The following is a 72089-nucleotide window of genomic DNA, read 5'->3' as shown; positions in this document are numbered from 1 at the left end:
GCCTCGGAGTTCGAACAGCAACGCAAATCGCTGTTCCAGCCTTCCTGTCCTCCTTATCAGCATCCGACGACCTTGTGAAGGAAATTCTACCTGCCCACTTATATCAGCTGGCAGGTGTACATGATCCCAATTTTACACGCTGTGCCACAGAGTGGGCCTCTCGTGCAGGCCAATCACCTCAACCACCATCCCCAAAAGCCCACAAGCAATCCAGCTGGGATGGCCCCATTGTAGACCAAGTTGCTGCAGAGTGCCTGGGTGCTGCAACAACACAACACGACATTGCTCGCCTCACAGCAGTAGCAACACCACATGCAGGGGATTTCCTGTTAGCAACCCCAATGTCGGCAACTGGCACGCGGTTCACACCACATGCCCTCCGAATTGTTGTGGCCCTCCGCCTTGCTGCCCCAATCCACACCAGATATAGGTGTATTTGCGGCGAGGTGGTGGCTGACAGGTACGGCCACCATGGCCTACTCTGCCAAAGCACAGGGGGATGGCACTCGAGGCACAGTGAAGTTAACGACATCATCAAGAGGAGCCTCACCACAGCTGGATGCCCAGCTGAAAGAGAGCCCCGTTACCTAACGTCCCGTAACTCTGATGCTCTTATTGGTCGCCCGGATGGTATCGCAGTGAACCCCTGGAAGAATGGCAAGCAGTTGGTATGGGACTACACGTGCGTATCAACCCTGGCTAACATCTACATTAACCTCAGTGTTGCACAACCAGGTGGTGCTGCCACCCACAGGGAAGCAGCCAAATCCCGTAAGTATAGAGAACTGGATCACCACTACAATTTTGTCCCCATTGCTTCTGAGACACTCGGCGCCTGGGGTAAAAGTGCTACCAGTTTTTTGAAGGAACTGGGTTCTATGCTCATTGAAACGACAAGGGACCCAAGAGCTGCAAGCTTTCTTTTCCAGCGCCTCAGTGTGGCGATACAGAGGGGAAATGCGCACTGCATCCAGGGTTCCTGCCCGCCATCTGAGGAGCTGGAGGAACTCGACAACCTATGATAAACATCTTTGTAACCCATATGTAACTCCTTTTTTGTAACAAAGTTCAAATAAAGTAAATATATATGTGTACATACAAAAGAATGGGGGTGGTAGGAGAAGGTAATATTAGTGTTCAGTGAGAAACCACAAGGTCTCCTCTGAATACTTTTTACTTTCTTCTCCGAGGCTATGGGTCCTCACATTGGCACCAGAGGTGGTACCCTCACAAACTTTATATATATATATATATATATATATATATATATATATATATATATATATATATATATATATATATATGTATATATATATATATATATATATATATATTATAATATATTTAACACACAAACTAATGGCATGTAATATCAATACTATCAAACATGGCAATCACTTTGAATAACACTAGTGAATCAATGGCTAATTAAAAGGTAATGTTCCTCCAGACAAAAATTATGCTACATTACTACAACAGTACAGAACACTTAACCGAATATGTTTCCCAGGTGACGTCTCTCAGCTAACTGAGCTCTTTCTCCGACACTACCATAATTCTCTTAAAAGTCAAAAGTCAAAATTCAAAAGTTTCAGGAACAGAGTAACGCCGCCACCATTAGTGTCATGAACAGAGTGACGCCGCCACCAATAGTGTCATGAACAGAGTGACGCCGCCACCAATAGTGTTATGGAACAGATTGACGCCGCCACCATTAGTGTTATGGATCAGAGTGACGCCGCCACCAATAGTGTTATGGAACAAAGTGACGCCGCCACCAATAGTTTTATTGAACAGAGTGACGCCGCCACCAATAGTGTTATGGAACAGAGTGACGCCGCCACCAATAGTGTTATGGAACAGAGTGACGCCGCCGCCAATAGTGTTATGGAACAGAGTGACGCAGCCACCAATAGTGTCATGAACAGAATGTGGTTGCCAACAATAGTGTTATGGAACAGAGTAACGCCACCACGAATAGTGTCATGAACAGAGTGATGCTGCTACCATTAGTGTTATGGAACAGAGTGACGCAGCCACCAATAGTGCCATGAACAGAGTGACGCCGCCACCAACAGAGTTATGAAACAGAGTGACGCCACCACGTATAGTGTCATGAACAGAGTGACGCCGTCACCAAAAGTCTCATGAACAGTGTGACGCCGACACCAATAGCTTTATGGAACAGAGTGACGCCACCACCAATATTGTCATGAACAAAGTGACGCCGCCACCAATAGTGTCATCAATAGAGTGACACCGCCGCCAATAGTGTCATGAACAGAGTGACGACGCAAATAGTGTCATGAACACAATGACGCCGCCACAAATAGTGTCATGAACAGAGTGATTCCCTAACCAATAGTGTCATGAACAGAGTGACGCCGCCACCAATAGTGTCATGAACAAAGTGACGCCGTCACCAATAGTGTTTTGAACAGAGTGACACCGCCACCAATAGTGTCATGAGCAAAGTGACGCCGCCACCAATAGTGTCATCAATAGAGTGACACCAAGAGTGTCATGAACAGAGTGACGCTGCAACCAATAGTGTCATGAACAAAGTGACGCCGCCTCCAATAGTGTCATGAACAGAGTGACACCGCCAACAGTAATGTCATGAACAAAGTGACGCCGCCAACAGTAATGTCATGAACAAAGTGACGCCGCCACCAATTGTGTCATCAATAGAGTGACGCCGCTATCAATAGTGTCATGAACAAAGTGACGTCGCCACTAATAGTGTCATTAACAGAGTGACACCACCATCAATAGTGTCATGAACAAAGTGACGCCGCCACCAATAGTGTCATGAACAGAGTGTCGCCGCCACCAATAGTGTTACGGAACAGAGTGACGCCACCACCAATAGTGTTATGGAACAGAGTGACGCCGCCACCAATAGTGTCATGAACACTGTGACGCCGCCACCAATACTGTTATGGAACAGAGTGACGCTGCTACCAATAGTGTTATGGAACAGAGTGACGCCGCCACCAGTAGTGTCGGGAATCCGACACACACATACACACACACACATAACATAGTATCACCCTTTTTTCGTTTTCCCTTCAGGAAAGAAAATGGGATATCCCGTGACGTCATAGACAACACGTATATTTCAATGTTCTAATGATGTTTATAGAATAGTTTTGTATCTAGATTTAACAAAAAAGTAATCAACAAGACTGAATATAATTATTAACACCAAAATGTAGCTAGGTTCCCTTGTTAATGTTAAATTACTTTGAGAAGTGAACCAGGCTGAGGGCGTTGGCCCCAAAGAGAGACCGACGCTCCCACTCCACAACAATAACAAAACAGCCCTACTCTGTGCAAGGCTTTAGAGCTGGTGAAATCAACTAGACACCCCAATTACGTGTCAACAACCAGCAATACAGCCTATTAACATCACAACAACGACCGTATCCGGCTTATCAAGTATTGTATTTGAAATTATAGTGTACACATATTTTCATTTATAAATAAGTCGGTCACGATGTATGCAGAAAACAAACACAATGTACGTGTACTCCATTACAGCCCTCACATTTCATGTCATACCTGTAATTGATATGTTTAGGGAACTTTGATTAATTGCTTGCATCCCATACAGGTAAACTGTGATAGGAGCACCAAGAATCTGTGCAGACAGTTGGTCCATACACAGAATTAACTACTTGTTTGCCAAGCCTTGTCCTTCCCACCAGCCGCCATTACGTGGCACAAAGAGGCAGGGCCACACCCATCTTGATGCTTCACCTACACGCCTTAGCAGGCCCCCACAACAGGCTCAGCTAAGCCATTTTAGTACAGTAGTATTAGTAGTCATAATTAGTAATTATTACTAGTAGATTAGACCACCATATGTGGTATGATATAATGATAAGTGAACCACCACATGTGGTATTATAATATTATTATAACTTTATTACTTTAATATTGCATTATTACTGCCGTTACTCTATCAATTACTGCATGCCACATTATTTACAACTAATTCTTGCACAAGGGTAGGACAGTTTAGGCTGGTGTTGTACAGCAACCTAGTCTAATTTATTGTGCTAACCTGGTGTAACGATAAGAATTTTACACTTGTCTAGAGTTGAACACATATTACAACATAGCAAGTACATATTTTTATGCAGTATTTAAGACAACCCGAATTGTGTTGTCAACATGATATCAATATAACTATAGGCATAATTTAACTATAATCATTAGACCTTTGAGTGTTAACCTGTGTCTCTGTACGAACCAAGAGTGATAAAGAAGGGCTAACTTGCAGATACCAGCATTGATACAGGTCTACCATTCAAATTATAGTGTGTATGATTATACAGTGTATATTTAAATAAATGATAAGTAGCTCTAGTTTGGAAACTAGTGGCTCTACTAATACAAGTGCCAGAAATAGTCCTGACACTAGTCCTACACGACTAACAAGTACTTCCAAGATGTCTACTGTCAAAAATGTAAAAATAACCCTAACCAGTATGAAGGGACATTTGACACGACAGATTAGCAAATGTGAAGACTTGAGTAATCAAACTCCAGTTAATTATGCAGCACTGGAAAACTATCGTAAGCTTGCACAGAACAAATATCACCATGTGTTGCAACAAATGATGAAATATCAAGAATTACTTAACGTTACCAATATTGATGAAGATACAATGAACAACATACTACAAGAAAACTCTGATTTTGAGGATGCAATGTTTGCAAGGTTGCAACACTTTGATGATATCATAAATGCCCATAAAGCCAATATAAATATTGCAACCACAACTTCCCAGAACCAGACAGCACCAGAAGTTAAATTGCCATCACTCAGTCTCTCAACTTTTTCTGGAACAGAGGACGAGAGTTGGGACGGTTTCTGGAGCAAATTTGTCGATTCTGTGGATTCTAATGCCAATGTACCAAAAACGACAAAGTTTACATACTTACAGAGTGTCTTAAAGGATGAAGCGTTTCAGGTGGTCTGTAATCTGAATCACACAGATGACGATTATGACAATGCAGTACAACTCCTGAAAGATAATTACGCTAAACCAGAAAGGACCATCAGAATTCTAAAACAGAAACTGTTAGACATTAAACCTCCAAATAATACAGCAGTCTCACTCCAAGCCTTCAGATTGGAGCTTGAGTCCATGCTCAAGGCACTTAAAAATAAAGTGAACTTGCATGCATCAGATTGGATAATCCAAGTCCATATGACACGAAAATTACCCAGGGACATACTGGATAAGTTGTTTGTGTTATTTGGTAAGTCCTCCCTAACAGTAACGGAGATTACCAAGGGTTTACAAACCATCATAGAACGAGAAAGAGTTAATCCAGAAGGAAAAGCGACATCTAAACCTTCGTCTACTACTAATAGTAAACAACAGAGTACAAACAGTACTCCAAACAAAGCTAAAACAACTTCCCCCTCCACAAAGTGGAATCAAAGCAGTGTGGGCACATATGCAGTTGGTCCCTCCAAACCTACAGTTAACGTGTCGCCCAAAACGGTGACTCCTCGTGATACTGTTAACGTCTGGAGACCATGTGTGTTTTGTGAGCAATCACATTCCATGTACAATTGCAGACGTTACCCCGATCGTGCAACATGCATAAAACGACTCAAGGAGTTACATAGATGTACCAAGTGTACAAGGGAACATCATCCTGACAACTGTACAACTACAATACGCACCTGCAATAGGTGCCATAAGGGTCAACACCATACAGCACTTTGTGGGGACACAAGTACAAAGTCTGCCAAACCACAGGAGGAGGAAGGAGCTACCACTTCAGTACAGCTTTGTACTGTGTTACCTGACATAAGTGTCTTCTCAACAAGGTCTAAACATAAATCAGCTCTACCTACTGCATGATTGATCATTAGAAATGGAAAGAACAAGGCTACCGTACGTGGATTATTTGATCAAGGGTCCCAACTGACCTTTATATCAAAGGAGTTGGTAGATAAACTGAAACTTACACCTGTAGAGGAGACACGAATAAACATAGCAGGATTTCTGACTGACTCAGGAGCCCGAGCTTACAGGGTAGTACGACCCAAAGTACAATTAGGAGGTTATGTACGAAAGGTACTAGCACTGGTAGTAGATAGATTCCCAACAGACCTGTATGTAGAAGGTCTAGGAACAAGAGCCAAATTCCTGGAAGAAAAGGGAATTCCTTTGGCTGATAAAATTACATCTGACAACCTTTCTAATATTGGAATTCTTATGGGATCAGATGTCTACCATAAGTTTATCATGGGAAAGGAAGATTACCACGGTATGAACGTGTTACCATCTGCAGGTGGCTATTTACTAACAGGCCCAGTATTACGGCTGAAACAACCCGCACCTGTAGACCACCAACATGCCAACACAGTAATGGTTGCATGACTAGGAGACCAGTCTCCACTGCAACTCAGAGACATGTCCGAGGATGAGCTTGATCCCCCAGTACATAAATTATGGGACCTGGCAACTCTCGGCATTGTCCCTGAACAACCTAGCCCAGATGATAACTGGACTTACAAACAATACCTGGACTCAGTTATCTACAAAGATAATCAGTACTGGGTCAGGTTACTATGAAAGCTGAATCACCCTCAGCTACCCGTCAACCACTTTATGGCACAAAATCAATTAAGATCACAGGTGTTGCGCTTACAAAGACAACCTGAGAACTTGAAGTTGTACCATGAAATAATACAGAAGCAGCTCGATGACAAATTTATCGAAGTTGTAACAAATGATAACCCAAAGGAAGGACACTACCTGCCACACCATCCTGTACAGAAGAATTCTGCTACTACCCCACTACGGATAGTATTTAATTGCAGTGCTAAGATGGGGCAGAATAGTGTTTCATTAAATGACTGCCTTCAAACTGGCCCTAGCCTAACACAAAGGCTTTGTGACGTGCTGTTAAAGTTTCGTATAGGGACTTATGCATATACGGCCGACATTAGCAAGGCATTCCTTAGGGTAGGTCTTCAAGAAGAAGACCGGAACTACACAAAGTTCCTATGGATTAAGGATCCTAACGATCCGAACAGTGAATTAATCACTTACCGGTTTGCGTCAGTTTTGTTTGGGGCCACGTCCTCTCCATTTCTGCTTCAAGCTACCTTGGATACGCACTTGAAGAAGTCCAATAGCCCGAACAAGATGGAAATTAGCGAAAACTTGTATGTGGATAATTTTCAAGGAACAACCAACAGTGAGAGTAAACTGTTGGACATATACCATGAGGGCCAACCGAGAATTAATGGGAGCCAATATGCCTCTCCAGTCTTGGGTCTCTAACAATGACAAATTAAAACAACTGATCGCAACTGAATTTCCCGACTACCAAGTACCCGAGATGACAAAGGTACTAGGTGTCCAATGGAACACGACAACCGATCAGCTGACAATCAAGTCAGTGCAGACAGATACCACTAACTTAACAATGAGGAAATTGCTATCACAAGTCAGCAAACCCTTCGACCCATTAGGACTATTAAGTCCAATACTAATTAATGGGAAGAAGTTGATTTAAGATTGTTAGCAACAAAAGATAGGCTGGGATGATCTTCTAACACCTGCCCTACAAGAAAAATGGCAAGGGTTAGTGAAAGATTTAAGTATCCTAAAGTCTGTCAAGTTCCCTAGGAACACAGTAGTAAATGAAAAGGAACCAATTAAGCTGCATGTATTTTGTGATGCCTCAGGAAAGGCTTATGGTACAGTAGCTTACCTGGTCTCAAATGGGCAAGCCAATTTGCTCACATCAAAGGCCAGAGTGGCACCTTTAAAGAAAAGATCTCTGCCACAACTGGAATTAACAGCCTTACTGCTAGGTGTAAGATTGGCTCATTATCTGATCAAGGCCTTAAGCCACATCCACTTTAAAGAAACAGTAGTATGGTCAGATAATGAGGCAGTGCTACAGTGGGTTAAAAACAATAACAGTAAGAATCCTTACGTGAGTAACCGCGTTAAGGAAATACGAGAGTTGTCAGCAGGGCATAAACTAAGATATGTACCTACTAAAGAGAATCCAGCTGACTATCTCTCCCGAGGCCTGACTTTATGGCAATTAACAAAGGCAGAGATGTGGTTCAATGAACCTCAGTGGCTAATCAGCGACCAGTGGCCTGAACAAAAGCCACAAGTCATTGTGACCAATCTCACTGTTCCCACTGAGAACCCGGAACTACCTCGGACTTTGGTAATTGATCCTGCTCGGTACTCTGAACTGAACAAACTTATAGGTGTCACCCAAGTAGTGTTTGATTTTCTAAAGAAAATAGGAATCAAGCATAAATTCCCTAGAGCCCTAAGGTACTGGGTCAATAGAGCTCAGATCGACACATTCGGGACAGAATTTGACAATGTTCCTAAGAAGCTACAACATGATCTGGGTCTCTGGTTAGACACTGACAATTATAACTTGATAAGATGCGGAGGACGCTTACAGCATGCTGACATAGATCTGGAAGCAAAAACTCCAATATTGCTCCCTCGTCACCACAGAGTAAGCAAACTAATTGTGTTACATATACACAAATACTGCACTCTGCATGGTGGGGTATTAGATACTCTCACGGACTTAAGACAACAGTACTGGCTACCCCAAGGTAGACAGACAGTAAAATCCATAATCAAATCCTGTGTTGTTTGCCGGAGATACGATGCCAGTGTGTGTCCATATCCTGGCCCTCCTCCACTTCCGAAGGAACGAGTCGTACATATTCGTCCCTTTGAGACAACAGGAGTAGATTTCACAGGAGCACTAGCACTAACAGGCACTAAAGACAAGAAACCAGTAAAAGCCTATATCTGTCTTTTTACTTGTGCCACAACAAGGGCAGTCCATCTAGAAGTGACTCCCGATATGAGTGCTGAAGCATTCTTACATGCTTTCCGCAGGTTTGCTTCACGTAGATCTTGTCCTAAGATAATGATTTCAGACAATGGGTCCAACTTAGTGGCAGGAGAAGCATGTCTGAGGAAAATCTGGACACACCCAAAGGTACGCACAGCCCTAACTCAACGACAGTGCCATTGGAAATTCATACCTCCCAGAGCACCATGGCACGGAGGCTTCTATGAACGCATGGTTGGTATGGTGAAACGTTCCCTACGGAAAACCCTACACCACCAAAGGATTGACCTACAGGAGCTTCAAACAGTAATCATAGAGATAGAAGCACGAGTTAATAACCGACCACTTACCTACCTCTCTGATGATGTTTTGCAGCGTGAACCATTAAGTCCAGCTCATCTGATGTATGGGAGACCTCTCAAAACACTTGTGTCCCTTATGGACGAGGAACCAGAGGATCCTTCATATGTCAAAGAGAGTGATTTGGTTCAACATTTCAAACATCTTTCAAGGGTGATAAGTCGGTGGAATGACGTATGGACTCGTGAATACCTTACAGCTCTGAGGGAGTATCATTATGGGGCAAACAATCCCTATAACAGAATTAACTTGAACCCTGGTGACATAGTTCTGGTGGATAGTGATGGACCACGCTCAGAGTGGCCTACAGGTCAATTAGTCTCTGTTCATCCAGACAGCCAGGGCATCTTGAGAATAGTGAAAGTAAAATGCCGAGGCAACACTACTCTCAAAACTTTAGAGAAATTAGTACCTTTAGAACTGGCCAGGAAAGAAGACGTGCAATGACTTCCAGCACCCGATACGCCAGTACAGGACATACGTCCCCAACGGACTGCTGCACAACAATGTAAACTCAAATTAAAGCAGCACTATAATTCTGAAGGAAAAGAATAAGTGATCGCAGTCCTTACCGGGACTTCGACCCGTGTTCTTCCCCCACCCCCCCGGAATTATGTCGGGAATCCGACACGCATACACACACACACACACACAACATAGTATCACCCTTTCTTCGTTTTCCCTTCAAGAAAGAAAATGGGATATCCCATGATGTCATAGACAACACGTATATTTCAATGTTCTAATGATGTTTATAGAATAGTTTTGTATCTAGATTTAACAAAAAAGTAATCAACAAGACTGAATATAATTATTAACACCAAAATGTAGCTAGGTTCCTTTGTTAATGTAAAATTACTTTGAGAAGTGAACCAGGCTGAGGGCGTTGGCCCCAAAGAGAGACCGACGCTCCCACTCCACAACAATAACAAAACAGCCCTACTCTGTGCAAGGCTTTAGAGCTGGTGAAATCAACTAGACACCCCAATTACGTGTCAACAACCAGCAATACAGCCTATTAACATCACAACAACGACCGTATCCGGCTTATCAAGTATTGTATTTAAAATTATAGTGTACACATATTTTCATTTATAAATAAGTCGGTCACGATGTATGCAGAAAACAAACACAATGTACGTGTACTCCATTACAGCCCTCACATTTCATGTCATACCTGTAATTGATATGTTTAGGGAACTTTGATTAATTCCTTGCATCCCATACAGGTAAATTGTGATAGAAGCACCAAGAATCTGTGCAGACAGTTGGTCCATACACATAATTAACTACTTGTTTGCCAAGCCTTTTCCTTCCCACCAGCCGCCATTACGTGGCACAAAGAGGCAGGGCCACACCCATCTTGATGCTTCACCTACACGCCTTAGCAGGCCCCCACAACAGGCTCAGCTAAGCCATTTTAGTATAGTAGTATTAGTAGTCATAATTAGTAATTATTACTAGTAGATTAGACCACCATATGTGGAATGATATAATGATAAGTGAACCACCACATGTGGTATTATAATATTATAAAGGGTAAACAATTGTTAGTTTAAGAAGGAGCCATCTCAAAGTGCTTGAAGCTACCAATTGCCCCCCCCCCCCCATAATGTGAGATAATTTCAGGCAGTTTACAAGTACATACAGTTCACTCAATTAATTCTTACTTACTAAGAAAAATAAATAAGACAGAACTTTATCTTATTAAAGTCTATTTAAAAAAGAGAATAGCTGCCTGGAGTTTCCCCACAAGTAGTGTTATGGAACAGTGACGCCACCACTAATAGTGTCATGATCAGATTGACGCCGCCACCAATAGTGTCATGAACAGAGTGACGCCGCCACCAACAGAGTTATGGAACAGAGTGACGCCGACACCAATAGATTCATAAACAGAGTGACGCCGCCACCAATAGTGTCATGAACAGAGTGACGCCGCCACCAATAGTGTCATGAACAGAGTGACGCCGCCACCAATAGGGTTATGGAACAAAGTGACGCCACCAACAATAGTGTCATGAACAGAGTGACACCGTCACCAATAGTGTCATGAACAGAGTGATGCCGCCACCAACATTGTTATGGAACAGAGTGAAGCCGCCACCAATAGTGTTATGGAACAGAGTGACGCCGCCGTCTGTACTGTTATGGATCAGAGTGACGCCGCCGTCTGTACTGTTATGGATCAGAGTGACGCCGCCACCAATAGTGTCATGAACAGAGTGACGCCGCCACCAATAGTGTTATGGAATAGAGTGACGCCGCCGCCTATAGTGTTATGGAACAGAGTGATGCCACCACCAATAGTGTTATGGAACAGAGTGACGCCGCCGCCAATAGAGTTATGGAACAGAATGTCGCCGCCACCAATAGTGTTATGGAACAGAGTGACGCCACCACCAGTAGAGTCATGAACAGAATGTCGCCGCCACTAATAGAGTTATGGAACAGAGTGACGCCACCACCAATAGTGTCAGGAACAGAGTGACGCCACCACCAATAGTGTCATTAACAGAGTGACGCCACAGCCAATAGTATCATAACCAGAGTGACACCGCCACCAATAGTGTCATGAACAGAGTGACACCGCCACTAATAGTGTTATGGAATAGATTGACGCCGCCACCAATAGTGTTATGGAACAGTTTGACGCTGCTTCCAGTAGTGTTATGGAACAGAGTGACGCCGCCGCTTATATTGTAATGGAACAGAGTGACGCCGCCACCAGTAGTGTCATGAACAGAATGTCGCCGCCACCAATAGTGTTATGGAATAGAGTGATGCCACCACCAATAGTGTCATGAACAGAGTGACGCCGCCTCCAATAGTGTCATGAACAGATTGACGCCGCAACCAATAGTGTCATGAACAAAGTGACACCTCCACCAATAGTGTCATGAACAGAGTGACACAGCCACCAATAGTGTCAAGAACAAAGTGACGCCGACACCAATAGTGTCCTGAACAGAGTGACACCGCCACCAATAGTGTCCTGAACAAAGTGACGCCGCCACAAAATGGAAAAATGTTCAAAGGAAATGGTAAGTAAGAAAAATGGAGTAAAAGATGAAAATGAAGTAAAATGGAAAAGGTTCAAAGGTTTGCCACCAGACTAGTACCCGAGCTGAGAGGTATGAGCTACGAGGAGAGACTACGGGAATTAAACCTCACTTCGTTGGAAGACAGAAGAGTTAGGGGGGACATGATCACCACATTCAAGATCCTCAAGGGAATTGACAGGGTTGATAAAGACAGGCTGTTTAACACAAGGGGTACACGCACTAGGGGACACAGGTGGAAACTGAGTGCCCAAATGAGCCACAGAGATATTAGAAAGAAATTTTTTAGTGTCAGAGTGGTTGACAAATGGAATGCATTAGGAAGTAATGTGGTGGAGGTTGACTCCATAAACAATTTCAAGTGTAGATATGATAGGCTCAGGAACCTGAACACCTGTTGATTGACGGTTGAGAGGCGGGACCAAAGAGCCAGAGCTCAACCCCCGCAAGCACAACTAGGTGAGTACAAATAGTGTCATGAACTGATTGATTCCCTAACCAATAGTGTCATGAACAGAGTGACGCCCTCACCAGTAGTGTCATGAAAAGAATGTCGCCGCCACCAATAGTGTTATGGAACAGAGTGACGCCGTTACCAATAGTGTTATGGAACAGAGTGACGCCGCCACCTATAGTGTTATGGAACAGAGTGACGCCACCACCAATAGTGTCATGAACAGATTGCCGCCGTCACCAATAGTGTTATAGAACAGAGTGACGCTGCCACCAACAGTGTTATGGAACAGAGTGACGCCGCCACCAATAGTGTTATGGAACAGTGTGATATCGCCACCAATAGTGTCATGAACAGAGTGATGCTGCCACCTATAGTGTTATGGAACAGAGTGACGCCGCCACCAATAGTGTTATGGAACAGAGTGACGCCGTCACCAATAGTGTTATAGAACAGAGTGACGCTGCCACCAACAGTGTTATGGAACAGAGTGACGCCGCCACCAATAGTGTTATGGAACAGTGTGATGCCGCCACCAATAGTGTCATGAACAGAGTGATGCTGCCACCAATATTGTCATGAACAGAGTGACGCCGCCACCAATAGTGTTATGGAACAGAGTGACGCTGCTACCAGTAGTGTTATGGAACAGAGTGAAGCCGCCACCACTAGTGTCATGAACAGAATGACGCCACCACAAATAGTCTTATGGAACAGAGTGACGCCGCCACCAGTAGTGTTATTGAACAGAGTGAAGCCGCCACCAATAGTGTTATGGAACAGGGTTACGCCGCCGTCTATACTGTTATGGAACAGAGTGACGCCGCCACCAATAGTGTCATGAACAGAATGACGCCGCCACCAATAGTGTCATGAACAGAGTGACACCGCCACCAATAGTGTCATGAACAGAGTGACGCCGCCACCAATAAAGTTATGGAATAGAGTGACGCCGCCGCCTATAGTGTTATGAAACAGAGTGACGCCGCCACCAATAGTGTCATGAACAGAGTGACACCGCCACCAATTGTGTCATGAACAAAGTGACGCCGCCACCAATAGTGTCATCAATAGAGTGACACCGCCACCAATAGTGTTATGAACAAAGTGACGCCGCCAACAATAGTGTCATGAACAGAGTGACACCGCCACCAATAGTGTCATGAACAGAGTGACGCCGCCACGAACAGTGTTATGGAACAGAGTGACGCCGTTACCAATAGTGTTATGGAACAGAGTGACGCCGCCACGAATAGTGTTATGAAACAGAGTGACGCCACCACCAATAGTGTCATGAACAGATTGACGCCGCCACCTATAGTGTTATAGAACAGAGTGACGCCGCCACCAACAGTGTTATGGAACAGAGTGACGCCGCCACCAATAGTGTTATGGAACAGAGTGATTCCGCCACCAATAGTGTCAAGAACAGAGTGACGCCGCCACCAATAGTGTCATGAACAGAGTGACGCCGCAACCAATATGGTTATGTAACAGAGTGACGCAACCACCAATAGTGTTATGAACAGAGTGACACCGCCACCAACAGTGTTATGGAACAGAGTGACGCCGCCACCAGTAGTGTTATTGAACAGAGTGTAGCTGCCACCAATTGTGTTATGGAACAGAGTGACGCCGCCACCAGTAGTGTTATGGAACAGAGTGTAGCTGCCACCAATAGTGTTATGGAACAGAGTGACGCCGCCACCAGTAGTGTCATGAACAAAATGTCGCCGCCACCAATAGTGTTATGGAACAGTGACCCCACCACCAATAGTGTCATGAACAAAGTGACGCCGCCACCAATAGTGTCATGAACAGTGACACTATTGACACATTCATGACACATGACACAATTGGTGGCTGCGTCACTCTGTTCATGACACTATTGGTGGCGGCGTCACTCTGTTCATGACACTATTGGTGGCGGCGTCACTTTGCTCATGACACTATTGGTGGCGCCGTCACTCTGTTCATGACACTACTGGTGGCGGCGTCACCAATAGTGTTATGGAACAGATTGACGCTGTCACCAGTAGTGTCATGAAAAGAATGTCGCCGCCACCAATAGTGTCATGAAAAGAATGTTGCCGCCACCAATAGTGTCATGAAAAGAATGTTGCCGCCACCAACAGTGTTATGGAACAGAGTGACGCCGTTACTAATAGTGTTTTGGAACAGAGTGACTCCGCCACCAATGGTGTTATAGAAGAGAGTGACGTCACCACCAATAGTGTCATGAACAGATTGACGCCACCACCAACAGTGTTATGGAACAGAGTGACGCAGCCACCAATATTGTCATGAACAGAATGTGGCAGCCAACAATAGTGTTATGGAACAGATTGACGCCACCACGAATAGTGTCATGAACAGAGTGACGCCGCCACCATTAGTGTTAGGGAACAGAGTGACGCAGCCACCAATAGTGTTATGGAACAGAGTAACGCCGCCACCAATAGTGCCATGAACAGAGTGACACTGCCACCAATAGTGTTATGGAACAGAGTGACGCCACCACGAATAGTGTCATGAACAGAGTGACGCCGCCACCAAAAGTGTCATGAACAGTGTGACGCCGACACCAATACTTTTATGGAACAGAGTAACGACACCACCAATAGTGCATGAATGAACAGAGTGACGCAGCCACGAATAGTGTCATGAAAAAAGTGACGCCGCCACCAATAGTGTCATGAACAGAGTGACGCCGCCACCAATAGTGTCATGAAAAAAGTGACGCCGTCACAGTAGTGTTATGAACATAGTGACACCGCCACCAATAGTGTCATGAGCAAAGTGACGCCGCCACCAATAGTGTCATCAATAGAGTGACACCTCCATCAATAGTGTCATGAACAAAGTGACGCCGCCTCCAATAGTGTCATGAACAAAGTGACGCAGCCACCAATAGTGTCATGAACAGAATGGCTCCGCCACAAATAGTGTCATGAACAGAGTTATTCCCTAACCAATAGTGTCATGAACACAGTAATGCCGCCACCAATAGTGTTATGGAACAGATTGACGCCGCCACCAATAGTGTTATAGAACAGAGTGACGCCGCTGCCAACAGTGTTATAGAACAGAGTAACGCCGCCACCAATAGTGTCATGAACAGATTGACGCCGCAACGAATAGTGTTATAGAACAGGGTGACGCCGCTACCAATATTGTCATGAACAGAGTTACGCCTCCACTAATAGTGTCGTGAACAGAGTGACGACGCCACCAATATTGTCATGAACAGAGTGACGCCGTCACCAATAGTGTTATGGAACAGAGTGACGCCACCACCAATAGTGTCATGAACAGAGTGAAGTTGCCACAAATATTGTTAAGGAACAGAGTGACGCCGCTACCAGTAGTGTTATGGAACAGAGTGAAGCCGCCACCAATAGTGTCATGAACAGAGTGACGCTGCCACAAATAGTGTTATGGAACAGCGTGAAGCCGCCACCAAGAGTGTCATGAACAGAGTGACGCCGCAACCAGTAACGTCATGAACAAAGTGACTCCGCCACCATTAGTGTCATCAATAGAGTGACACCGCCACCAATAGTGTCATGAATAAAGTGACGACGCCATCAATAGTGTCATCAATAGAGTGACACCGCCACCAATAGTGTCATGAACAAAGTGACGCCGCCATCAATAGTGTCTTGAACAAAGTGACGTCGCCACTAATAGTGTCATTAACAGAGTGACACCGCCTTCAATAGTGTCATCAACAAAGTGATGCCGCCACCAATAGTGTCATAAACAGAGTGTCGCCGCCACCAATAGTGTCATGAACAGAGTGACGCCACCACCAATAGTGTCATGAACACATTGACGCCGCCACCAATACTCTTATGGAACAGAGTGACGCCGCCACCAGTAGCGTTATGGAACAGAGTGACGGCACCACTAATAGTGTCATGATCAGATTGACGCCGCCACCAATAGTGTCATGAACAGAGTGAGGCCGCCACCAACAGTGTTATGGAACAGAGTGACGCCGCCACCAATAGATTCATAAACAAATAGACACCGCCATCAATAGTGTCATGAACAGAGTGACGCCGCCACCAATAGTGTCATGAACAGAGTGAGGCCGCCACCAACAGTGTTATGGAACTGAGTGACGCCACCAACAATAGTGTCATGAACAGAGTGACACCGCCACAAATAGTGTCATGAAGAGAGTGACGCCGCCACCAACATTGTTATGGAACAGAGTGACGCCGCCACCAGTAGTGTTATTGAACAGAGTGAAGCCGCCACCAATAGTGTTATGGAACAGAGTGACGCCACCGTCTATACTGTTATGGAACAGAGTGACGCCACCGTCTATACTGTTATGGGACAGAGTGACGCCGCCACCACTAATGTCATGAACAGAGTGACGCCGCCACCAATAAAGTTATGGAATAGAGTGACGCCGCCGCCTATAGTGTTATGGAACAGAGTGACGCCGCCACCAATAGTGTTATGGAACAGAGTGACGGCGCCACCAATAGTGTTATGGAACAGAGTGACGGCGCCACCAATAGTGTTATGGAACAGAGTGACGCCGCCACCTATAGTGTTATGGAACAGAGTGACGCCGCCACCAATAGTGTTATTGAACAGAGTGACGCTGCCACCAACAGTGTTATGGAACAGAGTGACGCCGCCACCAATAGTGTTATGCCGCCACCAATAGTGTCATGAACAGAGTGACGCTGCCACCAATATTGTCATGAACAGAGTGACGCCGCCACCAATAGTGTTATGGAACAGAGTGACGCCACCACCAATAGTCTCATGAACAGAGTGACACCACCACCAATAGTGTCATGAACAGAGTGACGCCGCCACCAATAGGGTTATGGAACAGAGTGACTCCACCACCAATAGTGTCATGAACAGAGTGACACCGCCACCAACACTGTTATGGAACAGAGTTACGCCGCCACCATTAGTGTCATGAACAGAATGTCGCCGCCACCAATAGTGTTATGGAACAGTGACCCCACCACGATAAGTTTCATGAACAGAGTGACGCCGCCACCATTAGTGTTAGGGAACAGAGTGACGCAGCCACCAATAGTGCTATGGAACAGAGTGACGTCCCCACCAATATTGTCATGAACAAAGTGATGCCGTCACCAATAGTGTCATCAATAGAGTGACACCGCCGCCAATAGTGTCATGAGCAAAGTGACGACGCAAATAGTGTAATAAAAAGAGTGACGCCGCCAACACTAGTGTCATGAACAGAATGACGCCGCCACAAATAGTGTCATGAACAGAGTGATTCCCTAACCAATAGTGTCATGAACAGAGTGACGCCGCCACCAATAGTGTCATGAAAAAAGTGACGCCGTCACCAATAGTGTTATGAACAGAGTGACACCGCCACCAATAGTGTCATAAGCAAAGTGACGCCGCCACCAATAGTGTCATCAATAGAGTGATACCTCCATCGATAGTGTCATGAACAAAGTGACGCCGCCTCCAATAGTGTCATGAAGAAAGTGACGCAGCCACCAATAGTGTCACGAACAGAGTTATTCCCTAACCAATATTGTCATGAACAGAGTGATGCCGCCACCAATAGTGTTATGGAACAGATTGACGCCACCACCAATACTATCATGAACAGATTGACGCCGCCACCAATAGTGTTATAGAACAGAGTGACGCCGCCAACAAAAGTGTTATGGAACAGAGTGACGCCGCCACCAATAGTGTTATGGAACAGAGTTACGCCGCAACTAATAGTATCGTGAACAGAGTAACGCCGCCACCAATATTGTCATGAACAGAGTGACGCCGCCACCAATAGTGTTATGGAACAGAGTGACGCCACCACCAATAGTGTCATGAACAGAGTGACGCCGCCACTAATAGTGTTATGGAACAGGGTGACGCCGCCGTCTATACTGTTATGGAACAGAGTGACGCCGCCACCAATAGTGTCATGAACAGAGTGACGCCGCCACCAATAGTGTCATGAACAGAGTGACACCGCCACCAATAGTGTCATGAACAGAGTGACGCCGCCACCTATAGTGTTATGGAACAGAGTGACGCCGCCACCAATAGTGTTATAGAACAGAGTGACGCTGCCACCAACAGTGTTTTGGAACAGAGTGACGCCGCCACCAATAGTGTTATGGAACAGTGTGATGCCGCCACCAATAGTGTCATGAACAGAGTGACGCCGCCACCAATATTGTCATGAACAGAGTGACGCCGCCTCCAATAGTGTTATGGAACAGAGTGACGCCACCACCAATAGTGTCATGAACAGAGTGACACCACCACCAATAGTGTCATGAACAGAGTGACGCCGCCACCAATAGGGTTATGGAACAGAGTGACTCCACCACCAATAGTGTCATGAACAGAGTGACAACGCCACCAATAGTGTCATGAACAGAGTGACGCCGCCACCAACACTGTTATGGAACAGAGTTACGCCGCCACCATTAGTGTCATGAACAGAATGTCGCCGACACCAATAGTGTTATGGAACAGTGACCCCACCACGAATAGTTTCATGAACAGAGTGACGCCGCCACCATTAGTGTTAAGGAACAGAGTGACGCAGCCACCAATAGTGCTATGGAACAGAGTGACGCCCCCACCAATATTGTCATGAACAAAGTGATGCCGTCACCAATAGTGTCATCAATAGAGTGACACCGCCGCCAATAGTGTCATGAGCAGAGTGACGACGCAAATAGTGTAATAAAAAGAGTGACGCCGCCAACACTAGTGTCATGAACAGAATGACGCCGCCACATATAGTGTCATGAACAGAGTGATTCCCTAACCAATAGTGTCATGATCAGAGTGACGCCGTTACTAATAGTGTTATGGAACAGAGTGACGCCGCCACCAATGGTGTTATGGAAGAGAGTGACGTCACCACCAATAGTGTCATGAACAGATTGACGCCGCCACCAACAGTGTTATGGAACAGATTGACGCCGCCACCAATAGTGTTATGTAACAGGGTGATGCAGCCACCAATATTGTCATGAACAGAATGTGGCAGCCAACAATAGTGTTATGGAACAGATTGACGCCACCAGGAATAGTGTCATGAACAGAGTGACGCCGCCACCATTAGTGTTAGGGAACAGAGTGACGCAGCCACCAATAGTGTTATGGAACAGAGTAGCGCCACCACCAATAGTGCCATGAACAGAGTGACACTGCCACCAATAGTGTTATGGAACAGAGTGACGACAACACGAATAGTGTCATGAACAGAGTGACGCCGCTACCAAAAGTGTAATGAACAGTGTGACGCCGACACCAATAGCTTTATGGAACAGAGTAACGACACCACCAATAGTGCATGAATGAACAGAGTGACGCCGCCACCAATAGTGTCATGAAAAAAGTGACACCGCCACTAATAGTGTTATGAACAAAGTGACACCGCCACCAATAGTGTCATGAGCAAAGTGACGCCGCCACCAATAGTGTCATCAATAGAGTGACACCTCTATCAATAGTGTCATGAACAAAGTGACGCAGCCACCAATAGTGTCATGAACAGAATGGCTCCGCCACAAATAGTGTCATGAACAGAGTTATTCCCTAACCAATAGTGTCATGAACACAGTAACGCCGCCACCAATAGTGTCATGAACAGATTGACGCCGCAACGAATAGTGTTATAGAACAGGGTAACGCCGCTACCAATATTGTCATGAACAGAGTAACGCCGCCACCAATAGTGTTATGGAACAGAGTTACGCCTCCGCTAATAGTGTCGTGAACAGAGTGACGCCGCCACCAATATTGTCATGAACAGAGTGACGCCGTCACCAATAGTGTTATGGAACAGAGTAACGCCGCCACCAATATTTTCATGAACAGAGTGACGCCGCCACCAATAGTGTTATGGAACAGAGTGACGCCAACACCAATAGTGTCATGAACAGAGTGACGCCGCCACTAATAGTGTTATGGAGCAGAGTGACGCCGCCACCAATAGTGTTATGGAACAGAGTGACGCCGCTACCAGTAGTGTTATGGAACAGAGTGAAGCCGCCACCAATAGTGTCATGAACAGAATGACGCCACCACAAATAGTGTTATGGAACAGAGTGACGCCGCCACCAGTAGTGTTATTGAACAGAGTGAAGCCGCCACCAGTAGTGTTATGGAACAGGGTGACGCCGCCGTCTATACTGTTATGGAACAGAGTGACGCCGCCACCAATAGTGTCATGAACAGAGTGACGCCGCCACCAATAGTGTCATGAACAGAGTGACACCGCCACCAATAGTGTCATGAACAGAGTGACGCCGCCACCTATAGTGTTATGGAACAGAGTGACGCCGCCACCAATAGTGTTATAGAACAGAGTGACGCTGCCACCAACAGTGTTATGGAACAGAGTGACGCCGCCACCAATAGTGTTATGGAACAGTGTGATGCCGCCACCAATAGTGTCATGAACAGAGTGACGCCGCCACCAATATTGTCATGAACAGAGTGACGCCGCCTCCAATAGTGTTATGGAACAGAGTGACGCCACCACCAATAGTGTCATGAACAGAGTGACACCACCACCAATAGTGTCATGAACAGAGTGACGCCGCCACCAATAGGGTTATGGAACAGAGTGACTCCACCACCAATGGTGTCATGAACAGAGTGACAACGCCACCAATAGTGTCATGAACAGAGTGACGACGCCACCAACACTGTTATGGAACAGAGTTACGCCGCCACCATTAGTGTCATGAACAGAATGTCGCCGCCACCAATAGTGTTATGGAACAGTGACCCCACCACGAATAGTTTCATGAACAGAGTGACGCCGCCACCATTAGTGTTAAGGAACAGAGTGACGCAGCCACCAATAGTGCTATGGAACAGAGTGACGCCCCCACCAATATTGTCATGAACAAAGTGATGCCGTCACTAATAGTGTCATCAATAGAGTGACACCGCCGCCTATAGTGTCATGAGCAGAGTGACGACGCAAATAGTGTAATAAAAAGAGTGACGCCGCCAACACTAGTGTCATGAACAGAATGACGCCGCCACATATAGTGTCATGAACAGAGTGATTCCCTAACCAATAGTGTCATGAACAGAGTGACGCCGCCACCAATAGTGTCATGAAAAAAGTGACGCCGTCACCAATAGTGTTATGAACAGAGTGACACCGCCACCAATAGTGTCATAAGCAAAGTGACGCCGCCACCAATAGTGTCATCAATAGAGTGACACCTCCATCGATAGTGTCATGAACAAAGTGACGCCGCCTCCAATAGTGTCATGAAGAAAGTGACGCAGCCACCAATAGTGTCATGAACAGAGTTATTCCCTAACCAATATTGTCATGAACAGAGTGATGCCGCCACCAATAGTGTTATGGAACAGATTGACGCCACCACCAATAGTGTCATGAACAGATTGACGCCGCCACCAATAGTGTTATAGAACAGAGTGACGCCGCCAACAAAAGTGTCATGGAACAGAGTGACGCCGCCACCAATAGTGTTATGGAACAGAGTTACGCCGCAACTAATAGTATCGTGAACAGAGTAACGCCGCCACTAATATTTTCATGAACAGAGTGACGCCGCCACCAATAGTGTTATGGAACAGAGTGACGCCACCACCAATAGTGTCATGAACAGAGTGACGCCGCCACTAATAGTGTTATGGAACAGAGTGACGCCGCCACCAATAGTGTTATGGAACTGAGTGACGCCGCTACCAGTAGTGTTATGGAACAGAGTGAAGCCGCCACCAATAGTGTCATGAACAGAATGACGCCACCACAAATAGTGTTATGGAACAGAGTGACGCCGCCACCAGTAGTGTTATTGAACAGAGTGAAGCCGCTAACAATAGTGTTATGGAACAGGGTGACGCCGCCGTCTATACTGTTATGGAACAGAGTGACGCCGCCACCAATAGTGTCATGAGCAGAGTGACGCCGCCACCAATAGTGTCATGAACAGAATGACACCGCCACCAATAGTGTCATGAACAGAGTGACGCCGCCACTAATAAAGGTATGGAATAGAGTGACGCCGCCGCCTATAGTGATATGGAACAGAGTGACGCCGCCACCAATAGTGTCATGAACAGAGTGACACCGCCACCAATAATGTCATGAACAGAGTGACACCGCCACCAATAGTGTCATGAACAAAGTGACGCCGCCACCAATAGTGTCATCAATAGAGTGACACCGCCACCAATAGTGTCATGAACATAGTGACGCCGCCACCAATAGTGTCATGAACAGAGTGACACCGCCACCAATAGTGTCCTGAACAAAGTGACGCCGCCACCGATAGTGTCATGAACAGAGTGACACCGCCACCAATAGTGTCATGAACAGAGTGACACCGCCACCAATAGTGTCATGAACAGAGTGACGCCGCCACCAACAGTGTTATGGAACAGAGTGACGCCGTTACCAATAGTGTTATGGAACAGAGTGACGCCGCCACCAATAGTGTTTTGAAACAGAGTGACGCCACCACCAATAGTGTCATGAACAGATTGACGCCCTCACCTATAGTGTTATAGAACAGAGTGACGCCGCCACCAACAGTGTTATGGAACAGAGTGACGCCGTTACTAATAGTGTTATGGAACAGAGTGACGCCGCCACCAATGGTGTTATGGAAGAGAGTGACGTCACCACCAATAGTGTCATGAACAGATTGACGCCGCCACCAACAGTGTTATGGAACAGATTGACGCCGCCACCAATAGTGTTATGTAACAGGGTGACGCAGCCACCAATATTGTCATGAACAGAATGTGGCAGCCAACAATAGTGTTATGGAACAGATTGACGCCACCACGAATAGTGTCATGAACAGAGTGACGCCGCCACCATTAGTGTTAGGGAACAGAGTGACGCAGCCACCAATAGTGTTATGGAACAGAGTAACGCCACCACCAATAGTGCCATGAACAGAGTGACACTGCCACCAATATTGTTATGGAACAGAGTGACGACAACACGAATAGTGTCATGAACAGAGTGACGCCGCTACCAAAAGTGTAATGAACAGTGTGACGCCGACACCAATAGCTTTATGGAACAGAGTAACGACACCACCAATAGTGCATGAATGAACAGAGTGACGCCGCCACCAATAGTGTCATGAAAAAAGTGACACCGCCACTAATAGTGTTATGAACAAAGTGACACCGCCACCAATAGTGTCATGAGCAAAGTGACGCCGCCACCAATAGTGTCATCAATAGAGTGACACCTCTATCAATAGTGTCATGAACAAAGTGACGCCGCCTCCAATAGTGTCATGAACAAAGTGACGCAGCCACCAATAGTGTCATGAACAGAATGGCTCCGCCACAAATAGTGTCATGAACAGAGTTATTCCCTAACCAATAGTGTCATGAACACAGTAACGCCGCCACCAATAGTGTCATGAACAGATTGACGCCGCAACGAATAGTGTTATAGAACAGGGTAACGCCGCTACCAATATTGTCATAAACAGAGTAACGCCGCCACCAATAGTGTTATGGAACAGAGTTACGCCTCCGCTAATAGTGTCGTGAACAGAGTGACGCCGCCACCAATATTGTCATGAACAGAGTGACGCCGTCACCAATAGTGTTATGGAACAGAGTGACGCCACCACCAATAGTGTCATGAACAGAGTGAAGTTGCCACAAATATTGTTAAGGAACAGAGTGACGCCGCTACCAGTAGTGTTATGGAACAGAGTGAAGCCGCCACCAATAGTGTCATGAACAGAGTGACGCTACCACAAATAGTGTTATGGAACAGCGTGAAGCCGCCACCAAGAGTGTCATGAACAGAGTGACGCCGCAACCAGTAACGTCATGAACAAAGTGACTCCGCCACCAATAGTGTCATCAATAGAGTGACACCGCCACCAATAGTGTCATGAATAAAGTGACGCCGCCATCAATAGTGTCATCAATAGAGTGACACCGCCACCAATAATGTCATGAACAAAGTGACGCCGCCATCAATAGTGTCTTGAACAAAGTGACGTCGCCACTAATAGTGTCATTAACATAGTGACACCGCCTTCAATAGTGTCATCAACAAAGTGATGCCGCCACCAATAGTGTCATAAACAGAGTGTCGCCGCCACCAATAGTGTCATGAACAGAGTGACGCCACCACCAATAGTGTCATGAACACATTGACGCCGCCACCAATACTCTTATGGAACAGAGTGACGCCGCCACCAGTAGCGTTATGGAACAGAGTGACGGCACCACTAATAGTGTCATGATCAGATTGACGCCGCCACCAATAGTGTCATGAACAGAGTGAGGCCGCCACCAACAGTGTTATGGAACAGAGTGACGCCGCCACCAATAGATTCATAAACAAATAGACACCGCCATCAATAGTGTCATGAACAGAGTGACGCCGCCACCAATAGTGTCATGAACAGAGTGAGGCCGCCACCAACAGTGTTATGGAACTGAGTGACGCCACCAACAATAGTGTCATGAACAGAGTGACACCGCCACAAATAGTGTCATGAAGAGAGTGACGCCGCCACCAACATTGTTATGGAACAGAGTGACGCCGCCACCAGTAGTGTTATTGAACAGAGTGAAGCCGCCACCAATAGTGTTATGGAACAGAGTGACGCCACCGTCTATACTGTTATGGAACAGAGTGACGCCACCGTCTATACTGTTATGGGACAGAGTGACGCCGCCACCACTAATGTCATGAACAGAGTGACGCCGCCACCAATAAAGTTATGGAATAGAGTGACGCCGCCGCCTATAGTGTTATGGAACAGAGTGACGCCGCCACCAATAGTGTTATGGAACAGAGTGACGGCGCCACCAATAGTGTTATGGAACAGAGTGACGGCGCCACCAATAGTGTTATGGAACAGAGTGACGCCGCCACCTATAGTGTTATGGAACAGAGTGACGCCGCCACCAATAGTGTTATTGAACAGAGTGACGCTGCCACCAACAGTGTTATGGAACAGAGTGACGCCGCCACCAATAGTGTTATGGAACAGTGTGATGCCGCCACCAATAGTGTCATGAACAGAGTGACGCTGCCACCAATATTGTCATGAACAGAGTGACGCCGCCACCAATAGTGTTATGGAACAGAGTGACGCCACCACCAATAGTGTCATGAACAGAGTGACACCACCACCAATAGTGTCATGAACAGAGTGACGCCGCCACCAATAGGGTTATGGAACAGAGTGACTCCACCACCAATAGTGTCATGAACAGAGTGACACCGCCACCAACACTGTTATGGAACAGAGTTACGCCGCCACCATTAGTGTCATGAACAGAATGTCGCCGCCACCAATAGTGTTATGGAACAGTGACCCCACCACGATAAGTTTCATGAACAGAGTGACGCCGCCACCATTAGTGTTAGGGAACAGAGTGACGCAGCCACCAATAGTGCTATGGAACAGAGTGACGTCCCCACCAATATTGTCATGAACAAAGTGATGCCGTCACCAATAGTGTCATCAATAGAGTGACACCGCCGCCAATAGTGTCATGAGCAAAGTGTTGACGCAAATAGTGTAATAAAAAGAGTGACGCCGCCAACACTAGTGTCATGAACAGAATGACGCCGCCACAAATAGTGTCATGAACAGAGTGATTCCCTAACCAATAGTGTCATGAACAGAGTGACGCCGCCACCAATAGTGTCATGAAAAAAGTGACGCCGTCACCAATAGTGTTATGAACAGAGTGACACCGCCACCAATAGTGTCATAAGCAAAGTGACGCCGCCACCAATAGTGTCATCAATAGAGTGATACCTCCATCGATAGTGTCATGAACAAAGTGACGCCGCCTCCAATAGTGTCATGAAGAAAGTGACGCAGCCACCAATAGTGTCACGAACAGAGTTATTCCCTAACCAATATTGTCATGAACAGAGTGATGCCGCCACCAATAGTGTTATGGAACAGATTGACGCCACCACAAATACTATCATGAACAGATTGACGCCGCCACCAATAGTGTTATAGAACAGAGTGACGCCGCCAACAAAAGTGTTATGGAACAGAGTGACGCCGCCACCAATAGTGTTATGGAACAGAGTTACGCCGCAACTAATAGTATCGTGAACAGAGTAACGCCGCCACCAATATTGTCATGAACAGAGTGACGCCGCCACCAATAGTGTTATGGAACAGAGTGACGCCACCACCAATAGTGTCATGAACAGAGTGACGCCGCCACTAATAGTGTTATGGAACAGGGTGACGCCGCCGTCTATACTGTTATGGAACAGAGTGACGCCGCCACCAATAGTGTCATGAACAGAGTGACGCCGCCACCAATAGTGTCATGAACAGAGTGACACCGCCACCAATAGTGTCATGAACAGAGTGACGCCGCCACCTATAGTGTTATGGAACAGAGTGACGCCGCCACCAATAGTGTTATAGAACAGAGTGACGCTGCCACCAACAGTGTTTTGGAACAGAGTGACGCCGCCACCAATAGTGTTATGGAACAGTGTGATGCCGCCACCAATAGTGTCATGAACAGAGTGACGCCGCCACCAATATTGTCATGAACAGAGTGACGCCGCCTCCAATAGTGTTATGGAACAGAGTGACGCCACCACCAATAGTGTCATGAACAGAGTGACACCACCACCAATAGTGTCATGAACAGAGTGACGCCGCCACCAATAGGGTTATGGAACAGAGTGACTCCACCACCAATAGTGTCATGAACAGAGTGACAACGCCACCAATAGTGTCATGAACAGAGTGACGCCGCCACCAACACTGTTATGGAACAGAGTTACGCCGCCACCATTAGTGTCATGAACAGAATGTCGCCGACACCAATAGTGTTATGGAACAGTGACCCCACCACGAATAGTTTCATGAACAGAGTGACGCCGCCACCATTAGTGTTAAGGAACAGAGTGACGCAGCCACCAATAGTGCTATGGAACAGAGTGACGCCCCCACCAATATTGTCATGAACAAAGTGATGCCGTCACCAATAGTGTCATCAATAGAGTGACACCGCCGCCAATAGTGTCATGAGCAGAGTGACGACGCAAATAGTGTAATAAAAAGAGTGACGCCGCCAACACTAGTGTCATGAAAAGAATGACGCCGCCACATATAGTGTCATGAACAGAGTGATTCCCTAACCAATAGTGTCATGATCAGAGTGACGCCGTTACTAATAGTGTTATGGAACAGAGTGACGCCGCCACCAATGGTGTTATGGAAGAGAGTGACGTCACCACCAATAGTGTCATGAACAGATTGACGCCGCCACCAACAGTGTTATGGAACAGATTGACGCCGCCACCAATAGTGTTATGTAACAGGGTGACGCAGCCACCAATATTGTCATGAACAGAATGTGGCAGCCAACAATAGTGCTATGGAACAGATTGACGCCACCACGAATAGTGTCATGAACAGAGTGACGCCGCCACCATTAGTGTTAGGGAACAGAGTGACGCAGCCACCAATAGTGTTATGGAACAGAGTAGCGCCACCACCAATAGTGCCATGAACAGAGTGACACTGCCACCAATAGTGTTATGGAACAGAGTGACGACAACACGAATAGTGTCATGAACAGAGTGACGCCGCTACCAAAAGTGTAATGAACAGTGTGACGCCGACACCAATAGCTTTATGGAACAGAGTAACGACACCACCAATAGTGCATGAATGAACAGAGTGACGCCGCTACCAATAGTGTCATGAAAAAAGTGACACCGCCACTAATAGTGTTATGAACAAAGTGACACCGCCACCAATAGTGTCATGAGCAAAGTGACGCCGCCACCAATAGTGTCATCAATAGAGTGACACCTCTATCAATAGTGTCATGAACAAAGTGACGCAGCCACCAATAGTGTCATGAACAGAATGGCTCCGCCACAAATAGTGTCATGAACAGAGTTATTCCCTAACCAATAGTGTCATGAACACAGTAACGCCGCCACCAATAGTGTCATGAACAGATTGACGCCGCAACGAATAGTGTTATAGAACAGGGTAACGCCGCTACAAATATTGTCATGAACAGAGTAACGCCGCCACCAATAGTGTTATGGAAGCAGAGTTACGCCTCCGCTAATAGTGTCGTGAACAGAGTGACGCCGCCACCAATAGTGTCATGAACAGAGTGACGCCGTCACCAATAGTGTTATGGAACAGAGTAACGCCGCCACCAATATTTTCATGAACAGAGTGACGCCGCCACCAATAGTGTTATGGAACAGAGTGACGCCAACACCAATAGTGTCATGAACAGAGTGACGCCGCCACTAATAGTGTTATGGAGCAGAGTGACGCCGCCACCAATAGTGTTATGGAACAGAGTGACGCCGCTACCAGTAGTGTTATGGAACAGAGTGAAGCCGCCACCAATAGTGTCATGAACAGAATGACGCCACCACAAATAGTGTTATGGAACAGAGTGACGCCGCCACCAGTAGTGTTATTGAACAGAGTGAAGCCGCCACCAATAGTGTTATGGAACAGGGTGACGCCGCCGTCTATACTGTTATGGAACAGAGTGACGCCGCCACCAATAGTGTCATGAACAGAGTGACGCCGCCACCAATAGTGTCATGAACAGAGTGACACCGCCACCAATAGTGTCATGAACAGAGTGACGCCGCCACCTATAGTGTTATGGAACAGAGTGACGCCGCCACCAATAGTGTTATAGAACAGAGTGACGCTGCCACCAACAGTGTTATGGAACAGAGTGACGCCGCCACCAATAGTGTTATGGAACAGTGTGATGCCGCCACCAATAGTGTCATGAACAGAGTGACGCCGCCACCAATATTGTCATGAACAGAGTGACGCCGCCTCCAATAGTGTTATGGAACAGAGTGACGCCACCACCAATAGTGTCATGAACAGAGTGACACCACCACCAATAGTGTCATGAACAGAGTGACGCCGCCACCAATAGGGTTATGGAACAGAGTGACTCCACCACCAATGGTGTCATGAACAGAGTGACAACGCCACCAATAGTGTCATGAACAGAGTGACGACGCCACCAACACTGTTATGGAACAGAGTTACGCCGCCACCATTAGTGTCATGAACAGGAATGTCGCCGCCACCAATAGTGTTATGGAACAGTGACCCCACCACGAATAGTTTCATGAACAGAGTGACGCCGCCACCATTAGTGTTAAGGAACAGAGTGACGCAGCCACCAATAGTGCTATGGAACAGAGTGACGCCCCCACCAATATTGTCATGAACAAAGTGATGCCGTCACTAATAGTGTCATCAATAGAGTGACACCGCCGCCTATAGTGTCATGAGCAGAGTGACGACGCAAATAGTGTAATAAAAAGAGTGACGCCGCCAACACTAGTGTCATGAACAGAATGACGCCGCCACATATAGTGTCATGAACAGAGTGATTCCCTAACCAATAGTGTCATGAACAGAGTGACGCCGCCACCAATAGTGTCATGAAAAAAGTGACGCCGTCACCAATAGTGTTATGAACAGAGTGACACCGCCACCAATAGTGTCATAAGCAAAGTGACGCCGCCACCAATAGTGTCATCAATAGAGTGACACCTCCATCGATAGTGTCATGAACAAAGTGACGCCGCCTCCAATAGTGTCATGAAGAAAGTGACGCAGCCACCAATAGTGTCATGAACAGAGTTATTCCCTAACCAATATTGTCATGAACAGAGTGATGCCGCCACCAATAGTGTTATGGAACAGATTGACGCCACCACCAATAGTGTCATGAACAGATTGACGCCGCCACCAATAGTGTTATAGAACAGAGTGACGCCGCCAACAAAAGTGTCATGGAACAGAGTGACGCCGCCACCAATAGTGTTATGGAACAGAGTTACGCCGCAACTAATAGTATCGTGAACAGAGTAACGCCGCCACTAATATTTTCATGAACAGAGTGACGCCGCCACCAATAGTGTTATGGAACAGAGTGACGCCACCACCAATAGTGTCATGAACAGAGTGACGCCGCCACTAATAGTGTTATGGAACAGAGTGACGCCGCCACCAATAGTGTTATGGAACAGAGTGACGCCGCTACCAGTAGTGTTATGGAACAGAGTGAAGCCGCCACCAATAGTGTCATGAACAGAATGACGCCACCACAAATAGTGTTATGGAACAGAGTGACGCCGCCACCAGTAGTGTTATTGAACAGAGTGAAGCCGCTAACAATAGTGTTATGGAACAGGGTGACGCCGCCGTCTATACTGTTATGGAACAGAGTGACGCCGCCACCAATAGTGTCATGAGCAGAGTGACGCCGCCACCAATAGTGTCATGAACAGAATGACACCGCCACCAATAGTGTCATGAACAGAGTGACGCCGCCACTAATAAAGGTATGGAATAGAGTGACGCCGCCGCCTATAGTGATATGGAACAGAGTGACGCCGCCACCAATAGTGTCATGAACAGAGTGACACCGCCACCAATAATGTCATGAACAGAGTGACACCGCCACCAATAGTGTCATGAACAAAGTGACGCCGCCACCAATAGTGTCATCAATAGAGTGACACCGCCACCAATAGTGTCATGAACATAGTGACGCCGCCACCAATAGTGTCATGAACAGAGTGACACCGCCACCAATAGTGTCCTGAACAAAGTGACGCCGCCACCGATAGTGTCATGAACAGAGTGACACCGCCACCAATAGTGTCATGAACAGAGTGACACCGCCACCAATAGTGTCATGAACAGAGTGACGCCGCCACCAACAGTGTTATGGAACAGAGTGACGCCGTTACCAATAGTGTTATGGAACAGAGTGACGCCGCCACCAATAGTGTTTTGAAACAGAGTGACGCCACCACCAATAGTGTCATGAACAGATTGACGCCCTCACCTATAGTGTTATAGAACAGAGTGACGCCGCCACCAACAGTGTTATGGAACAGAGTGACGCCGTTACTAATAGTGTTATGGAACAGAGTGACGCCGCCACCAATGGTGTTATGGAAGAGAGTGACGTCACCACCAATAGTGTCATGAACAGATTGACGCCGCCACCAACAGTGTTATGGAACAGATTGACGCCGCCACCAATAGTGTTATGTAACAGGGTGACGCAGCCACCAATATTGTCATGAACAGAATGTGGCAGCCAACAATAGTGTTATGGAACAGATTGACGCCACCACGAATAGTGTCATGAACAGAGTGACGCCGCCACCATTAGTGTTAGGGAACAGAGTGACGCAGCCACCAATAGTGTTATGGAACAGAGTAACGCCACCACCAATAGTGCCATGAACAGAGTGACACTGCCACCAATAGTGTTATGGAACAGAGTGACGACAACACGAATAGTGTCATGAACAGAGTGACGCCGCTACCAAAAGTGTAATGAACAGTGTGACGCCGACACCAATAGCTTTATGGAACAGAGTAACGACACCACCAATAGTGCATGAATGAACAGAGTGACGCCGCCACCAATAGTGTCATGAAAAAAGTGACACCGCCACTAATAGTGTTATGAACAAAGTGACACCGCCACCAATAGTGTCATGAGCAAAGTGACGCCGCCACCAATAGTGTCATCAATAGAGTGACACCTCTATCAATAGTGTCATGAACAAAGTGACGCCGCCTCCAATAGTGTCATGAACAAAGTGACGCAGCCACCAATAGTGTCATGAACAGAATGGCTCCGCCACAAATAGTGTCATGAACAGAGTTATTCCCTAACCAATAGTGTCATGAACACAGTAACGCCGCCACCAATAGTGTCATGAACAGATTGACGCCGCAACGAATAGTGTTATAGAACAGGGTAACGCCGCTACCAATATTGTCATAAACAGAGTAACGCCGCCACCAATAGTGTTATGGAACAGAGTTACGCCTCCGCTAATAGTGTCGTGAACAGAGTGACGCCGCCACCAATATTGTCATGAACAGAGTGACGCCGTCACCAATAGTGTTATGGAACAGAGTGACGCCACCACCAATAGTGTCATGAACAGAGTGAAGTTGCCACAAATATTGTTAAGGAACAGAGTGACGCCGCTACCAGTAGTGTTATGGAACAGAGTGAAGCCGCCACCAATAGTGTCATGAACAGAGTGACGCTACCACAAATAGTGTTATGGAACAGCGTGAAGCCGCCACCAAGAGTGTCATGAACAGAGTGACGCCGCAACCAGTAACGTCATGAACAAAGTGACTCCGCCACCAATAGTGTCATCAATAGAGTGACACCGCCACCAATAGTGTCATGAATAAAGTGACGCCGCCATCAATAGTGTCATCAATAGAGTGACACCGCCACCAATAATGTCATGAACAAAGTGACGCCGCCATCAATAGTGTCTTGAACAAAGTGACGTCGCCACTAATAGTGTCATTAACATAGTGACACCGCCTTCAATAGTGTCATCAACAAAGTGATGCCGCCACCAATAGTGTCATAAACAGAGTGTCGCCGCCACCAATAGTGTCATGAACAGAGTGACGCCACCACCAATAGTGTCATGAACTGAGTGACGCCGCCACCAATACTCTTATGGAACAGAGTGACGTCGCCACCAGTAGCGTTATGGAACAGAGTGACGGCACCACTAATAGTGTCATGATCAGATTGACGCCGCCACCAATAGTGTCATGAACAGAGTGAGGCCGCCACCAACAGTGTTATGGAACAGAGTGACGCCGCCACCAATAGATTCATAAACAAAGTGACACCGCCATCAATAGTGTCATGAACAGAGTGACGCCGCCACCAATAGTGTCATGAACAGAGTGAGGCCGCCACCAACAGTGTTATGGAACAGAGTGACGCCACCAACAATAGTGTCATGAACAGAGTGACACCGCCACAAATAGTGTCATGAAGAGAGTGACGCCGCCACCAACATTGTTATGGAACAGAGTGACGCCGCCACCAGTAGTGTTATTGAACAGAGTGAAGCCGCCACCAATAGTGTTATGGAACAGAGTGACGCCACCGTCTATACTGTTATGGAACAGAGTGACGCCACCGTCTATACTGTTATGGGACAGAGTGACGCCGCCACCACTAATGTCATGAACAGAGTGACGCCGCCACCAATAAAGTTATGGAATAGAGTGACGCCGCCGCCTATAGTGTTATGGAACAGAGTGACGCCGCCACCAATAGTGTTATGGAACAGAGTGACGGCGCCACCAATAGTGTTATGGAACAGAGTGACGCCGCCACCAATAGTGTTATGGAACAGAATGTCGCCGCCACCAATAGAGTTATGGAACTGAGTGACGCCGCCACAAATAGTATCATGAACAGAGTGACACCGCCACCAATAATGTCATGAACAAAGTGAAGCCGCCTCCAATAGTGTCATCAATAGAGTGACGCCGCCACCAATAGTGTCATGAACAAAGTGACGCCGACACCAATAGTGTCATGAACAGAGTGACACCGCCACCAATAGTGTCCTGAACAAAGTGACGCCGCCACAAAATGGAAAAATGTTCAAAGGAAATGGTAAGTAAGAAAAATGGAGTAAAAGATGAAAATGAAGTAAAATGGAAAAGGTTCAAAGGTTTGCCACCAGACTAGTACCCGAGCTGAGAGGTATGAGCTACGAGGAGAGACTACGGGAATTAAACCTCACTTCGTTGGAAGACAGAAGAGTTAGGGGGGACTTGATCACCACATTCAAAATCCTCAAGGGAATTGACAGGGTTGATAAAGACAGGCTGTTTAACACAAGGGGTACACGCACTAGGGGACACAGGTGGAAACTGAGTGCCCAAATGAGCCACAGAGATATTAGAAAGAACTTTTTTAGTGTAAGAGTTGTTGACAAATGGAATGCATTAGGAAGTAATGTGGTGGAGGTTGACTCCATACACAGTTTCAAGTGTAGATATGATAGAGCCCAATAGGCTCAGGAACCTGAACACCTGTTGATTGACGGTTGAGAGGCGGGACCAAAGAGCCAGAGCTCAACCCCCGCAAGCACAACTAGGTGAGTACAAATAGTGTCATGAACTGATTGATTCCCTAACCAATAGTGTCATGAACAGAGTGACGCCCTCACCAGTAGTGTCATGAAAAGAAGGTCGCCGCCACCAATAGTGTTATGGAACAGAGTGACGCCGTTACCAATAGTGTTATGGAACAGAGTGACGCCGCCACCTATAGTATTATGGAACAGAGTGACGCCGCCACCAACAGTGTTATAGAACAGAGTGACGCTGCCACCAACAGTGTTATGGAACAGAGTGACGCCGCCACCAATAGTGTTATGGAACAGTGTGATGCCGCCACCAATAGTGTCATGAACAGAGTGACGCCGCCACCAATATTGTCATGAACAGAGTGACGCCGCCACCAATAGTGTTATGGAACAGAGTGACGCCACCACCAATAGTGTCATGAACAGAGTGACACCGCCACCAACACTGTTATGGAACAGAGTTACGCCGCCACCATTAGTGTCATGAACAGAATGTCGCCGCCACCAATAGTGTTATGGAACAGTGACCCCACCACGATAAGTTTCATGAACAGAGTGACGCCGCCACCATTCGTGTTAGGGAACAGAGTGACGCAGCCAACAATAGTGCTATGGAACAGAGTGACGCCCCCACCAATATTGTCATGAACAAAGTGATGCCGTCACTAATAGTGTCATCAATAGAGTGACACCGCCGCCAATAGTGTCATGAGCAGAGTGACGACGCAAATATTGTAATAAAAAGAGTGACGCCGCCAACACTAGTGTCATGAACAGAATGACGCCGCCACAAATAGTGTCATGAACAGAGTGATTCCCTAACCAATAGTGTCATGAACAGAGTGACGCCGCCACCAATAGTGTCATGAAAAAAGTGACGCCGTCACCAATAGTGTTATGAACAGAGTGACACCGCCACCAATAGTGTCATAAGCAAAGTGACGCCGCCACCAATAGTGTCATCAATAGAGTGATACCTCCATCGATAGTGTCATGAACAAAGTGACGCCGCCTCCAATAGTGTCATGAAGAAAGTGACGCAGCCACCAATAGTGTCATGAACAGAGTTATTCCCTAACCAATATTGTCATGAACAGAGTGATGCCGCCACCAATAGTGTTATGGAACAGATTGACGCCACCACCAATACTGTCATGAACAGATTGACGCCGCCACCAATAGTGTTATAGAACAGAGTGACGCCGCCAACAAAAGTGTTATAGAACAGAGTGACGCCGCCACCAATATTGTTATGGAACAGAGTTACGCCGCAACTAATAGTATCGTGAACAGAGTAACGCCGCCACCAATATTGTCATGAACAGAGTGACGCCGAAACTAATAGTGTTATGGAACAGAGTGACGCCGCCACCAATAGTGTTATGGAACAGAGTGACGCCGCTACCAGTAGTGTTATGGAACAGAGTGAAGCCGCCACCAATAGTGTCATGAACAGAATGACGCCACCACAAATAGTGTTATGGAACAGAGTGACGCCGCCACCAGTAGTGTTATTGAACAGAGTGAAGCCGCCAGCAATAGTGTTATGGAACAGGGTGACGCCGCCGTCTATACTGTTATGGAACAGAGTGACGCCGCCACCAATAGTATCATGAACAGAGTGACGCCGCCACCAATAGTGTCATGAACAGAGTGACACCGCCACCAATAGTGTCATGAACAGAGTGACGCCGCCACCTATAGTGTTATGGAACAGAGTGACGCCGCCACCAATAGTGTTATAGAACAGAGTGACGCTGCCACCAACAGTGTTATGGAACAGAGTGACGCCGCCACCAATAGTGTTATGGAACAGTGTGATGCCGCCACCAATAGTGTCATGAACAGAGTGACGCCGCCACCAATATTGTCATGAACAGAGTGACGCCGCCTCCAATAGTGTTATGGAACAGAGTGACTCCACCACCAATAGTGTCATGAACAGAGTGACAACGCCACCAATAGTGTCATGAACAGAGTGACGCCGCCACCAACACTGTTATGGAACAGAGTTACGCCGCCACCATTAGTGTCATGAACAGAATGTCGCCGCCACCAATAGTGTTATGGAACAGTGACCCCACCACGAATAGTTTCATGAACAGAGTGACGCCGCCACCATTAGTGTTAAGGAACAGAGTGACGCCCCCACCAATATTGTCATGAACAAAGTGATGCCGTCACCAATAGTGTCATCAATAGAGTGACACCGCCGCCAATAGTGTCATGAGCAGAGTGACGACGCAAATAGTGTAATAAAAAGAGTGACGCCGCCAACACTAGTGTCATGAACAGAATGACGCCGCCACATATAGTGTCATGAACAGAGTGATTCCCTAACCAATAGTGTCATGAACAGAGTGACGCCGCCACCAATAGTGTCATGAAAAAAGTGACGCCATCACCAATAGTGTTATGAACAGAGTGACACCGCCACCAATAGTGTCATAAGCAAAGTGACGCCGCCACCAATAGTGTCATCAATAGAGTGACACCTCCATCCATAGTGTCATGAACAAAGTGACGCCGCCTCCAATAGTGTCATGAAGAAAGTGACGCAGCCACCAATAGTGTCATGAACAGAGTTATTCCCTAACCAATATTGTCATGAACAGAGTGATGCCGCCACCAATAGTGTTATGGAACAGATTGACGCCACCACCAATAGTGTCATGAACAGATTGACGCCGCCACCAATAGTGTTATAGAACAGAGTGACGCCGCCAACAAAAGTGTCATGGAACAGAGTGACGCCGCCACCAATAGTGTTATGGAACAGAGTTACGCCGCAACTAATAGTATCGTGAACAGAGTAACGCCGCCACCAATATTTTCATGAACAGAGTGACGCCGCCACCAATAGTGTTATGGAACAGAGTGACGCCACCACCAATAGTGTCATGAACAGAGTGACGCCGCCAGTAATAGTGTTATGGAACAGAGTGACGCCGCCACCAATAGTGTTACGGAACAGAGTGACGCCGCTACCAGTAGTGTTATGGAACAGAGTGAAGCCGCCACCAATAGTGTCATGAACAGAATGACGCCACCACAAATAGTGTTATGGAACAGAGTGACGCCGCCACCAGTAGTGTTATTGAACAGAGTGAAGCCGCCAACAATAGTGTTATGGAACAGGGTGACGCCGCCGTCTATACTGTTATGGAACAGAGTGACGCCGCCACCAATAGTGTCATGAGCAGAGTGACGCGCCACGAATAGTGTCATGAACAGAGTGACACCGCCACCAATAGTGTCATGAACAAAGTGACGCCGCCACCAATAGTGTCATGAACAGAGTGACACCGCCACCAATAGTGTCCTGAACAGAGTGACGCCGCCACCGATAGTGTCATGAACAGAGTGACACCGCCACCAATAGTGTCATGAACAGAGTGACACCGCCACCAATAGTGTCATGAACAGAGTGACGCCGACACCAACAGTGTTATGGAACAGAGTGACGCCGTTACCAATAGTGTTATGGAACAGAGTGACGCCGCCACCAATAGTGTTTTGAAACAGAGTGACGCCACCACCAATAGTGTCATGAACAGATTGACGCCCTCACCTATAGTGTTATAGAACAGAGTGACGCCGCCACCAACAGTGTTATGGAACAGAGTGACGCCGTTACTAATAGTGTTATGGAACAGAGTGACGCCGCCACCAATGGTGTTATGGAAGAGAGTGACGTCACCACCAATAGTGTCATGAACAGATTGACGCCGCCACCAACTGTGTTATGGAACAGATTGACGCCGCCACCAATAGTGTTATGTAACAGGGTGACGCAGCCACCAATATTGTCATGAACAGAATGTGGCAGCCAACAATAGTGTTATGGAACAGATTGACGCCACCACGAATAGTGTCATGAACAGAGTGACGCCGCCACCATTAGTGTTAGGGAACAGAGTGACGCAGCCACCAATAGTGTTATGGAACAGAGTAACGCCACCACCAATAGTGCCATGAACAGAGTGACACTGCCACCAATAGTGTTATGAAACAGAGTGACGACACCACGAATAGTGTCATGAACAGAGTGACGCCGCTACCAAAAGTGTAATGAACAGTGTGACGCCGACACCAATAGCTTTATGGAACAGAGTAACGACACCACCAATAGTGCGTGATTGAACAGAGTGACGCCGCCACCAATAGTGTCATGAAAAAAGTGACGCCGCCACTAATAGTGTCATGAACAGAGTGACGTTGCCACCAATAGTGTCATGAAAAAAGTGACTCCGTCACCAATAGTGTTATGAACAAAGTGACACCGCCACCAATAGTGTCATGAGCAAAGTGACGCCGCCACCAATAGTGTCATCAATAGAGTGACACCTCTATCAATAGTGTCATGAACAAAGTGACGCCGCCTCCAATAGTGTCATGAACAAAGTGACGCAGCCACCAATAGTGTCATCAATAGAGTGACACCGCCGCCAAAAGTGTCATGAGCAGAGTGACGACGCAAATAGTGTAATAAAAAGAGTGACGCCGCCAACACTAGTGTCATGAACAGAATGACGCCGCCACATATAGTGTCATGAACAGAGTGATTCCCTAACCAATAGTGTCATGAACAGAGTGACGCCGCCACCAATAGTGTCATGAAAAAAGTGACGCCGTCACCAATAGTGTTATGAACAGAGTGACACCGCCACCAATAGTGTCATAAGCAAAGTGACGCCGCCACCAATAGTGTCATCAATAGAGTGACACCTCCATCGATAGTGTCATGAACAAAGTGATGCCGCCTCCAATAGTGTCATGAAGAAAGTGACGCAGCCACTAATAGTGTCATGAACAGAGTTATTCCCTAACCAATATTGTCATGAACAGAGTGATGCCGCCACCAATAGTGTTATGGAACAGATTGACGCCACCACCAATAGTGTCATGAACAGATTGACGCCGTCACCAATAGTGTTATAGAACAGAGTGACACCGCCAACAAAAGTGTCATGGAACAGAGTGACGCCGCCACCAATAGTGTTATGGAACAGAGTTACGCCGCAACTAATAGTATCGTGAACAGAGTAACGCCTCCACCAATATTTTCATGAACAGAGTGACGCCGCCACCAATAGTGTTATGGAACAGAGTGACGCTACCACCAATAGTGTCATGAACAGAGTGACGCCGCCACTAATAGTGTTATGGAACAGAGTGACGCCGCCACCAATAGTGTTATGGAACAGAGTGACGCCGCTACCAGTAGTGTTATGGAACAGAGTGAAGCCGCCACCAATAGTGTCATGAACAGAATGACGCCACCACAAAGTGTTATGGAACAGAGTGACGCCGCCACCAGTAGTGTTATTGAACAGAGTGAAGCCGCCAACAATAGTGTTATGGAACAGGGTGACGCCGCCGTCTATACTGTTATGGAACAGAGTGACGCCGCCACCAATAGTGTCATGAGCAGAGTGACGCCGCCACCAATAGTGTCATGAACAGAGTGACACCGCCACCAATAGTGTCATGAACAGAGTGACGCCGCCACCAATAAAGTTATGGAATAGAGTGACGCCGCCGCCTATAGTGATATGGAACAGATTGACGCCGCCACCAATAGTGTCATGAACAGAGTGACGCCGCCACCAATAGTTTCATGAACAGAGTGACACCGCCACCAATAGTGTCATGAACAGAGTGACAACGCCACCAATAAAGTTATGGAATAGAGTGACGCCGCCGCCTATAGTGATATGGAACAGATTGACGCCGCCACCAATAGTGTCATGAACAGAGTGACACCGCCACCAATAATGTCATGAACAGAGTGACACCGCCACCAATAGTGTCATGAACAAAGTGACGCCGCCACCAATAGTGTCATCAATAGAGTGACACCGACACCAATAGTGTCATGAACAAAGTGACGCCGCCACCAATAGTGTCATGAACAGAGTGACACCGCCACCAATAGTGTCCTGAACAAAGTGACGCCGCCACCGATAGTGTCATGAACAGAGTGACACCGCCACCAATAGTGTCATGAACAGAGTGACACCGCCACCAATAGTGTCATGAACAGAGTGACAACGCCACCAATAGTGTCATGAACAGAGTGACGCCGCCACCAACACTGTTATGGAACAGAGTTACGCCGCCACCATTAGTGTCATGAACAGAATGTCGCCGCCACCAATAGTGTTATGGAACAGTGACCCCACCACGAATAGTTTCATGAACAGAGTGACGCCGCCACCATTAGTGTTAAGGAACAGAGTGACGCAGCCACCAATAGTGCTATGGAACAGAGTGACGCCCCCACCAATATTGTCATGAACAAAGTGATGCCGTCACCAATAGTGTCATCAATAGAGTGACACCGCCGCCAATAGTGTCATGAGCAGAGTGACGACGCAAATAGTGTAATAAAAAGAGTGACGCCGCCAACACTAGTGTCATGAACAGAATGACGCCGCCACATATAGTGTCATGAACAGAGTGATTCCCTAACCAATAGTGTCATGAACAGAGTGACGCCGCCACCAATAGTGTCATGAAAAAAGTGACGCCGTCACCAATAGTGTTATGAACAGAGTGACACCGCCACCAATAGTGTCATAAGCAAAGTGACGCCGCCACCAATAGTGTCATCAATAGAGTGACACCTCCATCGATAGTGTCATGAACAAAGTGACGCCGCCTCCAATAGTGTCATGAAGAAAGTGACGCAGCCACCAATAGTGTCATGAACAGAGTTATTCCCTAACCAATATTGTCATGAACAGAGTGATGCCGCCACCAATAGTGTTATGGAACAGATTGACGCCACCACCAATAGTGTCATGAACAGATTGACGCCGCCACCAATAGTGTTATAGAACAGAGTGACGCCGCCAACAAAAGTGTTATGGAACAGAGTTACGCCGCAACTAATAGTATCGTGAACAGAGTAACGCCGCCACCAATATTTTCATGAACAGAGTGACGCCGCCACCAATAGTGTTATGGAACAGAGTGACGCCACCACCAATAGTGTCATGAACAGAGTGACGCCGCCACTAATAGTGTTATGGAACAGAGTGACGCCGCCACCAATAGTGTTATGGAACAGAGTGACGCCGCTACCAATAGTGTTATGGAACAGAGTGAAGCCGCCACCAATAGTGTCATGAACAGAATGACGCCACCACAAATAGTGTTATGGAACAGAGTGACGCCGCCACCAGTAGTGTTATTGAACAGAGTGAAGCCGGCAACAATAGTGTTATGGAACAGGGTGACGCCGCCGTCTATACTGTTATGGAACAGAGTGACGCCGCCACCAATAGTGTCATGAGCAGAGTGACGCCGCCACCAATAGTGTCATGAACAGAGTGACACCGCCACCAATAGTGTCATGAACAGAGTGACGCCGCCACCAATAAAGTTATGGAATAGAGTGACGCCGCCGCCTATAGTGATATGGAACAGATTGACGCCGCCACCAATAGTGTCATGAACAGAGTGACGCCGCCACCAATAGTGTCATGAACAGAGTGACACCGCCACCAATAGTGTCATGAACAGAGTGACGCCGCCACCAATAAAGTTATGGAATAGAGTGAGGCCGCCGCCTATAGTGATATGGAACAGATTGACGCCGCCACCAATAGTGTCATGAACAGAGTGACACCGCCACCAATAATGTCATGAACAGAGTGACACCGCCACCAATAGTGTCATGAACAAAGTGACGCCGCCACCAATAGTGTCATCATTAGAGTGACACCGCCACCAATAGTGTCATGAACAAAGTGACGCCGCCACCAATAGTGTCATGAACAGAGTGACACCGCCACCAATAGTGTCCTGAACAAAGTGACGCCGCCACCGATAGTGTCATGAACAGAGTGACACCGCCACCAATAGTGTCATGAACAGAGTGACACCGCCACCAATAGTGTCATGAACAGAGTGACAACGCCACCAATAGTGTCATGAACAGAGTGACGCCGCCACCAACACTGTTATGGAACAGAGTTACGCCGCCACCATTAGTGTCATGAACAGAATGTCGCCGCCACCAATAGTGTTATGGAACAGTGACCCCACCACGAATAGTTTCATGAACAGAGTGACGCCGCCACCATTAGTGTTAAGGAACAGAGTGACGCAGCCACCAATAGTGCTATGGAACAGAGTGACGCCCCCACCAATATTGTCATGAACAAAGTGATGCCGTCACCAATAGTGTCATCAATAGAGTGACACCGCGGCCAATAGTGTCATGAGCAGAGTGACGACGCAAATAGTGTAATAAAAAGAGTGACGCCGCCAACACTAGTGTCATGAACAGAATGACGCCGCCACATATAGTGTCATGAACAGAGTGATTCCCTAACCAATAGTGTCATGAACAGAGTGACGCCGCCACCAATAGTGTCATGAAAAAAGTGACGCCGTCACCAATAGTGTTATGAACAGAGTGACACCGCCACCAATAGTGTCATAAGCAAAGTGACGCCGCCACCAATAGTGTCATCAATAGAGTGACACCTCCATCGATAGTGTCATGAACAAAGTGACGCCGCCTCCAATAGTGTCATGAAGAAAGTGACGCAGCCACCAATAGTGTCATGAACAGAGTTATTCCCTAACCAATATTGTCATGAACAGAGTGATGCCACCACCAATAGTGTTATGGAACAGATTGACGCCACCACCAATAGTGTCATGAACAGATTGACGCCGCCACCAATAGTGTTATAGAACAGAGTGACGCCGCCAACAAAAGTGTCATGGAACAGAGTGACGCCGCCACCAATAGTGTTATGGAACAGAGTTACGCCGCAACTAATAGTATCGTGAACAGAGTAACGCCGCCACCAATATTTTCATGAACAGAGTGACGCCGCCACCAATAGTGTTATGGAACAGAGTGACGCCACCACCAATAGTGTCATGAACAGAGTGACGCCGCCACTAATAGTGTTATGGAACAGAGTGACGCCGCCACCAATAGTGTTATGGAACAGAGTGACGCCGCTACCAGTAGTGTTATGGAACAGAGTGAAGCCGCCACCAATAGTGTCATGAACAGAATGACGCCACCACAAATAGTGTTATGGAACAGAGTGACGCCGCCACCAGTAGTGTTATTGAACAGAGTGAAGCCGCCAACAATAGTGTTATGGAACAGGGTGACGCCGCCGTCTATACTGTTATGGAACAGAGTGACGCCGCCACCAATAGTGTCATGAGCAGAGTGACGCCGCCACCAATAGTGTCATGAACAGAGTGACACCGCCACCAATAGTGTCATGAACAGAGTGACGCCGCCACCAATAAAGTTATGGAATAGAGTGACGCCGCCGCCTATAGTGATATGGAACAGATTGACGCCGCCACCAATAGTGTCATGAACAGAGTGACGCCGCCACCAATAGTGTCATGAACAGAGTGACACCGCCACCAATAGTGTCATGAACAGAGTGACGCCGCCACCAATAAAGTTATGGAATAGAGTGAGGCCGCCGCCTATAGTGATATGGAACAGATTGACGGCGCCACCAATAGTGTCATGAACAGAGTGACACCGCCACCAATAATGTCATGAACAGAGTGACACCGCCACCAATAGTGTCATGAACAAAGTGACGCCGCCACCAATAGTGTCATCAATAGAGTGACACCGCCACCAATAGTGTCATGAACAAAGTGACGCCGCCACCAATAGTGTCATGAACAGAGTGACACCGCCACCAATAGTGTCCTGAACAAAGTGACGCCGCCACCGATAGTGTCATGAACAGAGTGACACCGCCACCAATAGTGTCATGAACAGAGTGACACCGCCACCAATAGTGTCATGAACAGAGTGACGCCGCCACCAACAGTGTTATGGAACAGAGTGACGCCGTTACCAATAGTGTTATGGAACAGAGTGACGCCGCCACCAATAGTGTTTTGAAACAGAGTGACGCCACCACCAATAGTGTCATGAACAGATTGACGCCCTCACATATAGTGTTATAGAACAGAGTGACGCCGCCACCAACAGTGTTATAGAACAGAGTGACGCCGTTACTAATAGTGTTATGGAACAGAGTGACGCCGCCACCAATGGTGTTATGGAAGAGAGTGACGTCACCACCAATAGTGTCATGAACAGATTGACGCCGCCACCAACAGTGTTATGGTACCAATAGTGCCATGAACAGAGTGACACTGCCACCAATAGTGTTATGGAACAGAGTGACGACACCACGAATAGTGTCATGAACAGAGTGACGCCGCTACCAAAAGTGTAATGAACAGTGTGACGGCGACACCAATAGCTTTATGGAACAGAGTAACGACACCACCAATAGTGCATGAATGAACAGAGTGACGCCGCCACCAATAATGTCATGAAAAAAGTGACGCCGCCACTAATAGTGTCATGAACAGAGTGACGTTGCCACCAATAGTGTCATGAAAAAAGTGACTCCGTCACCAATAGTGTTATGAACAAAGTGACACCGCCACCAATAGTGTCATGAGCAAAGTGACGCCGCCACCAATAGTGTCATCAATAGAGTGACACCTCTATCAATAGTGTCATGAACAAAGTGACGCCGCCTCCAATAGTGTCATGAACAAAGTGACGCAGCCACCAATAGTGTCATCAATAGAGTGACACCGCCGCCAATAGTGTCATGAGCAGAGTGACGACGCAAATAGTGTAATAAAAAGAGTGACGCCGCCAACACTAGTGTCATGAACAGAATGACGCCGCCACATATAGTGTCATGAACAGAGTGATTCCCTAACCAATAGTGTCATGAACAGAGTGACGCCGCCACCAATAGTGTCATGAAAAAAGTGACGCCGTCACCAATAGTGTTATGAACAGAGTGACACCGCCACCAATAGTGTCATAAGCAAAGTGACGCCGCCACCAATAGTGTCATCAATAGAGTGACACCTCCATCGATAGTGTCATGAACAAAGTGACGCCGCCTCCAATAGTGTCATGAAGAAAGTGACGCAGCCACCAATAGTGTCATGAACAGAGTTATTCCCTAACCAATATTGTCATGAACAGAGTGATGCCACCACCAATAGTGTTATGGAACAGATTGACGCCACCACCAATAGTGTCATGAACAGATTGACGCCGCCACCAATAGTGTTATAGAACAGAGTGACGCCGCCAACAAAAGTGTCATGGAACAGAGTGACGCCGCCACCAATAGTGTTATGGAACAGAGTTACGCCGCAACTAATAGTATCGTGAACAGAGTAACGCCGCCACCAATATTTTCATGAACAGAGTGACGCCGCCACCAATAGTGTTATGGAACAGAGTGACGCCACCACCAATAGTGTCATGAACAGAGTGACGCCGCCACTAATAGTGTTATGGAACAGAGTGACGCCGCCACCAATAGTGTTATGGAACAGAGTGACGCCGCTACCAGTAGTGTTATGGAACAGAGTGAAGCCGCCACCAATAGTGTCATGAACAGAATGACGCCACCACAAATAGTGTTATGGAACAGAGTGACGCCGCCACCAGTAGTGTTATTGAACAGAGTGAAGCCGCCAACAATAGTGTTATGGAACAGGGTGACGCCGCCGTCTATACTGTTATGGAACAGAGTGACGCCGCCACCAATAGTGTCATGAGCAGAGTGACGCCGCCACCAATAGTGTCATGAACAGAGTGACACCGCCACCAATAGTGTCATGAACAGAGTGACGCCGCCACCAATAAAGTTATGGAATAGAGTGACGCCGCCGCCTATAGTGATATGGAACAGATTGACGCCGCCACCAATAGTGTCATGAACAGAGTGACGCCGCCACCAATAGTGTCATGAACAGAGTGACACCGCCACCAATAGTGTCATGAACAGAGTGACGCCGCCACCAATAAAGTTATGGAATAGAGTGAGGCCGCCGCCTATAGTGATATGGAACAGATTGACGCCGCCACCAATAGTGTCATGAACAGAGTGACACCGCCACCAATAATGTCATGAACAGAGTGACACCGCCACCAATAGTGTCATGAACAAAGTGACGCCGCCACCAATAGTGTCATCAATAGAGTGACACCGCCACCAATAGTGTCATGAACAAAGTGACGCCGCCACCAATAGTGTCATGAACAGAGTGACACCGCCACCAATAGTGTCCTGAACAAAGTGACGCCGCCACCGATAGTGTCATGAACAGAGTGACACCGCCACCAATAGTGTCATGAACAGAGTGACACCGCCACCAATAGTGTCATGAACAGAGTGACGCCGCCACCAACAGTGTTATGGAACAGAGTGACGCCGTTACCAATAGTGTCATGGAACAGAGTGACGCCGCCACCAATAGTGTTTTGAAACAGAGTGACGCCACCACCAATAGTGTCATGAACAGATTGACGCCCTCACATATAGTGTTATAGAACAGAGTGACGCCGCCACCAACAGTGTTATGGAACAGAGTGACGCCGTTACTAATAGTGTTATGGAACAGAGTGACGCCGCCACCAATGGTGTTATGGAAGAGAGTGACGTCACCACCAATAGTGTCATGAACAGATTGACGCCGCCACCAACAGTGTTATGGTACCAATAGTGCCATGAACAGAGTGACACTGCCACCAATAGTGTTATGGAACAGAGTGACGACACCACGAATAGTGTCATGAACAGAGTGACGCCGCTACCAAAAGTGTAATGAACAGTGTGACGGCGACACCAATAGCTTTATGGAACAGAGTAACGACACCACCAATAGTGCATGAATGAACAGAGTGACGCCGCCACCAATAGTGTCATGAAAAAAGTGACGCCGCCACTAATAGTGTCATGAACAGAGTGACGTTGCCACCAATAGTGTCATGAAAAAAGTGACTCCGTCACCAATAGTGTTATGAACAAAGTGACACCGCCACCAATAGTGTCATGAGCAAAGTGACGCCGCCACCAATAGTGTCATCAATAGAGTGACACCTCTATCAATAGTGTCATGAACAAAGTGACGCCGCCTCCAATAGTGTCATGAACAAAGTGACGCAGCCACCAATAGTGTCATCAATAGAGTGACACCGCCGCCAATAGTGTCATGAGCAGAGTGACGACGCAAATAGTGTAATAAAAAGAGTGACGCCGCCAACACTAGTGTCATGAACAGGATGACGCCGCCACATATAGTGTCATGAACAGAGTGATTCCCTAACCAATAGTGTCATGAACAGAGTGACGCCGCCACCAATAGTGTCATGAAAAAAGTGACGCCGTCACCAATAGTGTTATGAACAGAGTGACACCGCCACCAATAGTGTCATAAGCAAAGTGACGCCGCCACCAATAGTGTCATCAATAGAGTGACACCTCCATCGATAGTGTCATGAACAAAGTGACGCCGCCTCCAATAGTGTCATGAAGAAAGTGACGCAGCCACCAATAGTGTCATGAACAGAGTTATTCCCTAACCAATATTGTCATGAACAGAGTGATGCCACCACCAATAGTGTTATGGAACAGATTGACGCCACCACCAATAGTGACATGAACAGATTGACGCCGCCACCAATAGTGTTATAGAACAGAGTGACGCCGCCAACAAAAGTGTCATGGAACAGAGTGACGCCGCCACCAATAGTGTTATGGAACAGAGTTACGCCGCAACTAATAGTATCGTGAACAGAGTAACGCCGCCACCAATATTTTCATGAACAGAGTGACGCCGCCACCAATAGTGTTATGGAACAGAGTGACGCCACCACCAATAGTGTCATGAACAGAGTGACGCCGCCACTAATAGTGTTATGGAACAGAGTGACGCCGCCACCAATAGTGTTATGGAACAGAGTGACGCCGCTACCAGTAGTGTTATGGAACAGAGTGAAGCCGCCACCAATAGTGTCATGAACAGAATGACGCCACCACAAATAGTGTTATGGAACAGAGTGACGCCGCCACCAGTAGTGTTATTGAACAGAGTGAAGCCGCCAACAATAGTGTTATGGAACAGGGTGACGCCGCCGTCTATACTGTTATGGAACAGAGTGACGCCGCCACCAATAGTGTCATGAGCAGAGTGACGCCGCCACCAATAGTGTCATGAACAGAGTGACACCGCCACCAATAGTGTCATGAACAGAGTGACGCCGCCACCAATAAAGTTATGGAATAGAGTGACGCCGCCGCCTATAGTGATATGGAACAGATTGACGCCGCCACCAATAGTGTCATGAACAGAGTGACGCCGCCACCAATAGTGTCATGAACAGAGTGACACCGCCACCAATAGTGTCATGAACAGAGTGACGCCGCCACCAATAAAGTTATGGAATAGAGTGAGGCCGCCGCCTATAGTGATATGGAACAGATTGACGCCGCCACCAATAGTGTCATGAACAGAGTGACACCGCCACCAATAATGTCATGAACAGAGTGACACCGCCACCAATAGTGTCATGAACAAAGTGACGCCGCCACCAATAGTGTCATCAATAGAGTGACACCGCCACCAATAGTGTCATGAACAAAGTGACGCCGCCACCAAAAGTGTCATGAACAGAGTGACACCGCCACCAATAGTGTCCTGAACAAAGTGACGCCGCCACCGATAGTGTCATGAACAGAGTGACACCGCCACCAATAGTGTCATGAACAGAGTGACACCGCCACCAATAGTGTCATGAACAGAGTGACGCCGCCACCAACAGTGTTATGGAACAGAGTGACGCCGTTACCAATAGTGTTATGGAACAGAGTGACGCCGCCACCAATAGTGTTTTGAAACAGAGTGACGCCACCACCAATAGTGTCATGAACAGATTGACGCCCTCACATATAGTGTTATAGAACAGAGTGACGCCGCCACCAACAGTGTTATGGAACAGAGTGACGCCGTTACTAATAGTGTTATGGAACAGAGTGACGCCGCCACCAATGGTGTTATGGAAGAGAGTGACGTCACCACCAATAGTGTCATGAACAGAATGACGCCGCCACATATAGTGTCATGAACAGAGTGATTCCCTAACCAATAGTGTCATGAACAGAGTGACGCCGCCACCAATAGTGTTATGGTACCAATAGTGCCATGAACAGAGTGACACTGCCACCAATAGTGTTATGGAACAGAGTGACGACACCACGAATAGTGTCATGAACAGAGTGACGCCGCTACCAAAAGTGTAATGAACAGTGTGACGGCGACACCAATAGCTTTATGGAACAGAGTAACGACACCACCAATAGTGCATGAATGAACAGAGTGACGCCGCCACCAATAGTGTCATGAAAAAAGTGACGCCGCCACTAATAGTGTCATGAACAGAGTGACGTTGCCACCAATAGTGTCATGAAAAAAGTGACTCCGTCACCAATAGTGTTATGAACAAAGTGACACCGCCACCAATAGTGTCATGAGCAAAGTGACGCCGCCACCAATAGTGTCATCAATAGAGTGACACCTCTATCAATAGTGTCATGAACAAAGTGACGCCGCCTCCAATAGTGTCATGAACAAAGTGACGCAGCCACCAATAGTGTCATCAATAGAGTGACACCGCCGCCAATAGTGTCATGAGCAGAGTGACGACGCAAATAGTGTAATAAAAAGAGTGACGCCGCCAACACTAGTGTCATGAACAGAATGACGCCGCCACATATAGTGTCATGAACAGAGTGATTCCCTAACCAATAGTGTCATGAACAGAGTGACGCCGCCACCAATAGTGTCATGAAAAAAGTGACGCCGTCACCAATAGTGTTATGAACAGAGTGACACCGCCACCAATAGTGTCATAAGCAAAGTGACGCCGCCACCAATAGTGTCATCAATAGAGTGACACCTCCATCGATAGTGTCATGAACAAAGTGACGCCGCCTCCAATAGTGTCATGAAGAAAGTGACGCAGCCACCAATAGTGTCATGAACAGAGTTATTCCCTAACCAATATTGTCATGAACAGAGTGATGCCACCACCAATAGTGTTATGGAACAGATTGACGCCACCACCAATAGTGTCATGAACAGATTGACGCCGCCACCAATAGTGTTATAGAACAGAGTGACGCCGCCAACAAAAGTGTCATGGAACAGAGTGACGCCGCCACCAATAGTGTTATGGAACAGAGTTACGCCGCTACTAATAGTATCGTGAACAGAGTAACGCCGCCACCAATATTTTCATGAACAGAGTGACGCCGCCACCAATAGTGTTATGGAACAGAGTGACGCCACCACCAATAGTGTCATGAACAGAGTGACGCCGCCACTAATAGTGTTATGGAACAGAGTGACGCCGCCACCAATAGTGTTATGGAACAGAGTGACGCCGCTACCAGTAGTGTTATGGAACAGAGTGAAGCCGCCACCAATAGTGTCATGAACAGAATGACGCCACCACAAATAGTGTTATGGAACAGAGTGACGCCGCCACCAGTAGTGTTATTGAACAGAGTGAAGCCGCCAACAATAGTGTTATGGAACAGGGTGACGCCGCCGTCTATACTGTTATGGAACAGAGTGACGCCGCCACCAATAGTGTCATGAGCAGAGTGACGCCGCCACCAATAGTGTCATGAACAGAGTGACACCGCCACCAATAGTGTCATGAACAGAGTGACGCCGCCACCAATAAAGTTAATGAATAGAGTGACGCCGCCGCCTATAGTGATATGGAACAGATTGACGCCGCCACCAATAGTGTCATGAACAGAGTGACGCCGCCACCAATAGTGTCATGAACAGAGTGACACCGCCACCAATAGTGTCATGAACAGAGTGACGCCGCCACCAATAAAGTTATGGAATAGAGTGAGGCCGCCGCCTATAGTGATATGGAACAGATTGACGCCGCCACCAATAGTGTCATGAACAGAGTGACACCGCCACCAATAATGTCATGAACAGAGTGACACCGCCACCAATAGTGTCATGAACAAAGTGACGCCGCCACCAATAGTGTCATCAATAGAGTGACACCGCCACCAATAGTGTCATGAACAAAGTGACGCCGCCACCAATAGTGTCATGAACAGAGTGACACCGCCACCAATAGTGTCCTGAACAAAGTGACGCCGCCACCGATAGTGTTATGGAACAGAGTGACGCCGTTACCAATAGTGTTATGGAACAGAGTGACGCCGCCACCAATAGTGTTTTGAAACAGAGTGACGCCACCACCAATAGTGTCATGAACAGATTGACGCCCTCACATATAGTGTTATAGAACAGAGTGACGCCGCCACCAACAGTGTTATGGAACAGAGTGACGCCGTTACTAATAGTGTTATGGAACAGAGTGACGCCGCCACCAATGGTGTTATGGAAGAGAGTGACGTCACCACCAATAGTGTCATGAACAGATTGACGCCGCCACCAACAGTGTTATGGTACCAATAGTGCCATGAACAGAGTGACACTGCCACCAATAGTGTTATGGAACAGAGTGACGACACCACGAATAGTGTCATGAACAGAGTGACGCCGCTACCAAAAGTGTAATGAACAGTGTGACGGCGACACCAATAGCTTTATGGAACAGAGTAACGACACCACCAATAGTGCATTAATGAACAGAGTGACGCCGCCACCAATAGTGTCATGAACAGAGTGACGTTGCCACCAATAGTGTCATGAAAAAAGTGACTCCGTCACCAATAGTGTTATGAACAAAGTGACACCGCCACCAATAGTGTCATGAGCAAAGTGACGCCGCCACCAATAGTGTCATCAATAGAGTGACACCTCTATCAATAGTGTCATGAACAAAGTGACGCCGCCTCCAATAGTGTCATGAAAAAAGTGACGCAGCCACCAATAGTGTCATCAATAGAGTGACACCGCCGCCAATAGTGTCATGAGCAGAGTGACGACGCAAATAGTGTAATAAAAAGAGTGACGCCGCCAACACTAGTGTCATGAACAGAATGACGCCGCCACATATAGTGTCATGAACAGAGTGATTCCCTAACCAATAGTGTCATGAACAGAGTGACGCCGCCACCAATAGTGTCATGAAAAAAGTGACGCCGTCACCAATAGTGTTATGAACAGAGTGACACCGCCACCAATAGTGTCATAAGCAAAGTGACGCCGCCACCAATAGTGTCATCAATAGAGTGACACCTCCATCGATAGTGTCATGAACAAAGTGACGCCGCCTCCAATAGTGTCATGAAGAAAGTGACGCAGCCACCAATAGTGTCATGAACAGAGTTATTCCCTAACCAATATTGTCATGAACAGAGTGATGCCGCCACCAATAGTGTTATGGAACAGATTGACGCCACCACCAATAGTGTCATGAACAGATTGACGCCGCCACCAATAGTGTTATAGAACAGAGTGACGCCGCCAACAAAAGTGTCATGGAACAGAGTGACGCCGCCACCAATAGTGTTATGGAATAGAGTTACGCCGCAACTAATAGTATCGTGAACAGAGTAACGCCGCCACCAATATTTTCATGAACAGAGTGACGCCGCCACCAATAGTGTTATGGAACAGAGTGACGCTACCACCAATAGTGTCATGAACAGAGTGACGCCGCCACTAATAGTGTTATGGAACAGAGTGACGCCGCCACCAATAGTGTTATGGAACAGAGTGACGCCGCTACCAGTAGTGTTATGGAACAGAGTGAAGCCGCCACCAATAGTGTCATGAACAGAATGACGCCACCACAAATAGTGTTATGGAACAGAGTGACGCCGCCACCAGTAGTGTTATTGAACAGAGTGAAGCCGCCAACAATAGTGTTATGGAACAGGGTGACGCCGCCGTCTATACTGTTATGGAACAGAGTGACGCCGCCACCAATAGTGTCATGAGCAGAGTGACGCCGCCACCAATAGTGTCATGAACAGAGTGACACCGCCACCAATAGTGTCATGAACAGAGTGACGCCGCCACCAATAGTGTCATGAACAGAGTGACGCCGCCACCAATAAAGTTATGGAATAGAGTGACGCCGCCGCCTATAGTGATATGGAACAGATTGACGCCGCCACCAATAGTGTCATGAACAGAGTGACGCCGCCACCAATAGTGTCATGAACAGAGTGACACCGCCACCAATAGTGTCATGAACAGAGTGACACCGCCACCAATAAAGTTATGGAATAGAGTGACGCCGCCGCCTATAGTGATATAGAACAGATTGACGCCGCCACCAATAGTGTCATGAACAGAGTGACACCGCCACCAATAATGTCATGAACAGAGTGACACCGCCACCAATAGTGTCATGAACAAAGTGACGCCGCCACCAATAGTGTCATCAATAGAGTGACACCGCCACCAATAGTGTCATGAACAAAGTGACGCCGCCACCAATAGTGTCATGAACAGAGTGACACCGCCACCAATAGTGTCCTGAACAAAGTGACGCCGCCACCGATAGTGTCATGAACAGAGTGACACCGCCACCAATAGTGTCATGAACAGAGTGACACCGCCACCAATAGTGTCATGAACAGAGTGACGCCGCCACCAACAGTGTTATGGAACAGAGTGACGCCGTTACCAATAGTGTTATGGAACAGAGTGACGCCGCCACCAATGGTGTTATGGAAGAGAGTGACGTCACCACCAATAGTGTCATGAACAGATTGACGCCGCCACCAATAGTGTTTTGAAACAGAGTGACGCCACCACCAATAGTGTCATGAACAAATTGACGCCCTCACCAATAGTGTTATAGAACAGAGTGACGCCGCCACCAACAGTGTTATGGAACAGAGTGACGCCGTTACTAATAGTGTTATGGAGCAGAGTGACGCCGCCACCAATGGTGTTATGGAAGAGAGTGACGTCACCACCAATAGTGTCATGAACAGATTGACGCCGCCACCAACAGTGTTATGGAACAGATTGACGCCGCCACCAATAGTGTTATGTAACAGGGTGACGCAGCCACCAATATTGTCATGAACAGAATGTGGCAGCCAACAATAGTGTTATGGAACAGATTGACGCCACCACGAATAGTGTCATGAACAGAGTGACGCCGCCACCATTAGTGTTAGGGAACAGAGTGACGCAGCCACCAATAGTGTTATGAAACAGAGTAACGCCACCACCAATAGTGCCATGAACAGAGTGACACTGCCACCAATAGTGTTATGGAACAGAGTGACGACACCACGAATAGTGTCATGAACAGAGTGACGCCGCTACCAAAAGTGTAATGAACAGTGTGACGCCGACACCAATAGCTTTATGGAACAGAGTAACGACACCACCAATAGTGCATGAATGAACAGAGTGACGCCGCCACCAATAGTGTCATGAAAAAAGTGATGCCGCCACTAATAGTGTCATGAACAGAGTGACGTTGCCACCAATAGTGTCATGAAAAAAGTGACTCCGTCACCAATAGTGTTATGAACAAAGTGACACCGCCACCAATAGTGTCATGAGCAAAGTGACGCCGCCACCAATAGTGTCATCAATAGAGTGACACCTCTATCAATAGTGTCATGAACAAAGTGACGCCGCCTCCAATAGTGTCATGAACAAAGTGACGCAGCCACCAATAGTGTCATGAACAGAATGGCGCCGCCACAAATAGTGTCATGAACAGAGTTATTCCCTAACCAATAGTGTCATGAACAGAGTAATGCCGCCACCAATAGTGTTATGGAACAGATTAACACCGCCACCAATAGTGTTATAGAACAGAGTGACGCCGCTACCAACAGTGTTATGGAACAGAGTGACGCCGCCACCAATAGTGTCATGAAAAAAGTGACGCCGCCACTAATAGTGTCATGAACAGAGTGACGCCGCCACCAATAGTGTCATGAAAAAAGTGACGCCGTCACCAGTAGTGTTATGAATAGAGTGACACCGCCACCAATAGTGTCATGAGCCAAGTGACGCCGCCACCAATAGTGTCATCAATAGAGTGACACCTCCATCAATAGTGTCATGAACAAAGTGACGCCGCCTCCAATAGTGTCATGAACAAAGTGATGCAGCCACCAATAGTGTCATGAACAGAATGGCGCCGCCACAAATAGTGTCATGAACAGAGTTATTCCCTAACCAATAGTGTCATGAACAGAGTAATGCCGCCACCAATAGTGTTATGGAACAGATTGAAACCGCCACCAATAGTGTTATAGAACAGAGTGACGCCGCTACCATCAGTGTTATGGAACAGAGTAACGCCGCCACCAATAGTGTCATGAACAGATTGACGCCGCCACCAATAGTGTTATAGAACAGGGTGACGCCGCTACCAACAGTGTTATGGAACAGAGTGACGCCGCCACCAATAGTGTTATGGAACAGAGTTACGCCTCCACTAATAGAGTCGTGAACAGAGTGACGCCGCCACCAATATTGTCATGAACAGAGTGACGCTGCAATCAATAGTGTTATGGAACAGAGTGACGCCACCACCAATAGTGTCATGAACAGAGTGAAGCCGCCACAAATATTGTTATGGAACAGAGTGACGCCGCTACCAGTAGTGTTATGGAACAGAGTGAAGCCGCCACCAATAGTGTCATGAACAGAGTGACGCAGCAACCAGTAACGTCATGAACAAAGTGACTCCGCCACCAATAGTGTCATCAATAGAGTGACACCGCCACCAATAGTGTCATGAATAAAGTGACGCCGCCATCAATAGTGTCATCAATAGAGTGACACCGCCACCAATAGTGTCATGAACAAAGTGACGCCGCCATCAATAGTGTCTTGAACAAAGTGACGTCGCCACTAATAGTGTCATTAACAGAGTGACACCGCCTTCAATAGTGTCATCAACAAAGTGACGCCGCCACCAATAGTGTCATGAACAGAGTGTCGCCGCCACCAATAGTGTCATGAACAGAGTGACGCCACAACCAATAGTGTCATGAACACAGTGACGCCGCCATCAATAGTGTCTTGAACAAAGTGACGTCGCCACTAATAGTGTCATTAACAGAGTGACACCGCCTTCAATAGTGTCATCAACAAAGTGACGCCGCCACCAATAGTGTCATGAACAGAGTGTCGCCGCCACCAATAGTGTCATGAACAGAGTGACGCCACAACCAATAGTGTCATGAACACAGTGACGCCGCCACCAATACTCTTATGGAACAGAGTGACGCCGCCACCAATAGTGTTATGGAACAGAGTGACGCCGCCACCAGTAGCGTTATGGAACAGAGTGACGGCACCACTAATAGTGTCATGATCAGATTGACGCCGCCACCAATAGTGTCATGAACAGAGTGAGGACGCCACCAACAGTGTTATGGAACAGAGTGAAGCCGCCACTAATAGATTCATAAACAAAGTGACGCCGTCATCAATAGTGTCATGAACAGAGTGACGCCGCCACCAATAGTGTCATGAACAGAGTGAGGCCGCTACCAACAGTGTTATTGAACAGAGTGACACCGCCACAAATAGTGTCATGAAGAGAGTGACGCCGCCACCAACATTGTTATGGAACAGAGTGTAGCTGCCATCAATAGTGTTATGGAACAGAGTGACGCCGCCACCAGTAGTGTCATGAACAAAATGTCGCCGCCACCAATAGTGTTATGGAACAGTGACCCCACCACCAATAGTGTCATGAACAAAGTGACGCCGCCACCAATAGTGTTATATAACAGAGTGACGCCGCCAACAAAAGTGTCATGGAACAGAGTGACGCCGCCACCAATAGTGTTATGGAACAGAGTTACGCCGCAACTAATAGTATCGTGAACAGAGTAACGCCGCCACCAATATTTTCATGAACAGAGTGACGCCGCCACCAATAGTGTTATGGAACAGAGTGACGCCACCACCAATAGTGTCATGAACAGAGTGACGCCGCCACTAATAGTGTTATGGAACAGAGTGACGCCGCCACCAATAGTGTTATGGAACAGAGTGACGCCGCTACCAGTAGTGTTATGGAACAGAGTGAAGCCGCCACCAATAGTGTCATGAACAGAATGACGCCACCACAAATAGTGTTATGGAACAGAGTGACGCCGCCACCAGTAGTGTTATTGAACAGAGTGAAGCCGCCAACAATAGTGTTATGGAACAGGGTGACGCCGCCGTCTATACTGTTATGGAACAGAGTGACGCCGCCACCAATAGTGTCATGAACAGAGTGACGCCGCCACCAATAGTGTCATGAACAGAGTGACACCGCCACCAATAGTGTCATGAACAGAGTGACGCCGCCACCAATAAAGTTATGGAATAGAGTGACGCCGCCGCCTATAGTGATATGGAACAGAGTGACGCCGCCACCAATAGTGTCATGAACAGAGTGACGCCGCCACCAATAATGTCATGAACAGAGTGACACCGCCACCAATAGTGTCCTGAACAAAGTGACGCCGCCACCGATAGTGTCATGAACAGAGTGACACCGCCACCAATAGTGTCATGAACAGAGTGACACCGCCACCAATAGTGTCATGAACAGAGTGACGCCGCCACCAACAGTGTTATGGAACAGAGTGACGCCGTTACCAATGGTGTTATGGAACAGAGTGACGCCGCCACCAATAGTGTCATGAAAAAAGTGACGCCGTCACCAGTAGTGTTATGAACAGAGTGACACCGCCACCAATAGTGTCATGAGCAAAGTGACGCCGCCACCAATAGTGTCATCAATAGAGTGACACCTCCATCAATAGTGTCATGAACAAAGTGAAGCAGCCACCAATAGTGTCATGAACAGAATGGCGCCGCCACAAATAGTGTCATGAACAGAGTTATTGCCTAACCAATAGTGTCATGAACAGAGTAATGCCGCCACCAATAGTGTTATGGAACAGATTGACGCCGCCACCAATAGTGTTATAGAACAGAGTGACGCCGCTACCATCAGTGTTATGGAACAGAGTAATGCCGCCACCAATAGTGTCATGAACAGATTGACGCCGCCACCAATAGTGTTATAGAACAGGGTGACGCCGCTACCAACAGTGTTATGGAACAGAGTGACGCCGCCACCAATAGTGTTATGGAACAGAGTTACACCTCCACTAATAGTGTCGTGAACAGAGTGACGCCGCCACCAATATTGTCATGAACAGAGTGACGCTGCCACCAATAGTGTTATGGAACAGAGTGACGCCACCACCAATAGTGTCATGAACAGAGTGAAGCCGCCACAAATATTGTTATGGAACAGAGTGACGCCGCTACCAGTAGTGTTATGGAACAGAGTGAAGCCGCCACCAATAGTGTCATGAACAGAGTGACGCCGCCACAAATAGTGTTATGGAACAGAGTGAAGCCGCCACCAAGAGTGTCATGAACAGAGTGACGCAGCAACCAGTAACGTCATGAACAAAGTGACTCCGCCACCAATTGTGTCATCAATAGAGTGACACCGCCACCAATAGTGTCATGAATAAAGTGACGCCGCCATCAATAGTGTCATCAATAGAGTGACACCGCCACCAATAGTGTCATGAACAAAGTGACGCCGCCATCAATAATGTCTTGAACAAAGTGACGTCGCCACTAATAGTGTCATTAACAGAGTGACACCGCCTTCAATAGTGTCATCAACAAAGTGACGCCGCCACCAATAGTGTCATGAACAGAGTGTCGCCGCCACCAATAGTGTCATGAACAGAGTGACGCCACCACCAATAGTGTCATGAACACAGTGACGCCGCCACCAATACTCTTATGGAACAGAGTGACGCCGCCACCAATAGTGTTATGGAACAGAGTGACGCCGCCACCAGTAGCGTTATGGAACAGAGTGACGGCACCACTAATAGTGTCATGATCAGATTGACGCCGCCACCAATAGTGTCATGAACAGAGTGAGGACGCCACCAACAGTGTTATGGAACAGAGTGACGCCGCCACTAATAGATTCATAAACAAAGTGACGCCGTCATCAATAGTGTCATGAACAGAGTGACGCCGCCACCAATAGTGTCATGAACAGAGTGACGCCGCCACCAATAGTATCATGAACAGAGTGACACCGCCACCAATAGTGTCATGAACAGAGTGACGCCGCCACCAATAAAGTTATGGAATAGAGTGACGCCGCCGCCTATAGTGTTATGGAACAGATTGACGCCGCCACCAATAGTGTCATGAACAGAGTGACACCGCCACCAATAATGTAATGAACAGAGTGACACCGCCACCAATAGTGTCATGAACAAAGTGACGCCGCCACCAATAGTGTCATCAATAGAGTGACACCGCCACCAATAGTGTCATGAACAAAGTGACGCCGCCACCGATAGTGTCATGAACAGAGTGACACCGCCACCAATAGTGTCATGAACAGAGTGACACCGCCACCAATAGTGTCATGAACAGAGTGACGCCGCCACCAACAGTGTTATGGAACAGAGTGACGCCGTTACCAATAGTGTTATGGAACAGAGTGACGCCGCCACCAATGGTGTTATGGAAGAGAGTGACGTCACCACCAATAGTGTCATGAACAGATTGACGCCGCCCCCAACAGTGTTATGGAACAGATTGACGCCGCCACCAATAGTGTTTTGAAACAGAGTGACGCCACCACCAATAGTGTCATGAACAGATTGACGCCCTCACCTATAGTGTTATAGAACAGAGTGACCCCGCCACCAACAGTGTTATGGAACAGAGTGACGCCGTTACTAATAGTGTTATGGAACAGAGTGACGCCGCCACCAATGGTGTTTTGGAAGAGAGTGACGTCACCACCAATAGTGTCATGAACAGATTGACGCCGCCACCAACAGTGTTATGGAACAGATTGACGCCGCCACCAATAGTGTTATGAAACAGGGTGACGCAGCCACCAATATTGTCATGAACAGAATGTGGCAGCCAACAATAGTGTTATGGAACAGATTGACGCCACCACGAATAGTGTCATGAACAGAGTGACGCCGCCACCATTAGTGTTAGGGAACAGAGTGACGCAGCCACCAATAGTGTTATGGAACAGAGTAACGCCACCACCAATAGTGCCATGAACAGAGTGACACTGCCACCAATAGTGGTATGGAACAGAGTGACGACACCACGAATAGTGTCATGAACAGAGTGACGCCGCTACCAAAAGTGTAATGAACAGTGTGACGCCGACACCAATAGCTTTATGGAACAGAGTAACGACACCACCAATAGTGCATGAATGAACAGAGTGACGCCGCCACCAATAGTGTCATGAAAAAAGTGATGCCGCCACTAATAGTGTCATGAACAGAGTGACGTTGCCACCAATAGTGTCATGAAAAAAGTGACTCCGTCGCCAATAGTGTTATGTACAAAGTGACACCGCCACCAATAGTGTCATGAGCAAAGTGACGCCGCCACCAATAGTGTCATCAATAGAGTGACACCTCTATCAATAGTGTCATGAACAAAGTGACGCCGCCTCCAATAGTGTCATGAACAAAGTGACGCAGCCACGAATAGTGTCATGAACAGAATGGCGCCGCCACAAATAGTGTCATGAACAGAGTTATTCCCTAACCAATAGTGTCATGAACAGAGTAATGCCGCCACCAATAGTGTTATGGAACAGATTAACACCGCCACCAATAGTGTTATAGAACAGAGTGACGCCGCTACCAACAGTGTTATGGAACAGAGTGACGCCGCCACCAATAGTGTCATGAAAAAACTGACGCTCTACTAATAGTGTCATGAACAGAGTGACGCCGCCACCAATAGTGTCATGAAAAAAGTGACGCCGTCACCAGTAGTGTTATGAACAGAGTGACACCGCCACCAATAGTGTCATGAGCCAAGTGACGCCGCCACCAATAGTGTCATCAATAGAGTGACACCTCCATCAATAGTGTCATGAACAAAGTGACGCCGCCTCCAATAGTGTCATGAACAAAGTGATGCAGCCACCAATAGTGTCATGAACAGAATGGCGCCGCCACAAATAGTGTCATGAACAGAGTTATTCCCTAACCAATAGTGTCATGAACAGAGTAATGCCGCCACCAATAGTGTTATGGAACAGATTGACGCCGCCACCAATAGTGTTATAGAACAGAGTGACGCCGCTACCATCAGTGTTATGGAACAGAGTAACGCCGCCACCAATAGTGTCATGAACAGATTGACGCCGCCACCAATAGTGTTATAGAACAGGGTGACGCTCTACCAACAGTGTTATGGAACAGAGTGACGCCGCCACCAATAGTGTTATGGAACAGAGTTACGCCTCCACTAATAGTGTCGTGAACAGAGTGACGCCGCCACCAATATTGTCATGAACAGAGTGACGCTGCCACCAATAGTGTTATGGAACAGAGTGACGCCACCACCAATAGTGTCATGAATAGAGTGAAGCCGCCACAAATATTGTTATGGAACAGAGTGACGCCGCTACCAGTAGTGTTATGGAACAGAGTGAAGCCGCCACCAATAGTGTCATGAACAGAGTGACGCCGCCACAAATAGTGTTATGGAACAGAGTGAAGCCGCCACCAAGAGTGTCATGAACAGAGTGACGCAGCAACCAGTAACGTCATGAACAAAGTGACTCCGCCACCAATAGTGTCATCAATAGAGTGACACCGCCACCAATAGTGTCATGAATAAAGTGACGCCGCCATCAATAGTGTCATCAATAGAGTGACACCGCCACCAATAGTGTCATGAACAAAGTGACGCCGCCATCAATAGTGTCATCAATAGAGTGACACCGCCACCAATAGTGTCATGAATAAAGTGACGCCGCCATCAATAGTGTCATCAATAGAGTGACACCGCCACCAATAGTGTCATGAACAAAGTGACGCCGCCATCAATAGTGTCTTGAACAAAGTGACGTCGCCACTAATAGTGTCATTAACAGAGTGACACCGCCTTCAATAGTGTCATCAACAAAGTGACGCCGCCACCAATAGTGTCATGAACAGAGTGTCGCCGCCACCAATAGTGTCATGAACAGGGTGACGCCACCACCAATAGTGTCATGAACACAGTGACGCCGCCACCAATACTCTTATGGAACAGAGTGACGCCGCCACCAATAGTGTTATGGAACAGAGTGACGGCGCCACCAGTAGCGTTATGGAACAGAGTGACGGCACCACTAATAGTGTCATGATCAGATTGACGCCGCCACCAATAGTGTCATGAACAGAGTGAGGACGCCACCAACAGTGTTATGGAACAGAGTGACGCCGCCACTAATAGATTCATAAACAAAGTGACGCCGTCATCAATAGTGTCATGAACAGAGTGACGCCGCCACCAATAGTGTCATGAACAGAGTGAGGCCGCTACCAACAGTGTTATTGAACAGAGTGACACCGCCACAAATAGTGTCATGAAGAGAGTGACGCCGCAACCAACATTGTTATGGAACAGAGTGTAGCTGCCATCAATAGTGTTATGGAACAGAGTGACGCCGCCACCAGTAGTGTCATGAACAAAATGTCGCCGCCACCAATAGTGTTATGGAACAGTGACCCCACCACCAATAGTGTCATGAACAAAGTGACGCCGCCACCAATAGTGTTATATAACAGAGTGACGCCGCCAACAAAAGTGTCATGGAACAGAGTGACGCCGCCACCAATAGTGTTATGGAACAGAGTTACGCCGCAACTAATAGTATCGTGAACAGAGTAACGCCGCCACCAATATTTTCATGAACAGAGTGACGCCGCCACCAATAGTATTATGGAACAGAGTGACGCCACCACCAATAGTGTCATGAACAGAGTGACGCCGCCACTAATAGTGTTATGGAACAGAGTGACGCCGCCACCAATAGTGTTATGGAACAGAGTGACGCCGCTACCAGTAGTGTTATGGAACAGAGTGAAGCCGCCACCAATAGTGTCATGAACAGAATGACGCCACCACAAATAGTGTTATGTAACAGAGTGACGCCGCCACCAGTAGTGTTATTGAACAGAGTGAAGCCGCCAACAATAGTGTTATGGAACAGGGTGACGCCGCCGTCTATACTGTTATGGAACAGAGTGACGCCGCCACCAATAGTGTCATGAACAGAGTGACGCCGCCACCAATAGTGTCATGAACAGAGTGACACCGCCACCAATAGTGTCATGAACAGAGTGACGCCGCCACCAATAAAGTTATGGAATAGAGTGACGCCGCCGCCTATAGTGATATGGAACAGAGTGACGCCGCCACCAATAATGTCATGAACAGAGTGACACCGCCACCAATAGTGTCATGAACAAAGTGACGCCGCCACCAATAGTGTCGTCAATAGAGTGACACCGCCACCAATAGTGTCAAGAACAAAGTGACGCCGCCACCAATAGTGTCATGAAAAAAGTGACACCGCCACCAATTGTGTCCTGAACAAAGTGACGCAGCCACCGATAGTGTCATGAACAGAGTGACACCGCCACCAATAGTGTCATGAACAGAGTGACACCGCCACCAATAGTGTCATGAACAGAGTGACGCCGCCACCAACAGTGTTATGGAACAGAGTGACGCCGTTACCAATAGTGTTATGAACAGAGTGACACCGCCACCAATAGTGTCATGAGCAAAGTGACGCCGCCACCAATAGTGTCATCAATAGAGTGACACCTCCATCAATAGTGTCATGAACAAAGTGACGCCGCCTCCAATAGTGTCATGAACAAAGTGAAGCAGCCACCAATAGTGTCATGAACAGAATGGCGCCGCCACAAATAGTGTCATGAACAGAGTTATTCCCTAACCAATAGTGTCATGAACAGAGTAATGCCGCGCCACCAATAGTGTTATGGAACAGATTGACGCCGCCACCAATAGTGTTATAGAACAGAGTGACGCCGCTACCATCAGTGTTATGGAACAGAGTAATGCCGCCACCAATAGTGTTATGGAACAGAGTTACGCCTCCACTAATAGTGTCGTGAACAGAGTGACGCCGCCACCAATATTGTCATGAACAGAGTGACGCTGCATCCAATAGTGTTATGGAACAGAGTGACGCCACCACCAATAGTGTCATGAACAGAGTGAAGCCGCCACAAATATTGTTATGGAACAGAGTGACGCCGCTACCAGTAGTGTTATGGAACAGAGTGAAGCCGCCACCAATAGTGTCATGAACAGAGTGACGCCGCCACAAATAGTGTTATGGAACAGAGTGAAGCCGCCACCAAGAGTGTCATGAACAGAGTGACGCAGCAACCAGTAACGTCATGAACAAAGTGACTCCGCCACCAATAGTGTCATCAATAGAGTGACACCGCCACCAATAGTGTCATGAATAAAGTGACGCCGCCATCAATAGTGTCATCAATAGAGTGTCACCGCCACCAATAGTGTCATGAACAAAGTGACGCCGCCATCAATAGTGTCTTGAACAAAGTGACGTCGCCACTAATAGTGTCATTAACAGAGTGACACCGCCTTCAATAGTGTCATCAACAAAGTGACGCCGCCACCAATAGTGTCATGAACAGAGTGTCGCCGCCACCAATAGTGTCATGAACAGAGTGACGCCACCACCAATAGTGTCATGAACACAGTGACGCCGCCACCAATACTCTTATGGAACAGAGTGACGCCGCCACCAATAGTGTTATGGAACAGAGTGACGCCGCCACCAGTAGCGTTATGGAACAGAGTGACGGCACCACTAATAGTGTCATGATCAGATTGACGCCGCCACCAATAGTGTCATGAACAGAGTGAGGACGCCACCAACAGTGTTATGGAACAGAGTGACGCCGCCACTAATAGATTCATAAACAAAGTGACGCCGCCACAAATAGTGTTATGGAACAGAGTGAAGCCGCCACCAAGAGTGTCATGAACAGAGTGACGCAGCAACCAGTAACGTCATGAACAAAGTGACTCCGCCACCAATAGTGTCATCAATAGAGTGACACCGCCACCAATAGTGTCATGAATAAAGTGACGCCGCCATCAATAGTGTCATCAATAGAGTGACACCGCCACCAATAGTGTCATGAACAGAGTGACGCCGCCACAAATAGTGTTATGGAACAGAGTGAAGCCGCCACCAAGAGTGTCATGAACAGAGTGACGCAGCAACCAGTAACGTCATGAACAAAGTGACTCCGCCACCAATAGTGTCATCAATAGAGTGACACCGCCACCAATAGTGTCATGAATAAAGTGACGCCGCCATCAATAGTGTCATCAATAGAGTGACACCGCCACCAATAGTGTCATGAACAAAGTGACGCCGCCATCAATAGTGTCATCAATAGAGTGACACCGCCACCAATAGTGTCATGAATAAAGTGACGCCGCCATCAATAGTGTCATCAATAGAGTGACACCGCCACCAATAGTGTCATGAACAAAGTGACGCCGCCATCAATAGTGTCTTGAACAAAGTGACGTCGCCACTAATAGTGTCATTAACAGAGTGACACCGCCTTCAATAGTGTCATCAACAAAGTGACGCCGCCACCAATAGTGTCATGAACAGAGTGTCGCCGCCACCAATAGTGTCATGAACAGGGTGACGCCACCACCAATAGTGTCATGAACACAGTGACGCCGCCACCAATACTCTTATGGAACAGAGTGACGCCGCCACCAATAGTGTTATGGAACAGAGTGACGGCGCCACCAGTAGCGTTATGGAACAGAGTGACGGCACCACTAATAGTGTCATGATCAGATTGACGCCGCCACCAATAGTGTCATGAACAGAGTGAGGACGCCACCAACAGTGTTATGGAACAGAGTGACGCCGCCACTAATAGATTCATAAACAAAGTGACGCCGTCATCAATAGTGTCATGAACAGAGTGACGCCGCCACCAATAGTGTCATGAACAGAGTGAGGCCGCTACCAACAGTGTTATTGAACAGAGTGACACCGCCACAAATAGTGTCATGAAGAGAGTGACGCCGCAACCAACATTGTTATGGAACAGAGTGTAGCTGCCATCAATAGTGTTATGGAACAGAGTGACGCCGCCACCAGTAGTGTCATGAACAAAATGTCGCCGCCACCAATAGTGTTATGGAACAGTGACCCCACCACCAATAGTGTCATGAACAAAGTGACGCCGCCACCAATAGTGTTATATAACAGAGTGACGCCGCCAACAAAAGTGTCATGGAACAGAGTGACGCCGCCACCAATAGTGTTATGGAACAGAGTTACGCCGCAACTAATAGTATCGTGAACAGAGTAACGCCGCCACCAATATTTTCATGAACAGAGTGACGCCGCCACCAATAGTATTATGGAACAGAGTGACGCCACCACCAATAGTGTCATGAACAGAGTGACGCCGCCACTAATAGTGTTATGGAACAGAGTGACGCCGCCACCAATAGTGTTATGGAACAGAGTGACGCCGCTACCAGTAGTGTTATGGAACAGAGTGAAGCCGCCACCAATAGTGTCATGAACAGAATGACGCCACCACAAATAGTGTTATGTAACAGAGTGACGCCGCCACCAGTAGTGTTATTGAACAGAGTGAAGCCGCCAACAATAGTGTTATGGAACAGGGTGACGCCGCCGTCTATACTGTTATGGAACAGAGTGACGCCGCCACCAATAGTGTCATGAACAGAGTGACGCCGCCACCAATAGTGTCATGAACAGAGTGACACCGCCACCAATAGTGTCATGAACAGAGTGACGCCGCCACCAATAAAGTTATGGAATAGAGTGACGCCGCCGCCTATAGTGATATGGAACAGAGTGACGCCGCCACCAATAATGTCATGAACAGAGTGACACCGCCACCAATAGTGTCATGAACAAAGTGACGCCGCCACCAATAGTGTCGTCAATAGAGTGACACCGCCACCAATAGTGTCAAGAACAAAGTGACGCCGCCACCAATAGTGTCATGAAAAAAGTGACACCGCCACCAATTGTGTCCTGAACAAAGTGACGCAGCCACCGATAGTGTCATGAACAGAGTGACACCGCCACCAATAGTGTCATGAACAGAGTGACACCGCCACCAATAGTGTCATGAACAGAGTGACGCCGCCACCAACAGTGTTATGGAACAGAGTGACGCCGTTACCAATAGTGTTATGAACAGAGTGACACCGCCACCAATAGTGTCATGAACAAAGTGACGCCGCCACCAATAGTGTCATCAATAGAGTGACACCTCCATCAATAGTGTCATGAACAAAGTGACGCCGCCTCCAATAGTGTCATGAACAAAGTGAAGCAGCCACCAATAGTGTCATGAACAGAATGGCGCCGCCACAAATAGTGTCATGAACAGAGTTATTCCCTAACCAATAGTGTCATGAACAGAGTAATGCCGCGCCACCAATAGTGTTATGGAACAGATTGACGCCGCCACCAATAGTGTTATAGAACAGAGTGACGCCGCTACCATCAGTGTTATGGAACAGAGTAATGCCGCCACCAATAGTGTTATGGAACAGAGTTACGCCTCCACTAATAGTGTCGTGAACAGAGTGACGCCGCCACCAATATTGTCATGAACAGAGTGACGCTGCATCCAATAGTGTTATGGAACAGAGTGACGCCACCACCAATAGTGTCATGAACAGAGTGAAGCCGCCACAAATATTGTTATGGAACAGAGTGACGCCGCTACCAGTAGTGTTATGGAACAGAGTGAAGCCGCCACCAATAGTGTCATGAACAGAGTGACGCCGCCACAAATAGTGTTATGGAACAGAGTGAAGCCGCCACCAAGAGTGTCATGAACAGAGTGACGCAGCAACCAGTAACGTCATGAACAAAGTGACTCCGCCACCAATAGTGTCATCAATAGAGTGACACCGCCACCAATAGTGTCATGAATAAAGTGACGCCGCCATCAATAGTGTCATCAATAGAGTGTCACCGCCACCAATAGTGTCATGAACAAAGTGACGCCGCCATCAATAGTGTCTTGAACAAAGTGACGTCGCCACTAATAGTGTCATTAACAGAGTGACACCGCCTTCAATAGTGTCATCAACAAAGTGACGCCGCCACCAATAGTGTCATGAACAGAGTGTCGCCGCCACCAATAGTGTCATGAACAGAGTGACGCCACCACCAATAGTGTCATGAACACAGTGACGCCGCCACCAATACTCTTATGGAACAGAGTGACGCCGCCACCAATAGTGTTATGGAACAGAGTGACGCCGCCACCAGTAGCGTTATGGAACAGAGTGACGGCACCACTAATAGTGTCATGATCAGATTGACGCCGCCACCAATAGTGTCATGAACAGAGTGAGGACGCCACCAACAGTGTTATGGAACAGAGTGACGCCGCCACTAATAGATTCATAAACAAAGTGACGCCGTCATCAATAGTGTCATGAACAGAGTGAGGCCGCCACCAACAGTGTTATTGAACAGAGTGACGCCACCAACAATAGTGTCATGAACAGAGTGACACCGCCACAAATAGTGTCATGAAGAGAGTGACGCCGCCACCAACATTGTTATGGAACAGAGTGTAGCTGCCATCAATAGTGTTATTGAACAGAGTGACGCCACCAACAATAGTGTCATGAACAGAGTGACGCCGCCACCAGTAGTGTCATGAACAAAATGTCGCCGCCACCAATAGTGTTATGGAACAGTGACCCCACCACCAATAGTGTCATGAACAAAGTGACGCCGCCACCAATAGTGTTATATAACAGAGTGACGCCGCCAACAAAAGTGTCATGGAACAGAGTGACGCCGCCACCAATAGTGTTATGGAACAGAGTTACGCCGCAACTAATAGTATCGTGAACAGAGTAACGCCGCCACCAATATTGTCATGAACAGAGTGACGCTGCCACCAATAGTGTTATGGAACAGAGTGACGCCACCACCAATAGTGTCATGAACAGAGTGAAGCCGCCACAAATATTGTTATGGAACAGAGTGACGCCGCTACCAGTAGTGTTATGGAACAGAGTGAAGCCGCCACCAATAGTGTCATGAACAGAGTGACGCCGCCACAAATAGTGTTATGGAACAGAGTGAAGCCGCCACCAAGAGTGTCATGAACAGAGTGACGCAGCAACCAGTAACGTCATGAACAAAGTGACTCCGCCACCAATAGTGTCATCAATAGAGTGACACCGCCACCAATAGTGTCATGAATAAAGTGACGCCGCCATCAATAGTGTCATCAATAGAGTGACACCGCCACCAATAGTGTCATGAACAAAGTGACGCCGCCATCAATAGTGTCTTGAAGAAAGTGACGTCGCCACTAATAGTGTCATTAACAGAGTGACACCGCCTTCAATAGTGTCATCAACAAAGTGACGCCGCCACCAATAGTGTCATGAACAGAGTGTCGCCGCCACCAATAGTGTCATGAACAGAGTGACGCCACCACCAATAGTGTCATGAACACAGTGACGCCGCCACCAATACTCTTATGGAACAGAGTGACGCCGCCACCAACAGTGTTATGGAACAGAGTGACGGCGCCACCAGTAGCGTTATGGAACAGAGTGACGGCACCACTAATAGTGTCATGATCAGATTGACGCCGCCACCAATAGTGTCATGAACAGAGTGAGGACGCCACCAACAGTGTTATGGAACAGAGTGACGCCGCCACTAATAGATTCATAAACAAAGTGACGGTGTCATCAATAGTGTCATGAACAGAGTGACGCCGCCACCAATAGTGTCATGAACAGAGTGAGGCCGCTACCAACAGTGTTATTGAACCGAGTGACACCGCCACAAATAGTGTCATGAAGAGAGTGACGCCGCCACCAACATTGTTATGGAACAGAGTGTAGCTGCCATCAATAGTGTTATGGAACAGAGTGACGCCGCCACCAGTAGTGTCATGAACAAAATGTCGCCGCCACCAATAGTGTTATGGAACAGTGACCCCACCACCAATAGTGTCATGAACAAAGTGACGCCGCCACCAATAGTGTTATATAACAGAGTGACGCCGCCAACAAAAGTGTCATGGAACAGAATGACGCCGCCACCAATAGTGTTATGGAACAGAGTTACGCCGCAACTAATAGTATCGTGAACAGAGTAACGCTGCCACCAATAGTGTCATGAACAGAGTGACGCCGCCACTAATAGTGTTATGGAACAGAGTGACGCCGCCACCAATAGTGTTATGGAACAGAGTGACGCCGCTACCAGTAGTGTTATGGAACAGAGTGAAGCCGCCACCAATAGTGTCATGAACAGAATGACGCCACCACAAATAGTGTTATGGAACAGAGTGACGCCGCCACCAGTAGTGTTATTGAACAGAGTGAAGCCGCCAACAATAGTGTTATGGAACAGGGTGACGCCGCCGTCTATACTGTTATGGAACAGAGTGACGCCGCCACCAATAGTGTCATGAACAGAGTGACGCCGCCACCAATAGTGTCATGAACAGAGTGACACCGCCACCAATAGTGTCATGAACAGAGTGACGCCGCCACCAATAAAGTTATGGAATAGAATGACGCCGCCGCCTATAGTGATATGGAACAGAGTGACGCCGCCACCAATAGTGTCATGAACAGAGTGACGCCGCCACCAATAATGTCATGAACAGAGTGACACCGCCACCAATAGTGTCATGAACAAAGTGACGCCGCCACAAATAGTGTCATCAATAGAGTGACACCGCCACCAATAGTGTCATGAACAAAGTGACGCCGCCACCAATAATGTCATGAACAGAGTGACACCGCCACCAATAGTGTCATGAACAAAGTGACGCCGCCACCAATAGTGTCATCAATAGAGTGACACCGCCACCATTAGTGTCAAGAACAAAGTGACGCCGCCACCAATAGTGTCATGAAAAAAGTGACACCGCCACCAATAGTGTCCTGAACAAAGTGACGCCGCCACCGATAGTGTCATGAACAGAGTGACACCGCCACCAATAGTGTCATGAACAGAGTGACACCGCCACCAATAGTGTCATGAACAGAGTGACGCCGCCACCAACAGTGTTATGGAACAGAGTGACGCCGTTACCAATAGTGTTATGGAACAGAGTGACGCTGCCACCAATAGTGTCATGAAAAAAGTGACGCCGTCACCAGTAGTGTTATGAACAGAGTGACACCGCCACCAATAGTGTCATGAGCAAAGTGACGCCGCCACCAATAGTGTCATCAATAGAGTGACACCTCCATCAATAGTGTCATGAACAAAGTGACGCCGCCTCCAATAGTGTCATGAACAAAGTGAAGCAGCCACCAATAGTGTCATGAACAGAATGGCGCCGCCACAAATAGTGTCATGAACAGAGTTATTCCCTAACCAATAGTGTCATGAACAGAGTAATGCCGCCACCAATAGTGTTATGGAACAGATTGACGCCGCCACCAATAGTGTTATAGAACAGAGTGACGCCGCTACCATCAGTGTTATGGAACAGAGTAATGCCGCCACCAATATTGTCATGAACAGATTGACGCCGCCACCAATAGTGTTATAGAACAGGGTGACGCCGCTACCAACAGTGTTATGGAACAGAGTGACGCCGCCACCAATAGT

General features: G+C 47.4%; 3 protein-coding genes across 3 annotated transcripts; all 3 read left to right on the top strand.

Moving 5' to 3' along the window:
• The first annotated feature begins 20842 nt into the window (after positions 1 to 20842).
• On the top strand, positions 20843 to 31077 carry LOC138365919 (uncharacterized). The gene is made up of 7 exons (XM_069326632.1): positions 20843 to 20983; positions 22173 to 22304; positions 22565 to 22696; positions 26741 to 26872; positions 29205 to 29336; positions 30527 to 30658; positions 30919 to 31077. The coding sequence occupies exons 1-7, from the start codon at positions 20843 to 20845 to the stop codon at positions 31075 to 31077; spliced, it is 960 nt and encodes a 319-aa protein (XP_069182733.1).
• Positions 31078 to 36224: 5147 nt separating this feature from the next.
• On the top strand, positions 36225 to 40206 carry LOC138365918 (uncharacterized). Its single transcript, XM_069326631.1, has 5 exons — positions 36225 to 36365; positions 37425 to 37556; positions 37817 to 37948; positions 39658 to 39789; positions 39952 to 40206. Exons 1-5 carry the CDS (start codon positions 36225 to 36227, stop codon positions 40204 to 40206), a joined length of 792 nt encoding a protein of 263 aa, XP_069182732.1.
• Positions 40207 to 41908: 1702 nt separating this feature from the next.
• On the top strand, positions 41909 to 53555 carry LOC138365916 (uncharacterized). Its single transcript, XM_069326630.1, has 10 exons — positions 41909 to 42049; positions 43429 to 43560; positions 43821 to 43952; positions 45839 to 45970; positions 46231 to 46362; positions 48249 to 48380; positions 48641 to 48772; positions 50723 to 50854; positions 51115 to 51246; positions 53397 to 53555. Exons 1-10 carry the CDS (start codon positions 41909 to 41911, stop codon positions 53553 to 53555), a joined length of 1356 nt encoding a protein of 451 aa, XP_069182731.1.
• The last annotated feature ends 18534 nt before the right edge of the window (positions 53556 to 72089 follow it).

This window comes from Procambarus clarkii, chromosome 18 (assembly GCF_040958095.1).
Source record: "Procambarus clarkii isolate CNS0578487 chromosome 18, FALCON_Pclarkii_2.0, whole genome shotgun sequence".
Lineage (NCBI taxonomy): Eukaryota > Metazoa > Arthropoda > Malacostraca > Decapoda > Cambaridae > Procambarus > Procambarus clarkii.
The sequence above is the reverse complement of the archived record's forward strand: the minus strand, read 5'-3'. Positions and strand labels throughout refer to the sequence as shown.

Coding starts and splice junctions, on each gene's coding strand:
- LOC138365916 (XM_069326630.1), top strand. CDS start 41,909: ATGGAACAGAGTGACGCCGCCACCAGTAGTGTTATTGAACAGAGTGAA. Junction 43,953..45,838: donor CCAATAGTGTCATGAGCAGA/GTGACGCCGCCA, acceptor TGTCATGAACAG/ATTGACGCCGCCACCAATAG. Junction 48,381..48,640: donor CTAATAGTATCGTGAACAGA/GTAACGCCGCCA, acceptor GTTATGGAACAG/AGTGACGCCGCCACCAGTAG.
- LOC138365918 (XM_069326631.1), top strand. CDS start 36,225: ATGGAACAGAGTGACGCCGCCACCAGTAGTGTTATTGAACAGAGTGAA. Junction 36,366..37,424: donor CCAATAGTATCATGAACAGA/GTGACGCCGCCA, acceptor TGTCATGAACAG/ATTGACGCCGCCACCAATAG. Junction 39,790..39,951: donor CTAATAGTATCGTGAACAGA/GTAACGCCTCCA, acceptor GTTATGGAACAG/AGTGACGCCGCTACCAGTAG.
- LOC138365919 (XM_069326632.1), top strand. CDS start 20,843: ATGGAACAGAGTGACGCCGCCACCAGTAGTGTTATTGAACAGAGTGAA. Junction 20,984..22,172: donor CCAATAGTGTCATGAACAGA/GTGACGCCGCCA, acceptor TGTCATGAACAG/ATTGACGCCGCCACCAATAG. Junction 29,337..30,526: donor CCAATAGTGTCATGAACAGA/GTGACGCCGCCA, acceptor TGTCATGAACAG/ATTGACGCCGCCACCAATAG.